General features: G+C 41.3%; 3 protein-coding genes across 3 annotated transcripts; all 3 read left to right on the top strand.

The window, feature by feature from the left end:
- Positions 1-30,383: 30,383 nt before the first annotated feature.
- gar1 (GAR1 homolog, ribonucleoprotein) lies at positions 30,384-33,593 on the top strand. Its single transcript, XM_061079715.1, has 7 exons — positions 30,384-30,443; positions 30,710-30,895; positions 31,980-32,134; positions 32,244-32,303; positions 32,409-32,520; positions 32,828-32,995; positions 33,118-33,593. Exons 2-7 carry the CDS (start codon positions 30,715-30,717, stop codon positions 33,126-33,128), a joined length of 687 nt encoding a protein of 228 aa, XP_060935698.1. The 5' UTR covers positions 30,384-30,443; positions 30,710-30,714; the 3' UTR covers positions 33,129-33,593.
- An 870-nt stretch (positions 33,594-34,463) lies between these two features.
- Positions 34,464-38,907, top strand: LOC133011821 (alcohol dehydrogenase class-3). Its single transcript, XM_061079731.1, has 9 exons — positions 34,464-34,533; positions 35,012-35,113; positions 35,895-36,036; positions 36,136-36,223; positions 36,381-36,600; positions 37,206-37,466; positions 37,866-38,001; positions 38,403-38,541; positions 38,698-38,907. Exons 1-9 carry the CDS (start codon positions 34,516-34,518, stop codon positions 38,720-38,722), a joined length of 1,131 nt encoding a protein of 376 aa, XP_060935714.1. The 5' UTR covers positions 34,464-34,515; the 3' UTR covers positions 38,723-38,907.
- Positions 38,908-42,714: 3,807 nt separating this feature from the next.
- On the top strand, positions 42,715-45,745 carry eif4ea (eukaryotic translation initiation factor 4ea). Its single transcript, XM_061079889.1, has 6 exons — positions 42,715-42,802; positions 43,194-43,289; positions 43,509-43,572; positions 43,826-43,939; positions 44,308-44,447; positions 45,212-45,745. Exons 1-6 carry the CDS (start codon positions 42,780-42,782, stop codon positions 45,324-45,326), a joined length of 552 nt encoding a protein of 183 aa, XP_060935872.1. The 5' UTR covers positions 42,715-42,779; the 3' UTR covers positions 45,327-45,745.
- The last annotated feature ends 26,344 nt before the right edge of the window (positions 45,746-72,089 follow it).

Raw genomic sequence — 72,089 nt, 5'->3', positions numbered from 1 at the left:
AGTGAAGTAGGTTAAAGTGAGTTTCGGACACGGCCTTGTCCACTTCTTTGGGATATTTTTTACAGTGCATGTCTTCCTATAATTTTCCTCCCACCTTATTCCCACATGGGGATCTATTTCAAAAGTGACAGGGTGTCCACGGATCAAACAACACGCTGTTTGTTTGGAGGTTTTTTTTGCAGCAGAGACGCCAACGTCCTGAGTCTCAGGATGTTTCCCTGGGAAGAGACAAACTGGAACGACCACAAAGAGAAAAGTACAGAGGAGCTCATCAGACTGAGGGAAACTAACTCAGCTCAATATGTGCACATCTCCCACGTTTTCCCGTTTTCGAGCTGAAAGTAATGAATTTTTGCGGGGGAAGGAAATGCTTTGGGAAAAGGTAAAAATGTCATCAAACACCGGATGTGTGCTCTTGATTAGTAATTCAGACCAAAGCTAACGCTGGTGAGACAATATTACACGAGGGCTCAAGGAAATGGCTAATGAGCGGCTAAGCTAACGTTCTCTGGCTCCAGAGCATACAGTCATCCGGTTTCCTAGACACCGAATCCTAATTGGATTGTGGGAGAAGTGAAGAGGACAAAGAACATTTATCTTTCACAATTATCAGAAAGTCCCATCTTGGGCAAATTTGCCGTCTTACATTACCCTCGGGTTGAATTAACTATTGATGAGCTGCAGAAACCAATATCGCTCCAGTCGTCCGCCTCTTAACAGTCATTAGATTGTTCTGATCTCGGTATATTAGAGAAAAAAGCTTTAAAAGTGATTTCTTAACCGTCTTTTCCGTCCCAGCTTTGATTCTTTTCTCTTCTCCTCCCGACACCTTTCTTTCATTAGGCTCCGGTGACCAGCCAGTGACTCGGAGCGCACAGGAAGCGGCGACATGCGCAACAGTCACGAGATCAGTTCACGGGGGCCGACGCCGAGGGTGCGGTCTGATGAAGACGTAAAGTAATATCCCAGCAGCACATGAGGTCAGCCGGCCCCCTTTCTCTCTTCACAGGCAACATGAAAAGAGGTTCGAGTGGCGGTCACGAGACAGGGCCGGGCCCCTCTGTCTCACAAGGCTTCAGATAGTGTGACAGGGTGACGCCGCTAACACGACATGCGATGTAAATTAGGTAATATCGCATGCGTCCACTTTCACAGGCGAGAGATGTATCAGCCGGGCCGTGGGAAATCTCATGTTTCCCCAAAAGTCGTCTCTTCAGGAATTGAAACCGGGTTTTAAATGGACATTTATTGCGTTTTGGGAAACTGTTAATAGGGTCAGGGAAGTGTTTCAAGAGGTTATAAGATCAAATAACTTTCTCAGCCTGCGTTAAAACTGTGTAATCTGATATCGGTGATGTTTTTCCGCCCTTTATGATGCGGAGCAGACGTGTGACAGTGTGAGAACGAGCCGGTTCTCTCTCACAGGTGAAGCACAGAGATGTTTCGTCTCGGTGGAAGCGGTGAAATTAAGTTAATTCCTGTCTGTTTTCGTGTTGTCTGCAGGTTGGCGTCCCCAGACGGGTGGAAAGCGTTCACACGAGAGGTGACGTGAGGTGATTCGCCATCGCTCCGGTGTTAGTCCCATAATGCGAGCTGACAGTGGGGGATTCCAGAAGCAGGGGAGGTGAAGTGGGGGGTCCGGCGGGTTCGTGTTCGGGCCTCTTCTGTGAATCATGCAGCCTAGCGTGCGATCGGCACACTGCCCTCCTCTTGACTCCCTCATAAGCTCTGTTACAATAACACACTTGCCTTTCACTCTGGCCCTCACCCCCCGAAACCTCCCCCGTCCCAAACTCCCTCCACCCACCACCGCCGCCGCTAATACTCCACTTCTCCGAAAAACACGGGAGGGAAGAATAAAGAGAAAAGACACAACCACACCACGGATAGTTTTCTGTCAGATAAAAGCTGGAGGGTAGTAGTTGTTTCGGCCACGGGCTGCCCTCGAAAGCCCGTTTCTGTTGTTAGCATAACTGTGATGACAAAGATAATCTTTGTTATGATTATCATTATTATTATTCCCCCACTTTAATTAATTTCTCCCCGAGGCTCAGGGCAGTAATGAGGAGCAGACGCCGACGGTTTCTGCTCCGCTCCACTTCCTCAGCGCTGAGATCCAAACCAAGAGCAAGTTAACAGTGCCATCTACAGTAGAGAGGAAACCAGTCCATCATGTGGCTCCATGATGAGAGAGGTGACACATCCTAAATATCATGTTGGACTGGTGAGTTTTCATCTGGTGTTGCTGTTGAGGGATTAAGGAAAGGTTGGTGTCTTTGGAACATGCATAAGGGTTCAAATACAGTCAAATACTCACTCACACTAATGATGCTTTCATGAAACAGTAAAGCCATATTTGACATATGCATGTAAAGTTTAGAATGTCGCTGATTATTCTCAAAAGGTCCTAGACTATGTGATCGTAGTAAAAATCCCTCATTTGTAATTATTGGCTTATAGAGTCACAGCCTGATTTTTTTCATTAATTATACTACATAAACTATTTATCAATAATTGTTTGGACATTTTTATATACTTTATGTTAAAATAAATGAAAATTGCTCAATCTTTATTTTTAAATAAGTTCAATTAAAGTTGGATTTTTAGCAAATTGTGATTTGTGAATAGAAATGTAATCAAATTTGATAATTTTTTGTTTTTTTATTTCTTTGCAACAACTGGTCAATTAATATCTTATTAAAGGTCCTGTTTATCTGCTGCTCAACTTTCCAGGAAAACGTCCTCCTCCTTCTCTCTAAACTTCAACCACATACCAACACCTTTGATAATATTACAAAAATAAAAGTGATGGGTCGCTGATATGTTGTGTTGTGGCAGGAGATAAAATCTCTATCACACTTTTGCTGAACCCCCTTTAAAATCAAGGAGGTGGTTTTTCGACCCAGGGGCTGGATAATATTTGATAATTAGAAAAGGCATAAAATAGTTGATTAGAGTATTTTAGTCCATGGGTCCTGCACCTATTCAGAGATATGGCAGAATTACAGACTTTGCCTTTTCCTTTTGGTTCCGATCCCACATTCTCATCCCTGTGACATTCGTTCCACACTGGGACGAACTGAGGCAACGTGATTCCCTAAATGTTCTGGGAGCCAAACTCAAGTTGTGCTCCAAGTGTCTCGTGGGACAAACTCTTGATTGACACAGAAATCCAGCGTCTCCTCATCTAATTTCATTGCCCTAATTTGTCAGAATACTCCTAAGTGATTGTTGACCATTTTAATCATTTAAGCAGCAGCAAGGCCAGGTGAGTGACACGGACTAATTCACAGCCGACTCATTTTGCACATCAATGTCAGAGACGCTACTCGGGGATTCAGTGATTTAACCACTTGCCTTGATGAGGGGGGGAAAAAAAAGGCTAAACACCGACTGTTTATCCTCGGCCTTATCACTACTGGCGATGGGCTTGTAAATATTATCCTGTTCTCCTTAATCCACTGCACAACGCCGCGCTCACCCACTTACCGGAAGCTTCGGCATTTACCTCTGGATTTGCCGCGGCTCTGGCTGCAGTGGCTGTGAGTGGGAAAGTGCTAATCTACAAGGCAGATTCGGGATTAGTCTGGTGAGCCAGGTGACCTGAGGGCCCGGGATCTTATTGGCCGGAGGAGATGCAGGCCGGTGGTCCACGGCAGCAGCAGCAGGGGGGGGGGGGGGGGGGGGGGGTTCTCCCCCAGCTCGGCTTATTCCCTCCATTCTCCTCATTTCTCCTCTCTGTCTCGCTCTCTTCCTCACACTTTCTCTCTCGCAGGCTCTCAAGGAGCCCTGATGAGAATTCCACTAATCAGCTGAGGATTAACAGGGACTCAGACAACACTACATCTAATTCCCCCTTCACCGCCACTAGGGCAACAAGAGGCCCCACGCAGCAGCACTGAGCACGGAGCTGATCCTGTGGATGGAACGACTCTTATTCAGCTCAGATCGGAAAGACACACATTCACTTGTGGATTTGAACTGAACTCATCAGTCCAGTTAACAATACATATCAGGTCTAGAATTGATAAATGCTCTTTCATACTGTTACATGCTACTACATAGATACTACTACTATAGGTGTAAATACTACTTGTTACTTGAAAACCATTTCAAGATGAATCCAATTATGATAAGATGCTCGGTACTATATACACTATAAACAGTAAAAGTAGAAACATATATTTATATAAATAGGCTTTGTACAAACATGATGTACAATTTGCTTCGGTGAAAGATTGTGCTTCGGTAAAACGTTTAAATAATAATAATAAATTCAAACTTCAGTTCACCAATAGTCAGCAATACAGGAATATACTTACTTTAACATTATGAACAATTAACTATTAAATAATTTATCCAGCATTTCAGCTTCTTCACATTGATGACTTCATTCCTTTTACCCTTTAAAGTAAAGGTTCAAGAGATTCTTTGAATTATTATCGAACGTGCAGTTAAAACAAGCGTTGCCCTGTACCATGAAATTCATATTTTGCTCTTCCTCCACTCACAAAATTATGGATTTAACATAAACAAATTATATAAATATAGGTTAACTGAATATTTGTGTACATCTAACACCTTTAACATGTAACCTGGGGCTCTTGGACATAATACAGTCGTATTATTATGAATGAGGAGTATGACAAGAAGTAAAAGTTCTTAGCTGAATCCCCAGGGCACTGCAGAATATAGAATAGCTTAAATTTAAACAATTACAATAATGAAAATAACTATTAAATGCATTTCTAGAAGAGTTTTGTTGAGATGGATGCTGCTGAAAACCTTGTAAAACTACAAATTACTAAATGTGACTGAATAAATGACTTATTCAGGATAAAATCCTGCTATAGGATCAGGAAGTGGCTCCATGTGGTTCTGGGTCGTGGAACTCGAGGGTCAGCTTGTGACCGAAGTGACTTCAGAGGCTCAATCACTCTGAGTTCACACCGGGCCACCCAGGAAACAAAGCTGCCAGGAACAAACCAGCCTGTGTAGTTTGACACCGTGCGAGCCGGGGATACGTGACACATGATAACTTCCTCATTTCTGCATCTGCTTGAAAGTTACGTCTCAAACTGTGCCTTACGTCCGATGTGCAGTTCCTGATAATACATCGGAGGCCTGGAGGGTAAGTGGGCTGCATTTTCAACCCTGGTTAAGTACATTCTGGCAGCGGTCCCGTGCTATCTCCGAGACAGGTTGGTTTCCCAGCCTCCCACAGTTTTGCGGTAATGAAGGAGATGTCTTACCCAAACAAACAGGCTCTCTGGAGATGTACCTCAACTACCTCCCTAATCCAGGAAGTCTCTCTTATCTCCCCAGCAAATGGCCCCAGCGCACAGCACACCCCAGTGTCATTCATCAGCTAAACCCCCCCAGCGATGAGCAGGTACGATTGTTGTTGGGAAAGTGGTAAAGTGGAAAAGTGTCACCGTGCCCTGCGGCGGCTGTAGATCAGGGATTCTCTGAGATTCTTTTTGTCGATCAGACGTCAAACGGTGTGTCACGCTGCAGAATCCGCACAGAATGATGTGCTTTTGTTTTTTCATCGGCAGATATCAATACCAACGTTGCTCAAGTCCCTGCGGCGTGATGCTGCCGTTATGTTGGTCAATGAGGATTTGAAGCTTATTGCACCGTGGCAGTCGCCGTAAATCTTCAAGGACGAGAGCCTGCTCAATACCAGTGAGATACTTTGAATCAGGGTTTTTTTCTCACTAGGATTTTACACACTGAGCCGAAATCACACACACAAAAAAAATCACATTTAAGATACTTGTGGAAGTTTTCTATCATCTGGACCTGAAATTATATTTTTTTCCCTAGACGTTAAACCTTCTTATTTGTTTAATATTCTTATACTTATATGAGTTTGCAGCTAGTTGGCTAAGAAATCCATTGAAATGTTTGTTATTTGTTTCTTAATTGTCTTTTAAAGACTCAAATATAACAAACTGAGAGTAAAATGAACTAGAAAACAACCAGAGTAAGAGAACATCATTTTTGTTTTTACAAAATAGACACATATTTTGGGTTTTAAAGGTAAAAGGAAACATAATAAGATGAGATAATCGTTTATTAGTCCCACAACCAGGACATATAGAGAGTTATGTGAACTGGTTTCTACCACAAGCCTAACCCCTGCAGTAAGGATCATCCAACATGTAGTCCCTCTACTACAGTGCAGAAAGTATAAAGTGTTGGACATCTTACATGTGAACTGAGATGTTATATAAGTTGTCCGGAGACATGTCAGAGCCGGAGGGTGTTGACATCAGGGAGACCGGGTCAGGAGGAAAGATGGAGGGTGAAGACTGGCAGCAGAGAGAAGTCGTTTGTGGAGGAGTCGTGACACCTGGCGCCGCTCATTAGTTCATCGAGCGCTAAAAGCTTCGCCCTCGGAACAGATCCCCCCCCCACACACACAAGCAACCCCCCCCACACACACACACCCCACACACGGCTGGCTGGAGCATGTCAGACGCTGCTGAGGGACGTCTGCCAAAGTTTTGTCCAAACTTTACACACAATGTTTGTAATGTGCACATGAGGCAGTGATTTTTAAATATGTTTTAATGTATGTTTTTTTTTTTTTTAGGATCACAAATCACAGTGCAGTTACACACAACCACACACACACACACACACACACATTCCAGAATGAATATGTCTTTCAGTGTCACAAATTACTCTGTTTTATTTTGCTATGGCTCCAGTAGTTGGCAACTTCAATATTATCTCACAAGACAAATTATTATTTAAAAATACATATTTATTTAGATATTGTTGATGAAGTATCATGTCTGAATAGAACAACTACTACTATAAATAGTAGTTATAACGATAATAGGAAAATGTCAGGCTGTCATTTCCACGATGCAAAATTGCATATGAAATAAAAAAAACTTTATGTTTATCAGTTACATACATTAATGCGTATTACAATATGACGAATGAGATTACTTTATTATTTGTGAAATTTAAACAGGATGAAATTCATTGTTAATGTGACTGATTTCAGATCTCAAACAATGATTCTCCCAATATGATTATAGGCTCAGAATTAATAAAGAAACTAATGATATGATTATCATACTATAATATATTTAATTAAGCCTAATTATATTTAATAATAATTCAATAATTGTTAGATTTACAATATCTAATTTTGAAAAATATGATTTGTTAATTTCATTCATTCAATTTACATTTGCTACTGCGGCATCATTAATTTCCTTTTATATATGTACTTATACAATAATCTACATTATTGCAAATACAATAATCAAGAATTTTCTTTGTTGATACCTTCAATATTATCAAATTGTTTGTATGTACACTATCATTTGTTTATCTTAATGAAAATAATACTTGATCTCCTCAAACTCAGTTGTGTTGTCTGTCATCGTCAGCTAAGAACTATGTGTGTGTGTGTTTGTGTGTGTGTGTGTGTTAAACAGACAAGCAGTTTTCCTTTACTATCAATTACTGTGAGGCAGGTTTTGAGCCAGTTGCTAAGAGCTTTCATCCGACAGTGTTGATCGTTAATGCTGATCTTTACATTTTTACCCACCGACGCTCTTATAAAGAGATAAGACCATAAGACTGTGTTTGCGAGTTTAGTGACGACGCCAACAAGGCAACAAGGAGCTTCAGAGAAGTGGAAACCGAGCGCTGCTCCGGTTCAGAAAGCTGGAAGCAGCTGTGTTTTTACAACCACTGAAACACAACGCGAGAAAGGACTCTTTTTTTTTTTCATCGGCTACCCATACTGCACCTGCCATTTCCATCACGGCCATGTGGTCACAAAGGGAGCTGTATATCTGTCAACAGGATCAAGTCCTCAATAGACCCGCAAGCCACTCAATCCTTCAAGACCACCCCCCCCCGGCCCTCTCCTTCGGCCTAAACAAAGCCTCAAAACTCCTCAACCTGGTCATCGCAGCACAACTCATTCAGGATCTCCTCCTGGTCTCCACTTCCTCCTCCTGTCAGAACTGTCCAGACTACCTGGAGAGCAGCAGCCGGTTCAGGAGCTGTTCTCCTGAACTGATCAGTACAGGCAACTAAATCAAAATGTAGCCTCACATAACTATGCCACTAGACGAGCAACAGAAGGAAGGTTTTCACTCCCCAGAGCTAAAACCAATTTTCTTAAACGCACCGTGGGATACAGAGCCATGAAGTCATGGAACCTACTACCAACAGAAATTATAAACGTGACACGTAAATGTATGTTCAAAAAGCAAATAATTAAACACTTGGGTACAACATACTTGTGACACTAGATGGTGATGTACTGTACATAAATGTGTAGTATTCTATTACATGGTTTGCAGTTTTCGCTTCTATGGAATTGGATATATCAGTGTTTTATATCATGACAAAGGTAAAACTGCATAACCACTGAGTTAATTTTTGATATCTGTAATATAAAATTGTATGATCTCTATTTTTAATGTATTTTAACTTTTGATATTTGAAATTTAACGTATGTTTTAAATGTTAGATATGTGTATGTTTGTCTTAAACGTGGACCCCACTAAAAGTAGCTCTGTCTTAGGGTAGAGCTGATGGGGATCCTTCTAAATATCAAACCCTGGAAATCAGGTTTGATTTTGAACCTGACACCTCACTGATCTTCTCTGTGCAGGTTGATGCACTTACACATCCGTCCCGTTTGTTTTACAGTTTCTGAGTAAATGTAAAAGTCAACATCACCTGTCCTCACAATAGTTTTTTTAACAAATGTCCTTTCTCAGCGGAGGGACGCGTAATATAAAAACTTGGTGGTCCCCTCGTGAAGGAACTTGACATCGTGGCTCTGAGCTCTGAACCTTGAGTTGGACTCCGGCGTCAGAACGGAGAACACTGAGCCGCCTCTGAGGTGAGAACCCCCCCGAAAGAGGGAAGGAAACATCGAGACTGGGTGGACGCGCTGGGGGATTAAGGAGGGGTCACAGTGGATCAGCTGGGTCTTCCTCTCCCACAGAGGAGGGAAAACAAATATTAATCACCTCTAGCACTTCACACACAAAAGGTTCCCGAGATGTGAGGGCAGGAGGGCCGGCGGAGGAGAAGAAGAAGAAGACCCCCGGCCCCCGAGAACTAATGAGAAGCCTCCACAAGGGCCGAGTCCTGGTGGGACCAGCGCTCCCAGGACGGCTCGGGGTGTGAAAGTGGGTTTGGAGGGAGATCCAGCTGCACTCGGACCTGCAGGTGATGTGGAGTGGATTCATTTGAATGTAGTGTTGGTTCTTCCACCCTGAGTGCATGTGTACGTTTTAAAAGGAAGAGAAAGAACGTGGTTGTGTGCACGGAACAGCGACGCTAACTGAAATGTGTGTTTACTCTCCTCCCCACTTGGCAACAGGCTCGGTCCACACTCCTCCATTCCCCCTCCCACCGCCCCCGATCCTTCGTCCATGAGGCGTCGCACAAGACGAACCCCACCTGGCAAACCGGCGCCATCTGGTCGCGGCCGCGGCTCGCCATCGGGCCCGGCAGTCGGTGCCCACAGTGCCAGTGTGCCGTTGTTTAATGAGCGCATATGAGCAAACATTTGACTGCCAGGTGGCGCCGCTGCCGCCACGCCACGCCGACCAGGCGGAGTTCTGCCGTCGCCGTTCAAACCCGGGGGCATCAAAGGGGGGCCTTGGATTTCCAAAGTAACTAAGCCATAATCCACCCCCCTTATTGGTCCCATTCATATTGAAATACATGATCAGAGGAGCTGCAGAGGCCCTAATCTTGCCAATGAGCGGTCCGGCACAGCTGCAGGGATAAAGTCAGAGTGTGAGACCACCAGTATATTAGAAAAACCTCAGGCCTCGCTGATTGGATTAGGGGAGACGAAAGGGTGGGGGGGGTGGGGGGTGGACAAGGGGTGGACAGGGGTGAGGAAATGTCATCTTCCAACGTTGTGTGTGGTGTGGCGGTCCCGGAGCTGGCAACCGGGGGGACCAGGAGATGGGGGGGACACACACTTTGTCCCAGGGTTCGGTGACCCGCAAGAGAGAAAGTGGAGGGGGCGAGACAGAGAATAGGGAGGACAAAATGGAAAAGCAAAAGGGCGAGGGGCTGAGTGCGTGGAGCCGCGGCCTCGGCAGCGCCGCCCAGCGTGAGCTCGTCTGGTGTTAAGTTGTAGCGCGGCAGTTTTTCGAGGAGGGAAAGAAAGCGCAGAGAGAGAGAGAGAGAGAGAGAGAGAGAGAGAGAGAGAGGACTAAACCGGGCATTAGCTGTCGACTTAAAGGTTTGTGCTGGTTCCTCTGGTAGGAAGAGCCGCCCCGTTTAAGTGTGATTGAGCGTGGCTTAGATGGGGATCAATGGTTATCCTCTCGACTGTTTTGTTTTGAGGTTTCTTTTCTGTATTTACTGCGAGGGAGGAAGACGGAGAAGCCATTTTGTTTCACACAGCAGGAGCCAAATATTTCCATAGTTGTACGTCTGGCAGCGGCGACGTGATTCACTCACTCAAACTGACGTCGTAAACACAGACTTCATTCGTCTTTGCTCTTCCTGCGTGAATAACATGTAACAATCAAACTGTGGAATCTTAAGGGATCTTCCCTGGTGTGTAACAGAAAGGATTGTCAAAGAAATAAATCATATCAAATACATATTTCCTGTCGTTTTAAATCAACACAAGGTTTTGATGTGGATCCTTTCCTTTCACTTCTCTCAATTTTGACTTTTTTTTTCTTCAAGCACTTTTCTTGCCAAAGGTCACGTTTTTGGGGGGGCGGAGTTAACTTTTGACCCAAGGACTTACAGTTGTTAACTTTTCTCATATCAGATATTTCATGTCTTGACAGAATCTAGACAAAATCTAGCCCAAGGTCACGGAAGCTGAAAGGATCAGTTATAAATTATCATATTTATGTATTAGTTAATATATTTAATAGGCCTACGTTTGAAATGATAATAAATATCTTTAGAAATGTGGCCATAACTTTTGGAGGGATTTCTTTTTACTGGACATTTATTGCACTTGGAGATTAGAATGATTCCTCTTCCTTCTCCTCAGACATGAGCTGAGCAGCAGCCGAGTTATAAAGTCTGCTTCACGTTCCTTCATCTCAACAACCTGCTCACATCTTTTGCCGAAGACAATCTGAACGATGATTTGACCCGGGAGTAAAAAGAACAAATCATTATCAGTGCTGGTGTATACATTTTGAAATACTGTAAAGCAAAGTGCTCCAGGAATATGAATAACAGTCATTTCTTTTGAACAGACCAAGTTGTTTAGAGTGCACCTGTGTGGAAATGTGCGTGTCTGCACAGGATGATATGCACCAATGTGTCAACACACAAACACACACACACACACACACACAGGTGGGATCTCTCTTTGACTTTGTCGACAACAGACTCTAATGGAATCCTTCTGCAAATTCATCCAGACGCACGAGGAGAACTTCACTTTGAGGAAGGCAGAACAAGCACATCACTCTGAAACATGTTGAAGACAAATTCACTTTGAGGAAGGCAGAACAAGTACATCACTCTGTAACATGTTGAAGACAAATTCATGGAGATAGATAATATATAAATCTGATGGACCTTTCACATATATGCATTTTCATTCCACTAGAATCGGGTCACATTGTATTTTTAGGATTTCATTTTGAAACCATCTCTGACCTGAAGGTTCAATGGAACTGATGTATCGCTGACCTCTGACCTTTGAACCCTCTTTGGAAGTTACCAGGTGACAATATTGAAATGTGCCATAACTACTTTTTAAATGTATATTTAGCTACACTTAAATAAGTGAGATAAAATCAAGCCTGCATATTAATGATCTTTGAGTGTGTTATCCCATCAAGCAAATCAACCTAATGATGCTTCCCCCGAATTCAAAATTGTGCAGAAATGTGCATCACTTCAAGTCTGCAGCCTCCATAATGTGATTTAATCTGTGCGAGTGCGATGTGAGGGTCACTTCACTCAAAGACAAATGTGGACTCCGGTCCCTCTGGACTGAGAGAGCCAGCTCAACGATGCCATTGTTCCTCAGAGGGATCTACAGTTGATGAAGTGGCCTGTTGAGAGAGCAGAGCTGTCGCCAAACAAATACTGAAATGTGCAGAGCGACGACGGCTGATCAGGAGCCAGAGCTCATTATCTACTGTGCGGCTATCTATCTTTACCGGTGTTATTTTTTATTTGCTCTGTGATACAGACTAAAGCTTTGATATAATAAAGTTAGTCACAGTATGTTGTTCAATTTAAAAATCAGTTTTCCGAGGTTAAATAGATTCTTACTACTCATTTTCTTGATTCTAATTGTTTGTTATTGAGCTATAAAATGTATTCTGGTAAAAGTTTACTCTTTATAAAAGTTCACACATAATTAATTCATGTTTTTAAACATTTTCTGGAACTCTTCCAGAGTAGTTAGGCTGTTTCTGGCATCACTTCGGCTGATGACAGTGAGAAACCCACGAGCACATGGATTTGCATTGCTTACAGTGTAAAGAACACGTCGATAGCCATTAACATTTTTCCTGAGTTGACTTAATTCCTGTCATATTCCCTTCTCAGCACTGCAGGGTTTTTTCCCGTGGCGTGCCGTCCTTCTGCTGTCGCACGACGTGCCAACATGGCAGACTGCGAATCTGTAGCCCCAGTGCGCTCTGGGAGCTGGGTGACAAGTCGTGTCAGCTGTGCCTTCTACCTGTCGTCGGGGAGCGGCCGCTCTCCTTCCTCCTCCCTCTGGTTCTCCTTCACCCGCTTCTTCCCGGCGAGGGGGGGTGACATGCCTCTGCAATGCCGAGGAGCCCCACAGCTATTTATCTCCATCTCTGCACCTTTTGGAATTGGCAACATCCCCATTTCGCTGGTGATCCCTCAATCAACAGCTGAGTCCCCGGCTATCTGGCTGTCGCCGTGACAGTTGTATATTCTTACATGCTGAAATAGCAGCGAGTGAGTGAGTAGGTGAGTGAGTGTCGGATTTGTCAGTCTACCTCCATGTTTAGTCAGCGGCGAGGCCTTCGGGGGAAACGGTATTATCGCAAATGCCACAAATCACCAAACAGCCACGACTGCTATCATGGAGGTATAGTGTGCGTGTGTGTCTGTGTGTGTGTGTGTGTGTGTGTGTGTGTGTGTGTGTGTGTGTGTGTGTGTGTGTGTGTGTGTGTGTCGGCAGAGTAAGTAGCTGACAGTTTAACATGAGGTAAATTTGATGTCACAATAACAAGAATCAGATTCAAAACATTACGAATTGCTACTTATAAACATTTAGATTTGGGTATTTTTGCTGCTGTGAAAGGATTTCTTTTCATGAAATACAGTAGCCAGTGCATATTCACAGGAAAACAGTGGTAGCATGCGTTTCTTGGAACTGAAATCTAACTCAGTACTTCAGTTAGAAACCAGAAGCAGCAAATATAACCTTTGAGTGAAAGCTGCAAAGTCAGATTGTGAAATACTGTGATGTTTACAGATATTGTTGCTCATGAAAAATGGCCGAAGAGGGGTTTTTTGCCACCGTGCGTTTGTTTGTCTGTTGAATAGTTTGTTTATTTGTTTCTCAGCAGGAACACACAAATACCACATCACGTATTTCCACTGAACTCGGTGCAAGGATGGAACAGGGGTCAATAAAGTTTGGACAAATAAACATATCAAGAACCCTTTTCTTCCACTTTCGTTAATATTGCATTCTTTGACATTTTCATCGATTTCCCAGGGAATAATTCATGAATCTATTGTATTTATATTTATTGAGTGCTGATATTTATGAGTGTGTGCAACTTGTCGTGCCCTTTCTACTGTGAATCGACAGTGTTTATTAGATGATGTGTTTGAAATGCTGAGATTTCCCTCAGCCTCTGATCCGTTATAAGCAGCACTTAGCGCAATTAAAACTTAACTCTTGATTTAAACCGTAATTCAATAAATTACTTGAAACAAACTGACTGCGAAGCCTGTGTCTGAAATCCCAAATCTCTAAATTGCTTTGTTTTACGACTGCAGCTTCGGAATTACCTGGAAACGTAATTGATGGAGTTGTTGTGGGTTGACTCAGACGCCGCCTCCGTATGACAGCGAGAACAATGAAGAGATTCATTTTTAACTGTAACTCCCTCAGATTATCCTAATTATACACAATACTCAAACTCAGACCTTTGAAAGTTAATCCCACCTCTCCGTGTAACCGCATGGACCGGGAAGAGATCGCTGGAAAACCCCCCCGGTGTAGTATGAACATGCAGAAAATCTTCTGTTTGTACAAACCCTGTGTACATGTACACCAAGCAAAGCCTTGTAAGGAGTGCAGGACTTTCCATTGAATAGATTGTGGATTTCTCCAGGTATTACCCAGGTCCGCTGGAATGCTCGTTTACACCTGGATCATGCAGAAAGGTTTCAAACCCATTTTTAGAAAAGTAAAGTTTTCGTGATATTTTTTACATTTTTACTGAAATTGCGCAAAAGCAGAAGTGCAATGAATTAGAATATTCAAATGTAAAATATTGTGCAGAAATGTAAACATGTGAGCTGAAGAATAAAACTATAATTGTAGCCAAGCCTATGAAAACACGTATAAAAAAGTGCAAAATTATCATAAAGAGGCAACGTAATAGTGATATTGTTAACATATGAATTTAATTAATATATATGAAAGTAAAACTGTATAAAAGTTTAGTAGGACAGCAATGTAATAGTTATTTATATACAAAATGTTTTTTTGTAAATTAAGTGCTTTATAAGAAGGAGGTATCCTGCAGTTGAGGTCATGACCTTCCATTGAATAGATTGTGGATTTCTCCAGGTATTACCCAGGTCCGCTGGAATGCTCGTTTACACCTGGATCATGCAGAAAGGTTTCAAACCCATTTTTAGAAAAGTACAGTTTTCGTGATACCATCTGTAAAGCAAATTAAATAAAAATTCATTTGTGAAGTTTTTTTGTTGTTGAGACTCTGTCAGCAGTTTTCAAGCTCGGTGCAGCTCCTGTAACTGAGAAATACAAAAGGGAAAAGTAAATCCCCCGGAGTTCAACTGAAGGAAAAGTGGAAACACACTCTCTTAAAACCATCTGCTGCTTCACTGCTGCTGCAAAATACCTTTTTTTTTATAGCAATTCTCTTTGTCTTGAAGAACATTATTCACACATATATAGAACTCATTGAAACGATGGGATATCAGCAAGGGAATTCCAATTAAACCAGCCACAGATAGAACCCCACACACCTGCCGTGAGCTCATATGACTTTATTGAGACCTCCTCCTCTTGACAGGAGAATCTTCTGCTGGGCAAATGGATCCTGTAAATGAGATGGAGAATTTACTGCGCTTACCTTGCACCCATACCTTGATGTCGTAAACTTTTACGACTTGTTTTCCGCCGAGGACTTTTTAAGCACATCTTTACCAGACAGCACAGACGTAAATCACCTGCGTCCATAACTTAGGCCCCGACAGCTCTGCTGAGACTGAGAGGAAGCTGCTTCGAGTTAGAACTGAAGCACAAGTGCTGGTGTCCAGTGTTCTGAAGTATGTTGTGTTTCTCCAGCGGTTTTAGTCACAGTCGAGTTAAATGTTCAAAATGTCCTCCTCTATAAATTTATAGGGGTTTATTGATAAATAACAAATATATAGCTCATAGTGTTCTCCTTTTTGATTATGTTTAAGTATGTGAGATATTTAGCTTTATTTTCGTCTTAAATTTCATTCATTCACTTACCGTTAAATGGAAAATTCAGTTTTTGGACATGCTTGATCACGTCAAAACTATGTCCAGACCTCTGAATTTATATTCATGCATTGTATTTTCCAGAAACTAGCGTCTGGTTTGACTTTTTGACATTTTTACTGAAACTGTGCAGAAGCAGAAGTGCAGAGTATTCGAATGTGAAATATTGTGCAGAGATGTAAACATGTGAGCTGAAGAATAAAACAATAATTGTGACCAAAGCCTATGAAAACACGTATAATATGGAGGTAAAAAAGTGCAAAACTATCATAAAGAGACACTGTTATAGTAATATTGTTAATTTATGAATATAATTAATATATATGAAAGTAAAACTGTATAAAAGGTTAGTAAGACAGCAATGTAATAGTTATTTATATACAAAATATTTTTTTGTAAATTAAGTGCTTTATAAGAAGAAAGTATCCTGCAGTTGAGGTCATGACCTTTCCTTAAACAGATGGAAATCCTAAATCAATATTTCTTTCAGGGAGCTTTTTTATAGTGGTAACAAAAAATGTATTCCTGAAATTTAAAGATGATAAAAAACAAAATGCCAGTATTGATCAATTCCAATAATATGAACATGAGGTAAAAGCATATTGGTCAAAACAAAGAACTCAAATGGCCAATGGAGACGCACACACACAGGCACTATTGAAAAATGTTGCAGTAAACATGTTTTAATTAAGCTTATATGTTCTGGATCTCAGGGTAAACTCATTTTCATTTGGAAAACTGCACGGCTTCAAACTCTGAGTGAAACTCTGTTAATTAAAGAAATATTGTGGATGAGAGAAAATATCTTGGCAGACAAAAACAAAAAAACACGGAGGGAGATGCTCATGGGAAATTATTGTTTTTAAGTTAATACGTTGTTTTTACTCTTCGCAGAATGAAAAGAGGATTTCGGAGCTTCCAGCGAAAAACAAACAAAATGTCCAAATGAAGCGAGGAGCGAGGACGAGCTCTTTGAAAGGAAACCAACACCACACATGGCAAGAACAAAACAAAGTTCAGACGTAGTGTCAGTGGTGTTTGTGCACATGCAGCGACTTTAAACACAGAAAGGCTTGTCAGAGATAAAACGTTATGAAGGAGTCCCCGATCCCCTCGTGCTAATCAAGATAAATAGCTTCTACTGTATCAAGTTCAACAGGCTCCGTTTAATGCGCTTCTAATATTCCTCTCTTATCTGAGCGAAGCCGCGCTATTAAAACAAATTGTGAACATGAAGGTTTGGATAAAATGTAAAAGCCCGAAGCAGCCTCGTGATTAATGTGGGGACAGTTGGTAGATAAGAGAAAAGACTAATGGCTGCGAGAGGCTGCCAGTTCTACAGCAGCCCGGCAGTCGATGGTAACACAGGGGGTTTATAACCTGAGCAGCTTTTATTTCTTTATTGTTTTTTTAAGAGTTTCATTCAGAAAACATGAGAAATGTGATGGAAGTTATTGACGTGAAGAAAATGCAGTTTTATACACATTTAATTTAACAGGAAATGGAATATAATGTTTTATTTTATTTTCATTTTTTGTGCAAGTCTTATTTGATAACTTAAATTAACAAATAACAAATAAAAAAACAATGATATCTGCAGCCAATTATAAGAAACTGTGTCAAGATAATACCAAGAAATAAACCAATAATCCTAATTTCCCACAACCGGGTGAATTTAGTTTTTCATGTTGTAGCATATTCCCTCTCGACACGATGACCCTTTTGCATCATGCTTGTATTAAAGCGGCAATTGTGGTCTAATGTTTCAATAACTTATAGAATTTTACTTTTCGAAATGTATTTTTGAAATTGTGTGATCTGTATTAAATGGTAGAAACACATTGATTTAGTACTGAAATGTCTAAATGTGATTAGATGCTGAAACTATGTAGTTCAAAATACACAATATTATTAATTACTAATTTACAATTACTAATCTGTGATAATTGTATTTACAAGAAAAGCAAATAAAGTCAATTTATTGTTGTGTTAATACAACTGGTAAATACTCTGAAACTAATAAAAAGAAGAAGCAGTATTTATATTATAATGTATGATCCATTTAAGAATAATAAAATGCAGGATGATCCCTGCTCGAGAATGAAAATGTCTCATTGTCTGATCTTTCCCACTCTGGCAATTCTTCAGCTTCGTTTGATTCTGTGCAACACTGCGCCCCCAAGTGGAGACACAGCACCACTGCAAGAAACCGCCAAGTCTTCCCAAGATTAATTAGTAGTTTGCACAACCAGAACTTTGTTGTTTCTGCACATTACTGTTGCTGGGTTTGTAGAACACGTGTCTGCCGAACTGTAGATTTGAGCTTTCTGACAATAAGAACCAGATCAGGTAGATCTCTCTCAGTCTTTTCCTCCTGACGTCACCAGTGTTTCGATGCAACAACTTTCAGTTCCGTTTCTCCTGAAAAACCGTCCAATTAGCAGTGAGATGCTGATCCTGCTGCCACTGGGCTGGAGCCTGAGGATACAGAGACGATAAAATCAATAAACCGACCACCTCACCCTCAAATTAGAGCTAAATGTGTCTTATTTACTTCTACATGACGTACTGGCTGCATGCAGAAATCCATGATACTGAATATTTGCTCTATCCCCTTGACACATAAGACAGTTATTCTTTATCAAACACCTTCATGTGCAAGTGTCCTTCCAACTTGCAAACTTTGCTGAGTGTTGCTTGCTGGCATTTAGGCTTATTCTCCTTTTAGGGAACTCGAGTTAAGCTTAATTCCCTGAAACACTGAGATGGAGCGGTGGCTGTGGGTGTTCCTGATGCCCCGGCACTACAACAACTTGTCAGGGCAGGACAGAGTTCTGTGGGGTGGGTAAATCTGCCTCCAGTGCCCCAGGGAGGAGGGATTACCCTGCAGGGCCATTTGGCTGTTTCCAAACAGGTGAGGGAGCCAGGTTAGACATGACAGACTTTGTTGAGGTGTCCAGGGCTTAGAGGGATATTACTTTGAGAGCAACTTGGTGGGTGTTCCCCCCCGGTGCTCTCTGCCTGTCTTCCCCACGGTTGTTTGTTTGTCAGTCATTAGAGATGGAGCATCTTGCCCTGGTAGTGGTTCTTAATCCGAGTAGGTAGTGATTACAGGGGCGGTCAATAGAAGCTAATTGTGTGCGCTGCCGAGTTAATAACACAAACGCAATCAGTCGGCATGAGGTGGTCGTTGTGTGTCGTGCTGCTTATTTCTCATTAAATCAAACGCAACACACGACTGAAACAATTCTTCGGACGTATATTGGCGTTTGTTACTGGGCCCACGTCTCAAATATAAACCCGATCTAGCTTGTGTGTGCACTGTGCGCCTTAATAAAGTCCTAATCACTGGGAGGCATTGTTTATTTTCTGTTACACTGGCCCCGGGGCCACACAAACCTAAACCCTCTGGCACTGTGGCTTTACCTCAAAGCCTCCTATATCCGCTAAATACCATCAGAGATCTGAGACTTTTCCTCGATTGTCCCTTCCTCTTCATGGCGACCCGACTCGGCCTCTCTGGCACCACTTTCATTCATTAATGCTGAATCAGCGACGCTTTCCCTATAAAACTTAATGGAGTTGATTCCTCAGGGATTATTCATGGTTGTTCCGGCTCTGACGATTTCAATCCTCACCGTGTTTTTTTATTTCCCTGCAAATAAAGGTTTGTTATTTAGGATTTGCAGCCGACTCTGTTGTTGCTTCAACTCGTCTGATTAAGAGCGAGAATTTGATGCTTAAAGATACAGAATGGATGTCGTGAAGCTGTCGGTGCAAAGCCACGGTTCTGTCGGAATAGAGGACATAAGCATTTGAATAAAAGATTTGATTAAACCAGCTAAACGCAAGCAAACACGGCAATCTGGTCTTTTATTGTTGCACTAACTCTTTAAAAAGTTCTGTGTATTTGCAGAAGCAAACAAATGTTTTTAAAAAGATTTGATAGTATTAGTTTGCAGTGTTTATAATGTGGTGGTGGGGATCTTGGTTATTGTGGATATCACATCACCACCTAGTGGAGGTTGTTGTTTTTACAGCCACAGCAGCAGATGCTCCTCTGCTCTGAATGAAGTCCACAGGGTTTGTGCAGGAATTATTTAAAAATATAATATCTGGCCCCATATGTCACTTTGTGTGGTTCCTGCAGCCTGGACGTCTCAATAAGGAGCAAATCATCCCGTCCCAATTATTATTGACTGTCACTGATATTCATATCAAGGCCAGATTTCTCCCGTTTGCTCAGGGAACATCCTATTCAGGCAAATGTGTTTGCTCATACTCTCCAGACATGTGGGCTGAGGAATGAAATATCAAACAGGACAACTGTTTAATGGGATGCACACACACTCACACACACACACACACACACACACACACACACACACACACACACACACACACACACACACACACACACACACGCACACAATGAGGCCTGCCTTCAAATACACACACCTGCTGCAGTTCACAGGCGGACGAATAAATTCACATCTCAATTTCCTAAATGCTTATTAATACCTCGATCATGTCTGCTGAATGATCAATGACAGCACACTGGGTTTTTACATTAATAATTTGCAAAGGATTGAGAGAGTAGAGAGAGAGAGAGAGCGGGAGGAGCAGAAGATGTGTCCTGTTGTGTTCTGGGACGGGGGGGGGGGGAGGCTAGATTACCCGAGTGCCGGGGGAATCTAATGCAATTATGAGTGTTTGCTTACACCATGTGTCCCCTTCCGTCTGCGCAGGGGCATCGGGACTGCACCCGCCACCATCCTCCCATTCACTCCTCTTGTTTGTTTTCAGTATTTACACCACCACCACAACCCACCCCCCCACCCCACCCCATCCCCAACCCCACTTTCCTTACACCCACCACCACCATCTCCACCCCTCCTCGTTTGCCCCAGCCTTCAATAGCACTAATTAAAGTAAACCAATAAGGTTTGGGGGGAGGGTGCGGAAAATAAGAAGTGTTTGAAGACCAGATTGAACTCTACCGGCAACTCAGAAGTCAAAAGACACTGGGGGTGGTGTTGGTGTGTGTGTGTGTGTGTGTGTGTGTATGTGTGTGTGTGTGTGTGTATGTGTGTGTGTGTGCGTGTGCAAAATATACATTATTTATAATGCAAGAAAGACGGTCACATAGGGAGAGAGCAGGTTTGTTTAAGAGATTAGCGATGGCCTGCTTATTAGCTTTAGCTCACATTCTCACTCATTTGCCTTTTCTCCAACACTCCCAGGCCAGAAGTAACCAGATCATTGATTTAAACCTATTTTGACTAGTTAGATGATAGAGTGATAGATAGATAGATAGATAGATAGATAGATAGACAGACAGACAGACAGACAGACAGACAGACAGACAGACAGACAGACAGACAGACAGACAGACAGACAGACAGACAGACAGACAGACAGACAGACAGACAGACAGACAGACAGACAGACAGACAGACAGACAGACAGACAGACAGACAGACAGACAGACAGACAGACAGACAGACAGACAGACAGACAGATAGATAGATAGATGGATTAGATAGATGGATAAGATAGAATAGTATATATATTAATAGAATAGAATAGAGATATATAGAACAGTATAGATGGATAGAATAGATGGATAAGATAAGATAAGATGTCATTATTTTGGATTGTAATCTGCTGTTGCCCTGTGAACCTCCAAACAGGGCAGTCAGTCGTTGTGTGACTTTCTTATTTTGACGACGCCCTGGGACACGGATGACATTTAATTTTTTTGTGTGTTTAGTGCCGGGGACGATATTAAGCTAATCTGCCGTTGCTCCTGTTTGCTCTCGGGGATTTGGGAAGTAAAGGCAAACACGGAGCACACACCGCGACTCCAGCTAAGACGGGGGGGCAACACGGAGATTTTTGGTCAAACGACGGTGGAACTGTTGGTCCTCTCTGTGTGAGGCTGTGAGGACAGAGTCCACCCCGTCAGGATTACATATCTGATGTTAAATCCATCGCTGGAGCTCAAATTTTTCTTGGCTGAAGAGTTGACCTTAAAAATCCTAATAACTAACTTCCCAAGACATTTTCCTGCTAACACAATATAACAAGAGATGGGGGAAGCATACAACTAATAGCCATATGGATTACAAAATGACAAATTAAATGAATAATTGTCACATAACCTCCAAGACAATTCCTGTATATGTTGTTAAAACTATGGACTCAGTGACAGTTGAACCCTGAACAGAAGTTTATATTTAAACTTGTACTAAACAAACAACACAAATGTACCTTGTAGTGAATCATACAACATAACTCTACATAGCTGCAAGGGATTTTTCTATTATGTAGTGTATATCCCCTTGTACATGGATGCACACACATAAATAATAAATAGTATACAGTATAGTATTTGTTCTGTTGGCTGTATCTCATACACATTCATGTACATGGATACCCCAAAGGGACCAATACAGTTGTCTCTCTTATCTATTTATTGATTATTAATTTCCTACTTATTAGTCAAGTGCTTTTTGCTGATTATATAAACCTGTTGAGGTGAAGCCAGACCTGTGTAGAATAATTGAATCACTCTTTATCATTCTCTATATTTCACTCTACAGCCAGGATATACTTAAAATACACTTAAAATATACTTAGATGTATATTCACCATTACTCACGTTATCCCAGGGATGAGTAATGAGCCCCGGCTGCTACAATAGATCATTTCAGGTTCCTTTTTTTGCTTTTCACCACAATTACCAGCCAAACAAAAGTGTTTTAACTGTGTTCAGATGGAAGTGTATTTTTGGGGATTGGCCCAATCCTTCTGTGGCCTGGCAGTGGGCCGGTGGGGGGGCAGTGATTGAGGAGACTCATCTCTGGACAACAGTGAGTCGTCGGGAGGAGACAGAGGAAAACAGAATGATGAGTTTCACCGTGGCCGTTTCACCAGGTAACGATGACTCACTCAGTCACTCAGGTCGTTTTTTTTTTGACCTACCAAACCTGGAACACACATTTGAACCAACAATGGAAGAAACTGTACATCAAGCACGACCGTAATGTATGTAAATAATCTGACAGAGTCCACAATCTTCTTCAGGGTCACACAACAACATTTTCTCTATTTCTCTATAATTTTTGTTATATGAAACTTTCTGGTTCTTTGTTTGTCTGTCAGCAGGATTCAAACTCAAAAACTGCAAAACCAATTCCATGACATTCAGTGGAGGGGTGGAGCTTCGCTCAAGGGAGATCCCATGAAATTTTGGGTCAGATCTGGATAAACGGGTGGATGCAGGAATTCATTATCACAATCTTAAACATGGCCAGATAGGGCGTCAGCCTTGGTGAAGGTATGTGCTCCCCGAGCGCCCTTCTATTTGTATTAGTAATAGAAGTAATATCATTTCTGTCTGATACTGAGAAAGGGAAATACTTCTATGTCTTCATTAAAATCTGTATTATTTTCCGCAACTGGTCCAAAATGCAACTACAAGGATTTTTACTGAAACTATCATGAGAATACATTTCTCATATTAAGAATTACTTTTACGAATTTCAACTGTTTCACGAATACCATTTAAAATTAAATTAATTTGACTTTGTGAATCATAATTATCTTTATAAGGTGAGTTTTAGCAGTTTAAAAATATACAAAATATTATATTCCATGGAGTATGTCATACAATTTTCTTAAATTCTTGTTGTTTTATGTTTATATGATTGTTCTATAAAAGGAAGGCAACCAGCAATTTCACACCAATTATATTCCCACAATCACACAAAACAATAGCTTCATAAACATTCCCAGGAAGTAGCCGAGCCCCGTGTGTCTGTGTGAAACGGAGGCGATGCAAACCGAGCAGGTTTGGGAGCTCGCTAAATCTCCCACTACTTTCCTCATGCTTGTGAACTTCTTCCCAGGGATTAGGGGGTAAACACACAGGGTCTGAGAGGAATATCTCCCCCTATCTCCAGCCCACAACCACATGAAGTGATGCTGTTGACTCAATGTTGGCACGTTGGGGGGGGGGGGGGGGGGGGGGGGGGTTGTTGTGCCAGACGGGGGCTAAGTCTGTGTTGGAGGAGTTCAAAAACCCAAATGATCAAAGATACAGTTATTGTCCTTTTTTACAGCTTCTATTATCAACATTTGAGTTTTATGAGTTATTTATTCACACAGACGATCTAACAGTGATTCTGGCAATTGAAATCACAGTGTGATGTTTATTTGCAATCAAAATTGTGCTTTATCTTCTGCCATTTCTGTGGATTCACGACAGATCGAAAGAGTAAATCACGACTCCTTCCCACACATTCTGGCAGCGTTCTGTGTGACCAATGAGGGAGACACCAAACAAAGGAGTGCCATGATAGCACCTTAGCGCTAATCTCTCAATTACTACTTTACTGCTGCTGTCAGACAAAACACAACAAAAGCTTAGAGCTGTCACGCATATCGCTCTTTATGTGTGTGCTTGTGTGTCTCTTTGGTAATAGCCACGTACAGTCGCTGTAATCCCGTTCTTTGTTGTCTATTTCTGTTGCAACCAAACTGTACAACACTGACACAATGTGACTGACACCATGTGACACAATGCACAACACAATGAGAGGAACATTATAAAGTCATTATGAGTTTGGTATTTCATTGAAGTCTCTGACGTGTGGCACAATGGACTGATAAAAGTAATAAAATTCTAAGTGTAACGCATTAATTGTAACCAAACAAGAACATAAAAAAAGTTTTATGGACTTTATTTTGAAAGTTCACATTGACTACATACTACGACTACCAGAGGATTTTTAAAGTGCAATTTTATTGCTACTTTAGTCCATTAAACCCACTTTAAGGCCATTTGTAATGGATTATTGATTCAAATCAAGCCAAGAAAGTGGCAGATTTATTCAGAATTCCATAAAAAGTCCACATGTTAGAAATAAATCTCCGTTGATAGCGACACACAACAGATGTATCACTGCACAACGCTCTAACACAGCGGAAAAAACACTATCCCTCCAAGACACCAGGCACCGTCCCCCACTCCAAGCCCAGTACACTCCACCGACACAGAAGCTAAAGCTAACCGTGTCAAAGAAAGACCAGGGATGTCACAGGCATTGCCCGACATTAGCCGTATAATGGCCGGGATTTGCGGATAAAACAGGGGCCTCACATTGACAGTCTTTAGTGACTTAAGTGGGTCATTCTTCCATAGCCACCGGGGCTGTACACTATATCCATCCCTCCATCTCTCTCTCTCTGCCTATCTGACTACGTCTCTCTCAGATGTGCTTTTCCTCTGGTTCGTCTCTCACAAGTTTCCTCGGGACTGATTCATGTTTTATATTTATGATGTTCTACACAGGACTTTAACCAGCTAATGTGACAGCGCGGTCACGTTATCTTACACACAAACAGAATATAAATCCTGCCATGGGCTCAGGATTATAATAACCATAGACCTGGTTTTGGGACAGGCCTTTATTTTGATTCACATTGAAGTTTCCATTAAATCATGAGGAAGAGACAGTTTGCACAATACGAGCACCCAGAAACAGAAATGGAATCCAGCCATCATGATTCTTTTCACTACTTTATTTATGACCAGTCACACCTGCACCTAAAAAGCTGATAATGTACAATATCATTTTCTGGCTGTATTTATATGTTGTTGTTTTCAGTCTTATCAACTTCACAGTTCAAATCACATTTACCCTTCACACACACACATTCATACAGCAGCTCAATACACAGCACTTTTCAGTCACCATTCATACACTGTTGGCACAGCAGCCAGAGGTCATTTGGGTCAGCATCATGCCCAAGGACACTTCAGAAAGCAGACAGAAGGATACAGGGGATTGAACTACCGACCATCTGGTTAGTGGACAACCCTCTTTTACGTCCTGAGCCACATCTGCCTGGAGTATCTTACAGAAAACTAATGACGTGAAAAGGTGCATAAGGTTTGAAGAAACACTGTGAACATTAGGAAACCAGTTTACAGATTACACTTCAGTAAATAAATGAGTTTCCCTTGATGCTTTGCTAGACTTCTCAACAGATCCCAGTTATTACACTGAGGAAAACGGCATTAAAAAAGCCATTAAATAAAGCTATAATAGATTAAATAGACACCCAGCACTGGAGAACATACATATATATACTAATTATTTGTTGATAACTAATATAAAACCATTCAAATGTTCCTATATACAAAGTGAAAAAAGTAGGTGTTTTATAACTTTTGGATTCTGACTATAAAACGCTCTTTGTTTGAACAGGGTGTTTCCCACCCACTGCTTCTATGCTCTCATCATCTCCAGCATGCAGTCATCTGTCTGTCACACGGGAATATAGCTTAATAAATAAGGCAAAATCTCTTGATCCCAATTTAAATATTGTGAAAGGCAAGGCGGCAGTTTTTCATGCCCTTACTTTTGTGATGGCATTTACCTCATCTGGCATTTCTGTTGTTTGTCAATTATCTTCCTGAGGTCTGAAAGAGGTGTCGCACTGAAGTGATGACAGCAAAAAAAGATGGTGGAGTAAAAAAAAGAAGACACCAAATGCAAATGAAGATTCGTCTCTATCTTTATCTTCCTATGCCGAAGATATCTGCAGAAAAAGCTGCACAGATAAATGTGAAGCATGACAACACGGACAGTTTCTGAAATTTGTGCAATGCTGCGGTTGTAATTCATGTAGCATGTCCTCCCTGTATCGGTTGCACAATGCTGTGACAATTCCAGGGGTTGTAGAGTTCAACCAAGAGCCGGTGGGAGACTTATGGTCGTCACTCTGGATGGCTTTCTTACAGATGAGGCAGACATTCAAACACATGTCCCCAAGAAAGCCTTATAAATCTGTGAGCATGTCCAGCACTTAGAGATGCGGTGGCCAGTCACGTAACCACCTGTCAGAACCCGTCTCCCCATTTCTCTTGATCTCCTCTTTGTTATCTCTCTCCGCTGCTTCACTCTCTGCTTTTATTTCTCAAAAACTTTCTTTCGTTCGGGGTCCTTGGGAAGAAGAGGAAGACGAAGAAGAGGGGGTGGAAGTGGAGGTCCGGGGGTCTAAGATGTATAATCTGTGATTGATAGCACACAGCCAGAGGAGACCAACATTAGAGGAAGAGCACCAATTTATTTTCCATTTTAAATAAAGATGGAAACGCAGGGGGAGCTGCCAAGGGCATTTGAATGGAACTTCAATAAAACAAATTCCTCTGGCAGCTATTTCAGGTCTTCACCGAGAGGAGCTGAAAACAACCTTCACAAAACAACCTTTTGTCTTCTGCACTGACAGCACACCACTGTTATTTCAGCCCTTCTCCACGACTCCCCATTAAATCAATATATAACGTTACCAAGGACGAAATCTGGTACGGCCGACCACATGAAGCAGATTCTTCACAATGGCCGATGACAGATTCGGCCGTTTGGTTCCTCGGTCTCTCGCTCCATCTTCTACACAAGGGTATTTAATTCCAACTATCACACGTGTGACCAATGTACAGATTTGTCTTGTTGTTACTTTATATTTATACATATACTCCTGATATATACTATACATGTATATATATATTACTGTCAATCATATATATACTGCTATGTTTGTTATTAAATTCTCATTTGCTCTATCATTTTGCTGAAATGCACTCAATCTTCTCTGTGTTCATCAAATTTGTGATAAATAAGTTTTAGAAAACTATAGAATTTGATGTGAACATAATTTTTTGTATTTTGCAGGTAAAACAATGAGATTTTTATTAAGTTGAACTTACTATAAAGGCTTTTACATGACATTAGACTGCCATCTAGTGGCCAAAGTGCTAATTTGCCACAAAGTCAAGCATGGAATCATATTATCAGTACCTTTAAAGAAAAAGATAATTTACTATGGCAGAGTTGCTTGTAAAATATTACGATAGTTACCATAGAAACAACAGTGAGCATCAACCTCGCTTCTTGTAAAATGTTCTGTAGGTTTTGTCTCCTCCTGAGAGTCTCACAGACTGATGACAGTGCGGATGCTGAGGACAGAGAAGACAAATGTTAGGATAACATCAGTCTCAGGTCCGATCTACACAATAACAACAGGGGAACAGCAACAATTAGACACTTAATCAATTACACAGAAAATTCATGATGAACTATGAAATAAATACTAGACTCAGTAAACTATATTTGGGAATCTTACTATATTTAAGTCAAACACTATCCTGATTCCTTAACCATGAAAATGTTCTTTGACTGAGTTATTTTCCTCAAATAGGATATAAGTCCAAATAATATGACGATGTGAACACAAGGAGACACACACACACACAAAAGACGTCATCCACAAACGCGTCCTGCGTACCATTTTCCCACTTTTCAGAAGATAAAAGGCCACATTGATTTGATCCAGAGGGAGGTTGTGGGTTACGAACTCTTCCAGCTTCAGCTTGTGGGCACGTCCTCAATGCTCTTCCAAAATTTACAAGAGGAAAACAAGACCCTCATGAGTCCTCAAGAACTTTGGTTGACACGAGCTGCAAATATATCAATTCATTCTCACTGACAATCTATATGTCAAGGCATGTCCAAATATCTCAGGTGTTGGACAAGGCCTCAGACTACAGCGGGTGGATTTCTCCATCATGCCAATTACATTGAATTTCTGCTGAAGCTTTAAGATAACTCACCTCCAAAGTAACTCGCCTTCAAGGTGCTTCCCATCAGCAGCTTTTCAACCAGGACGCTCATTGCTTCTCTCTCCGTCCACCCTGCGATCACACAGGTGCCCAAGTTATCTCTTTTAGACTCAAGTGCAGCAGTCTAGGAAAAATAATACTATCTGTAAAAATACATATTCACAGATACTGGTGAAACTGGAGGGTGTTGTTGTTCCGCAATCACCATGACGTCTGTAAACCAGTTTTTATGTTGTGACAGATTGGGGCACATGCTACAATATGACTTTGATTTCATTGTTCTCCATTGTTCACATTTTATTCTAATGTCAGCCTGCTTTTAATCAACCTGGGCTCTAAACCTTGTTGGCTTTTATTCATAGTTTGTCAAAGAATTGGCTTTTTAAAATTAGTATTTAAATGAAACACACTTTTATCATTATCATATCAAACATTCAAATTGAATTTCACTCTCCTCCCGCCACACTTACATTTTCCATTAGCTGGAGTGTTTTGAAAGAAAAAAGGTTCTTATCAGGCTCCTGTGAACGCTCTCTTGCTGCTTTAGTTTTATTCACCGAACCACTGTGTTTTCAGTCAAATGTTCATACTCAGTCTCTTTAATATTCAACACATATTTGATCACTCCATGTTTCTCCATATTGGTTTTAAAAGTGAAATCTGTATCTCCACAAAACTTTGGCATTACTTATTTCAACATACAATAACTATAATAAAAACAAAAGGTGTGAAATGTTGAACTTCTAACTTATATTTCACCCACTTGTTGGATGTTACATGCACCAAGTCTGTACTGCACATCAACTCGGGTTTAACTCTCTTTATATTATATATAGATTTATATATTTACCTTCCTTTAGTGATGTCAACTGTCATCTTTGCAGCTGTAACACAGCAAATTTCTTCATCATATCTTATGTTCATGTATTGATATCTAGTGGGGGAAAAATATATAACTACTATCCTTTTGGGAAGATAATATATATAAGATATTCAAAAATCTATCTATTGCTATAAACCCAAGAGTTTAAATGATAATTTTCTACAAATAAAAGTAAACTATTTGTTTTTGCATGACTTGTTCTAAGAATGCACACAGAACAATCACTGGTCCACATCAGAGCTGGAGATATCCTGCTCATGCCATCAGCCAAGACACCCACTTGTGTGTTTGCCTTAAAGCTACAAAAAGGAATGAAAATGAGCTGAAAAACACAATAAAACAAAGTGGTGTGTGTGTTGTGAGCAAACATGGCAATGGAATTACCAGTTCTTCCTGCAATGTTTAGTTTTAGGGCTCCGACAACGTTCACATTTCCCCACACTGAGGCAGGAAAAGAGGAATAACTTTATCCCCTGAAAACAGCTAAAACCAAACAGCTTCAGTCAGATTTCTGTGTATGAAAAGGAGAAATTAATCTAACTGCATTTCTGTACGATCATTGTTAAACTGTACAATTTGCACTGGTGCATTAAAATGTGCGTGGACTGGAACCTGGTCCATGTTTGTATGAGGATCTCCTGAATCCCTGTGAACATGTGGGATCAACAAAATGAAGCTAAATAAAACTTCACACTCAGTCAGATGTAATTGTACAAATCATTTATACTGTATAAACTATATGTTTATATACAGTCTGGTGAGACTCAAAGCAACAACATGACATAGCCTAATGAACTTTGAAACATTTATTAGACTGAATATTGTGTACTTTTTTTTTCTTACCTGACCTGTCGTGGACATTGTTTATTCAATTTCCTGCAAATCAACTGAATCAATTATTTATAAAAAAAAGTATTTTCATTTGCACCCAAATAACATTGCGTCACGTTATAGCTTCAAAAGTCGTTTTAAGTTCAAAATAAACAAAGCGTAAACTAAACTTCCGGTTCATGAAGCACCATGTGAAGCACGACGAGGCATGGGCAGGGGTTTACGACACTTCACGACACTTCCCATGCACTTTACGACAGGCAGTTTGGACACACGTGTTGTCATCGCGTGGAGTAAATAGCTCCGGCTCAACGAGGAAAGTTGTGAGTGTGTTTTTCTACTTATATTGTGTTTTCTAATATTTTTTTTGAGTATTATTTGTTTGTTAATACTATTGTAGTATTATACGTAGAACACAGCGCACACCGCATTGGTTTGTGGGAGAAAACGTGGATGTGATTCTGTAGTTTGAATGACCGAGTTAGCATTAGCATGCTAGCAAGTTGTTTGCTGCCTACTACCCCTGCAGCCTGTTAGCTTCTCTAGCTAGCAGCTAACTCGTGTGTGTGTCTCTGTGTCTCCGTCGCAGAGGACATGTCTTTCAGAGGAGGCGGAGGACGAGGCGGCCGAGGAGGAGGTGGAGGCTTCGGTGGAGGCAGAGGAGGCCGAGGAGGGTTCGGAGGAGGCCGAGGTGGAGGAGGCAGAGGAGGCTTCGGTGGAGGAAGAGGAGGAGGAGGAGGCTGGCAGGACTACGGACCTCCGGAATACGTCGTGGGTAAGAGACTGAAAATGAAATAGACTGAAATATATGTACTGTATAATAATAAACAAACACAAACTATAAATGATCTTCAGAAGGTGTAGAAGTGGATTTCAAGTGACGACATGTGAGTGTTGTTTGTGCATGTGCTCACCTGGGGACTGAGCTATGAAACAGGATGTGTGGTGATCACTTAATGGCATTTCTTGGTTTATTTGACATGGACTTTGTTTATTAATCAACAGCAAAATTACTGTGAATGAGCCAGAGTGAACCCAGTTTTTAAAATGGCAACCTAGAGTTAAAATAAAATGACTTGTTCTAGTCTATACACAGACTGGTAGTCAGACGGGTACAACGTAGAACAATAAGTTACAACAAATGAAAAAACGAAGCACCGCAGGTAAAAAAAACAAGACCAGATGTAGGCAGACAGCAGAAGTCACTCTTATGTGTGCACATCTGATAAACAATAATCGAGATACCTTCTGGATTCATCCAGAGATCTCAGTCCTCACCATGGATACTGATGCTGTACTGAGAAAGACAGATCAAAACTGATCCACAGATGAACCACTGACTAATCAGATCAGTGGGAAACCATCAATCTACAGAATCCGGACAGCTTTCTAGTTCAGGACAGCATGTAGAACTGATGTTAGGTTAGGTGGAGCTTGCTAAAAAAGAGATCCTGGGTATTTTTAACTTGCTTCACACTATAATGTTATATGGCTAATTGCTCGTATCTCAAGAACTGTTACGAACTTTAAACATGATTTACATGCAAGCTGTAGCAATGGCAGGGAACTTGTAACATATCAGACACTCAGTCACAATATGGAATAAGTTAGGGTTAGTTAGGAAGTTCACACGATGCTGGTTGGTGACGTGTATAAGCCTCCACTCCAGCCTTTGTTTTTGCAAACAACTGAAATCTTTTGTTGAGTTTTAAAAGTTATGTGGGTTGTCCCTTTAAATCTGCAGAGCTGCATGATAAGACTCATTCACCCCCTATCTACAATAGACAAGGACATAAAATAAAACTGGGTGCTAATAATTTCACACAACTTAATGTGTTTCAATGTGTTTCTCTCTGCAGCCGTGGGAGAGTTCATGCATCCATGTGAAGATGATATCGTGTGCAAGTGCACAACAGAGGAGAGCAAGGTTCCCTACTTCAATGCCCCCGTGTACCTGGAGAACAAGGAGCAGATCGGGAAGGTGGACGAGATCTTCGGCCAGCTCCGGGAATTTGTATCCTTTCTGTCGCCATTTAAAAAAAATATATTTGCACTGAAAAGATGAGGTGTATTTGTGTGGATAAATATCATTCTCGCCTTTTATTCCTTAACTCACCCTCCAGTATTTTTCAGTCAAACTCTCAGACAATATGAAGGCGTCTTCGTTTAAGAAACTTCAGAAGGTAAAAAAAGTCAATGACATATTTTAAAGTCATTCATTTGAATATTTGAAGACAGCATTTCAGTCTCCGTCATAAACGATATCTAATCTGCAACTTCTCTCTCAGTTTTATATAGATCCAATGAAGCTTCTCCCACTGCAGAGATTTCTTCCCAGGCCGCCAGGAGAGAAGGGGCCACCAAGAGGAGGCCGAGGAGGAAGAGGAGGAAGAGGTGGAGGTAAAGCATCCAAACTTAATGTCTCATTAATCCTGTCTCCTATTGTTGATGCATATGCAGACCACTGGGCAGCGGTGGCCTAAAGGTTAAAGAAGCGAGATTGTGATCTGGCAAGATTTATGTGCCTTTATTAGGATGTTCTTTTGAAAACTACACTGAATGAATAAAAGTTTCCAATAAGGCTAATTTTCCCGACTTTGGCTCTGAGTCTAAGTTTCAGTGGGTTTAGGTCGAACATGAAAAACTATTTAGAACGTGGATCAGATGAATGTTTTGAACAACTGCTCTGCTTTTGTGTTTCTTTCAGGTGGATTCCGAGGGGGCCGAGGTGGAGGAGGATTTAGAGGCGGAGACCGGGGGGGCCGCGGTGGAGGATTTAGAGGCGGTGACCGTGGGGGCCGAGGTGGAGGATTTAGAGGCGGTGGAGGAGGTTTCAGAGGAAGCAGAGGAGGTAGTGGTGGACGTGGATTCAGAGGTTTGCCCCTTTTCATCATGCTTCATTTTTTAAGTTGTTTTACCTGCTGGGATTTTGTGAATGTTGCTATGTTTTTGTCTAATATTTTTGCATTTTATCTTTTTCGTTTTGTCAACCTGTAGGTGCGAGGTGATCTGGTGGATCGTTTCATCCCTGTCTACACCTGCTTCAGCAAAAAGACTGCATTCAGTACCAGTGTCTGGCCAGTTGGAGGCAGTGTCCATATACTGATTCAATTTGTAGAACCTGTGGCTTTTCACATTTTTTTATTTTTGTACCAGTTTTGAAGATGTGATGAATCATCGCGTTATTTAAAAGGTGAAACATGACTGGGACCTTTTCAGCCTGTTGTGAGGGTTCTAGGCTCCCTCTGCTAACAGGCACATCATTATCCTGTTTCTGATTGTGTTAAAGTGTTGTTCATTATTTCAGGAGACGCATTCACAAATTTCCCTGAATTACTTTTGTCAAATGTGGGAAACTGTGTGATGGGAAATTAACTTTGAGTGGAAGTTGAAAACATTTTAATGCTTATAATTTGTAAAATCTTAAACCAACTGTTTTTGTTAAAGACCTTGATTAAAAGGTGCTTTGTAAATGTGTCTGTTTTTTCTTCTCTGGTCTAAGAGGAATCACTGACATAATAAAGAAGATAGTTCATGTTATACACGTTAAGAGCCCTGATCTAGTTTAAATAAGTAAAGTTATTTTTCTCATGGATCCTTAGTTTAGACTTTAAGAAGGTGGCTATTTTGATATGTATTTGCTGGAGTGCAGAAATATTAGTTTCTTAAGTCTGGGGTTTAGATGATGACCATGATTTTGTCCAGTCAATCAATGCAAAGGTTTAACCTGGAAGCTTAAAACCTCCAGTTCACATACATAACAAGTATTGCATCGTTGTCGAAATATGAATGTTTTATAAATGGCTTGATTAATCAAGAAAATATCAGCATATAAATCCATTATCAAAATAAGTGTAGAATTAGATACAACTTTGTTTAAATAATTCAGGTCACAACACAAATGCTGCTTATACATAAAATATCTAGTATTTCAATCACAGTACATTTAAAGTAGTATTTAAACCTATTTTCTCAACTAAGTACCTTCTCACAAGTGTGTAAGACTATTGCTCTGGTTATTTCCATGACACGAATGGAATTATATTTCATAACTTGTATGGAACAGCCAGGTGAAGTATATCCTGTGTGTACTACCACACAAATAAAAGTAAATAATGTAACAAGTAAAATATAAATAGATAGTTTTTACATTTTAAATGTTTTTGTTGAGCCTATAGTTTTGACTGCTTTTTAAAAAATAAATTAAGATTTTAGATTAATGAATAAAATAAAATATATATCGATATATCAACTTCCTGTTTCCGACGTGCTTACGTCACACGAGAAGAGGGTAGCACACAGGGGTAGCAGCGTGTTCTTGTCTCTGATTGGTCTTCACCGTAGGTCCTTTACGGCCGCTCGCCTGCTCCGCCTCCTCTTGCTGAAGGAAGGAACATGGAGACTACGGGAAAAGTGAGTTTCCTCCAATACACACTCAATAGAATCCTGGAAATGCATCAGTTCTAAACGTGCGTAGCGTAATATATCATTTAATTCACACGTAGCGTTCACAACAGCCAGGATTCCTCTCACTAGCCTGCAGCTGGTAGCGTGTGGCTGAATAAGAACCAGGAGTCAGTGTTGAATTACCAAACAGGGATCAGGGTTCAGCTGCTCACAACTGGGGTCTGCAAGTTGTTGCTCAGATAACATTAGAACACATGAAGTTACAGAAGCGCTTAAAGCAATAGAAATAAGTTTGAGTGAAGCAGATTCTGCAGCCACGTCTCGTCCACTTGCAGGAAAGCATTGAACTGCAGCTGTGAATCATTCCAGCTCTTACATAAACCTGGACAGAGGTAAAACTAGGTCACTGTGCAACACAAAGCTGCTGTCTGTAATCCTTGTGTGAGAGAGAAATACCAAAGTCCTGTGCTTTTTCCTTCTTCAGGTGATCAAGTGCAAGGCAGCTGTTGCCTGGGGACCTGGCAAACCTCTTTCCATTGAGGAGGTGGAGGTGGCACCACCCAAGGCCCATGAAGTCCGCATCAAGGTAAACCAAGTCGCTGCCTGTAAGTTTTCTCAAAGGTTAAAAATAAGTGTATGAATAGTCTGTATTTGTACATGACTTTTCTAGCGCCACTCAAAGCGCTTTAAGGTACAGTTATTAAAGTAGAAATTAAGTTGTAAAGATAACACTCTAGGGCTGGATGATACCAAGATAAAAACAAATTAATATCATTCGACTCTGATAAATATCACGATAAATGTCACGTTATTATTAGGGTTGCAAAGGGACGGAAACTTTCCGGAAACTTTCCACAGGAATATTAAGCTCTATTTATATCTTTTGGCATTGCATTAGTGTTTTTTTACAAACTTTTTTCTCATCTTATTCTACAGAACAATGCCACGTGCACTCTCTCATGTGTGGAGACATTTCACCCCATCCAATGTAGAAGGAAAGGCTGTGTACATTTGCAAATACTGTGCAAAGACCTATGTTAAGAATGACACAACGATGCAGAAGCATATAGTCAAGTGCCCAAAGTTTCCTCAAGGCTCAAATCAGCCTATGACAAAACAAAATGTTTATATTTATGTCTGTATATGACAAGGTAAATACAGTTAGTATAAATTTCCCACAACATTTCCAGTTTATTCCCGTTAATTCCCATGGAAAGTTTCCAACTTTGAATATTCCCGGAACTTTGCAACCCTAGTTATTATTCATAAACTTTACGTTTAAAGACAAATTTTTGGCTCTTGTGGTTTTAAATTTGTTGTTTTGAGCCGAGAATATTCATTTATGTATTATAAACTTTTCCTCTCAGCTCTTTGCCACAGGGGTGTGTCACACAGACGCCTACACCCTGAGCGGCAGTGACCCCGAAGGACTCTTTCCTGTGATCCTGGGCCATGAGGGCGCCGGGACGGTCGAGAGTGTCGGAGAGGGCGTCACCAAATTCAAGACAGGTACGGAACCACGGAGCCAAATACTGAAAATGTAACTTGTTTGTGCAGCAATACAAACTAATATGTGATTTTGATTATTTGCATATCTCTTTGATAAAGGTGATACTGTCATTCCGCTGTATGTGCCTCAGTGCGGGGAATGCAAATTCTGCAAAAATCCCAAGACCAACCTTTGCCAGAAAATTAGGTAACGTTTTCAGTTCTCGATTTATTCACTGCCTCAGTGATTGATCTCACAGCCTCTGGAACCAAATCAAAGCTTCAGTTTGAGCTTCTGTCTGACAAACATTCATCATACGCACATTACATTAAACCATCTTTTCTCCTATGCCTCCATCTTGCAGAGTTACCCAGGGCCAGGGTTTGCTCCCGGACGGCACCTCGCGCTTCACATGCAAGGGAAAGCAAGTGTTTCACTTCATGGGCACCAGCACCTTCACCGAGTACACAGTGGTGGCCGACATCTCCCTGGCCAAGGTGAACGAGAGCGCTCCGCTGGATAAGGTGTGCCTGCTTGGATGTGGCATCTCCACAGGATACGGCGCCGCTCTCAACACCGCCAAGGTGGGTGACACCAAACCAAAAAATAAAAACAGTGCGTTGATGAGTTGTTTTCTCTAAAGGGAGATAAACACCACTGGGAAGGTTCGACACAATTTATTGTTTAAAGCTCTTTATGCAAAACATGTTTGTTGCAAAGTGCAGCCTCGAGGGATCGATGAGGGGATTCAGATCCCTGTCACTGTTTCAAGGTTTCACTCTGAAATGGGTCACCCGCATTAATCATGCAGATCTGATGTGAACTTGGGTTGTTGCCAGAGGCTTTGTTTCCAAGTTGGAAACAGACACTGATATAGTTCATTTACTAACAACATATAGGACAATTTATTAATAGTCCTACAATAGGGAAAAGTACTGCGTAACAAAAGCAGAGGGGACAGTAAAGATGAGGAGTATCTAGTATATAAATACACATGCAGTATAGATATAAGCAAATATTAAAATAGCAGTATGCAAAAATGTACAACATGTGTTTAAAATTTGCTTTATAACTCAATATAACATAAGAAATTCCAGTTCTGATTTTAGTAAATGTGATGAGGTTACAACGACAGATTTGACTGTTTGTAATGTTTGGATTCTCACCTTGCTCCTTCATCCTCCCTCAGGTTGAGGCTGGTTCCACGTGCGCCGTGTTTGGCCTCGGAGCCGTCGGCTTAGCCGTCATCATGGGTTGCAAGGTTGCCGGGGCAACCAGGATCATCGGTGTGGACATCAACCCTGGGAAGTTCGACAAAGCCAAGGAGTTCGGAGCCACCGAGTTCGTGAACCCCAAAGACCACAGCCGGCCCATCCAGGAGGTCCTGGTGGAGATGACTGACGGGGGTGTGGACTACTCCTTCGAGTGCATCGGAAATGTGCAAATCATGGTGAGGCTTATTCAGTGTTCACTTTTTATTAAAGTGTGTAAAACATGCAGCAAATCGCAGAGAGTCTGCCTTCACTCTCTCAAGATGAATCTCTAGAGATAATCCTGCTTTAATCTCACATGGACTCACTCTGACAGTCTCCAGAGTTTTTACTTGAGGACTGAGAGGAAAATCAACCAGAGAATATCCCCTGGGTACATGTCTGACAGCAGCTGTAGATACAACAGACATGTAAATCACACTTCATAGTGTTCATGTGTCATCACACGTCCATAGAAGAGCTGATGGAGATGTGCATTGGCTTCATTGAAGTTGACAAGTGGCACAAGCAGCATATAAATCACCATTCAAAAGTTGGCAGTGCTTAGAGACCAGAAAATGCCTTGTTCATTGTTTCAGAGAGCCGCTCTGGAGGCGTGCCACAAAGGATGGGGTGAGAGTGTCATCATTGGCGTAGCCGGAGCCGGACAGGAGATCTCGACCAGACCGTTCCAGCTGGTGACAGGCCGAGTGTGGAGGGGAACCGCCTTCGGAGGTGAGTGGCGTAATGTGGTCTGGCAGCTGTTCCCAGATGTCGCCGAGTTCAAACACTTTTGCATAATATAACATGAGACAGCAGTCGGTTCCAGAATGAAGTAAAAATCAATGTGCTCTCACTCCACTTTCATCAGGATGAGTTTAAACTGGTGCTTGAACTTTCTTTTAATAATTTGACACAAAGATGGTAAATTGTTCTATTCATTTAATGAAAATATATGCAAATGGTACCGGTCATTTAAGTTGTTTATCAAGTAACGCTTGACCGGCTCTTTATTATGTTTTCTGGGGAATAAGCGCTTCGCCCCAGGGCCTTTTCAATGGTTACATTAGTTTTATTTATACTGTTTAGTGATGTTAAATTGTAGCTGGTAAACAGATTTTCATATTCCCCCTCAGGCTGGAAGAGTGTGGAGAGCGTTCCTAAGCTGGTGGAAGAATACATGAACAAAAAACTCAAGGTGGATGAGTTTGTTACCCACACTCTGCCCTTTGAGCAGATCAATAAGGGATTCGACCTCATGCACGCTGGAGAGAGGTGAGAAGAACGGTTCATTCGTCACATTCTGAAACCATTGTTCTAAAATATGCTTGTTACGATTAGAACATACACTTACGCATGTTTTCTTTTGCTGTTCTGCTCACTCGTTCTTCATTTACCAGCCTAGCACCTCTTCTTTTATTCTCATTGCAGTATCCGCACAGTGCTGACCTTCTGAAGTGCCTACAGCATCGACCTCCTTCACATCCGCCCTTTAGACAAACTTCTTCTATAGTCGCAGCACTTAATGTTTTTCTCTGCACTTGTTTGAAAAATAACATTGACTATGAGAAAACTCATTTGTATTAACAGTAGAATACCTGTTGGATCCAAAGTGGTGCTATTAAAATCCTTTTGAAGGTGCATTTATTCTGCATGTTTTCTGTTGCTGTTCATTTACTGACTAAATTATATGAAAACATTACATTTCTATTCATTGGGGTCAGAAACTTTATTGAAAATCACTATTTTCACCTGAAGCTGAATATAACCAGGACGTTAGGGGTTTCAAATCATTGTAAAAACACAGGAAGGTATGTCTAACATTTTTAGATTAGATTAAATTTTTAGATTCTTTGCAAATAATCAAATGCAGGACATTAACAAAACCTCAATCTAGAGTCTCCAACATATGAATAATGTGTAAATCAGGTATTAAAATATTTCAATTTTATTCATATTGACTTTTTCACTGTTTAACCCCTGATTTATGTGCCTGTTATTTTAATGCCAATCAGGCATTAATTATGGACAGTAACACACTTAACACAGTAATGATACAAAACAATGTATATCTGTGTTTGACTTTGATCTCAAGTTCTGGATGGTCTTTGATGGTCTTCGAAGGACTCGTCAAAGGAGGGGTTATAGTCTGGACCGCTTATTGCATTATCATCATTAGATATGTCTTCTTCAGGTTGTGCAAGTGACTGCTCAGGCTCTCCAACATCAACGGAAGAGATTAAGGTATTGTCTTCTCCATCTGAAACAGAGTCTTGGCCTGGTACATGCTGCTTCATGTCTTCAACGACTGAGGCATCGTCATTTTCAGTGGATGAGGCCTGATCAGTGTCAGAGTTGTCAAGTGCATCTCCTACCAAAAAGGAAAAAACCTTCAACCCTTTGAAGTTACCAGTCACAAATGAGTGGTCACTTGTATTAAGCTACATCAGGGATTCCCAAAGTAGTGTGCATGCTCCCCTAGGGGTGTACACGCTGTTGTAAAGATGATCATTTGTAATGTTTTAGTTATACACAATTTCTAGCTGTTGGATTACAATACGGTATTCAAATCTTTCCGACAAAACCTGTAGATTAAATATTGTTTGAAAAGACAGAAAAGAGTTGACAGAAAGCCTATCTGTTGTAACAGCCACAGATTCTGCAGCCTTTCCACTCTTTGCTAAATGCTAGCTTCATGGACCGGTCTAATTTGCTGACTAAAAAGACTAAATAACTAGGCAATATTTATAGCCTAGCCTATATTATAGAAAACCTCATCACTGATCAATTGGGGACGAGCCCTGAATCGTGGAAATAACTTCATCGGCTAGATCGATTTTGATTCTTCTTGATGCTGCCACCATCTTGAAAAAGACACATTGTCTTTTGACTTAGGTGAAATAAAACGGCCTAATATACGCTCTTGACATAGGCCATTGTTCTACAGGGGTAAAATCCCATGATCTGTTCAAGTGAGGACGTAGGTGACTTTACCAGAGGTGGCCTACATCATGACAAAAATGCACAAATTACTGAAATTATAAAAATACTTATATATATATCTACAAACTAAAATATAAAACTCACACGTTAAAATGATATAAGAAATGTTTTTACTGCAGTTCCCATGATCTGTTAACGTTGATTTAGGCAAAAAAAATGCATAGAAATGCATATAACTAAAATTATAAAAAATACACATAAATCTAAACCCTAGAATATAAAACTCACTCTACAATCACACGTTAAAATGATATAAGTATTGTTTTTTACTGCGCTTTTATTTTGAAGTTATTTCTGACACTTCATCACTGAGCAGTGCCTTTCATCCCGGACGCTTGTGCGCATGCGCCGCCAGCAGAACCAGATGGTCCAATCAGCTATTTTAACACACGACACGAACCTGAGCGTGATTTCTAGAAGATGGCGACCGCTCTGGTGGTGAGTCCCAGCCGGGGGTTTGATCTCTAATCCCCCGGCCACACAGACACTCCATCCAGGGTTCAATCCACCGCAGGGACGGAGGACGTTGAACCGGGAAAACCGAGACTTTCCTCCGGGTTTAAACTTCCTCCAAACCGGCGCGAACCAAACATCAGTAGAAAGTAGCATTTCCGGTTAGCGGCGGTTCGGTCCGGTGTGTCCCCCCTCAACACCTGGGGGTCTGCGGCTCACACCCATCCCCGGGAAAGTGGTGTCAAACCCGGGGAACAGGGATGGGTCTCCCCGTAGGGTTCACCCAGGAGAGAGGGGGGACGCTTGGAAGTCTGTACCCCCGGAATGAGCTCTGCTGCTCGGATGAATGAGAGGAGTCACGCCGCTGTAACGGTTCCGGGTCATGTGTCCTGAGTCCAGAGAAGTGATAGAACAGTGTTTTCTGTTTTTATATCCATTTATCAAACTCAGAACCTGTGCTCACACTTCACTTCATCTTCCTGGTGATAGTACATCTGTGAATTTATCCTCAAATTAATAATAACAACATGTGGGTCAAAAGAAGTGTTTGCAGTAGTTTAGAGAGTAATCAGGCTGATTTCTCCTCAATAAACTTTATTGATTAAGAAATTAGAAAGACAACGTAAAGCACACAAACTAACTTAAACATATACAATGCAACCATTATGTATTTTTAATTTATTCCTTTAATTCCCTTTTCTTTCTCATTCTGAGAATGTGCTGATGGAACAAGTTAATGACCCCAGCATGGGATCAATAAAGTTTTAGCTTGTTTTTTTTAAGAAAAAATGAACAGCAAAGTTGTACATCAACAAAAACGAACTGATAAGGGATAAAACAAACAGATATAAAATATATAGATATAACATTAAGATTATATTGATATGTAAAAGTTGGTGCAAAGACTGCTTTTCTATTAAAGGAGGTACCGAGGTAGAAAGTGAACGCATGTAGAACTGAGGCGTGATATTTACTTACTGTAATAAACATGATTTACAGATGATTCACTGGATTGTAACCTATCCAGTCCTTCTTACCAGTTTAACGTATATTTAAAGCAACTATACAAATCATAAAATTCAACAGCTTTCAGTTTTTAGCAAGACATTGGGTTTTATGAAATAAGTTGTATTTGATTAGGAATTAAGTTAACGGTTGGACAGAATACCAATGTTATGAATGCAGGTCTGAGCTGGTTTGTTGGGTTGTTAAATTTCCCTGTGACATTTAGTCATCTTTGCTTAAATGTATATGTCAAAAAAGCTATTTGATTTATTGTAGGACTAAAGCTGCCAAAGCCCTCGAGACGGGGGAAAAAGTTTATCTGAATGTTTAGCTCTAGTTCTAGTTCAGGTTCATACGAGTATAAAACATTTGAAGTGAAGTCTCAGTTATGGCCATTAAAATCAAAATGTTGCAGTCAGTTAATAGACACACACATTTATGCATAACATTTCCACAGTTAATGTATTTACACAAAGCTCAAGACAGATCTATCTTGTGCCTCGATCTGTGTGTCTCCTCTTTTGAAAATGTTTAAAAGAAAGTTTGACTTGGTGCTAAAATGTGTATGATTTGTATACGTGTAGAAGAAGCTGCAAACACATTCACTCTACAATCTAAATGTAAATCCCGTTTCACTACGAGTGAGAACTTTAGTGTTGATCCTCAAGAGGTGCGAGAACAACTCTGCTGCTCTCCAGCTGTTTCTGTGAAAGTGTGTCAGCTTTAAAGAACTGTTAACTCCTCTGCAACTACTGTTTCTCTCAAAAAGAAATATCTCTCGTCAGTCTACAATCCATCTTTTGCACATTTCACAAAGTTCCTGAGCTTTGATCATAAAAATGTTATATAAGTTTTAAATGTACGACCATCAAACTAAAGAACAGATAGGAGGTAGCTGTCGTCACAGACGCTACGTGAGAAACAAGAGAACCTGAGAAGTCTTTCTTTTAAAACTTCTTTCTCTCCTCTAGTTGACAACTTCAATTCCTCCAAATCCTGAAAAGGACAAATGTGAAGCAGCCATTCAGAAGGTTCTGAAAGTTGAATCCTACATGAAGCACCCTCTGCAGAACAAGTAAGGCTGCAGCTCGATTCCCAAGTCTGTTGCATTTGCAGAAAATGTGTGTTATAGTTAAGATCAGCTTTATAGTTGATTGTAAATTAATTCTCTTACCAGACACCATCACACTTTGTGAGCCTGTTAACACATAATTTAAAAGGAAAAAGAGCTGGTTTTCATTAAAATAGCACAATGCTTCCCGTTTGTGCGTGTTGGCCATGTGGTGTGAAGTTATAATCAGTCAAGACACTTGAAAGTGGCTTGGATTTGAGCAAGTATCTCTCATCTCTCCATGAAGTGGAGTAGATTAGTGGGAAACGTGTTCTCGTCTCCCAGTGCAACAAGTGTTGTTAATGAGCAGCAGTCGTGCAGCTGCAGTGTGAAGTAACTGGTCTTTGATTGGCAGGTGGGCTCTCTGGTTCTTCAAGAACGACAAGAGCAAAACATGGCAAGCCAACCTTCGTCTGATCTCTAAGTTTGACACGGTGGAAGACTTCTGGGCGTAAGTATATCATTTCTCACATGAATGCATGAAGAGCTTTGTGACTGCAACCGGTCTATTTGTTATCGGATTTGTTTAATCATTTGTTTAATCATTTACAAAGCCAGTTTCTACAAGGTGTTTGTAATATCTTAGCCTAAAACCCACATTGCTCTATGTCGGGCTGCTAACAGCTTTTCTGTGTTGTTAAAAATGAAGTCTCTTTTTTTTCCTTCTCAGACTCTACAATCACATTCAGCTCTCAAGTAACTTGATGTCTGGCTGTGACTACTCTCTGTTCAAGGTAAGATCATTTGATCCCAGTCGTCATTATACAAGTTAACCACAAATGTGTCTTGTCTTAACTTTCACTGATGAAACAGATAATCGTGTAAACACTGGTGAACTGGATAATCAGCATGTTGTACATTTGTAACTATTGATGCTACATGTTTTATTTGCTCCTATTCTGGTCTACAGGACAACAATATTTATATTTGTCATCCCACATTATCGTACTTGTTGTGTTGTTAACTTAAAGTTGTATTTGGACAAAGGATGGAATTGAGCCCATGTGGGAGGACGACCGGAACCGACGAGGCGGCCGCTGGCTGATCACTCTGTCCAAACAGCAGCGCAGAGCCGACCTGGACCGGTTCTGGATGGAGACGGTGTGTTCAGTCTTATTCGTGTTGGAGACATTAACCATAACTAGTATTGGTGTAATCTGTGGGCGGTGAACAGGTGAAAATAATCAAATGAATGATGGCTCTCTTCCATTTGGCCGCTCTGCTTCCAGGGTCCTGGTATTGTGCTTGTTGGCTCAGTGTCACACTGTGATGGCTTTCCGGGATATTTCAAATGAATGCAGCCATTGTTAAATGCTTGTGGATCTGTGCAACACCTGTGCATCTCTTGCTGTGCCAAGTCAGAATGTCTGTTCTGAAAAGATCCAAGTTTTTTAGCTGCCGCTGAACAGTGACAAACTTCTCTACAATAATGAGAGATTTTGAAATGACGTCTGTTTCTCCTCCTGCAGCTTCTGTGTCTGGTGGGCGAATCTTTTAATGACTTCAGCGACGACGTGTGCGGAGCCGTCATCAACGTCCGAGCCAAAGCAGACAAAATAGCAGTGTGGACCACGGACTTCGAAAACAAAGAGGCCATTACACACATAGGGTGAGCAGAGGAGGACACAGATACTGACTGTAAATCTAACAGGTCTCTAACAAAATCAACAACTAGAAGATCAAAACCTCTGCAACAGCCCAACAGCCATAAAGTCTGCACCACATTTGTTGTGGTCATTGGACAAAGTTCTAAAGCTGGTGAAGATGCTTCCTGAATCCACATTATCTCAGCTACATATCGGTGATAGTTGTAGGTGTCTAATTATAACTTTATTTGTATAGCACTTCTCTAAACAAGGTTACAAGTGATTGACATAAACAAATCCATGGCAAAAAGATTAATGATCTAAAATAATATAAAGCAGCTTTATAAACCCACCCTCTTTATAAAGCCACATTTAAATCAGCTAGATATGGGTTTTTATTTGGATCTGCACTAAATTGTACAAACGCCTAGAAACCAGTCCTGCTGCCTGGTTTATTTTATAATCAAGATCCAAGAATTGTTCTCTGGAAAATTGGTGAAAATAAAAAAAAATCTATCTCAGTATTAACGAAAGTGATAGTAACAGCTGAAGAACCAGTGAGTCTGAGCTTTCACACCTGTGTAAAACACCTCTGGGGCAAAATGCATTGAAATCAGATGAAATCCTGTGTAAACCAGTTTGCTGCCGCTCGATGCTGTTACAGAGATAATATTAACAAAGGTTATGTTGAGTACAGATCAGTGTGTAACATGCATGTGTTGCATATTCCTGTGTAAATATTTCTGGAACCTAATATGTGTTTCATCTTCTGTTTTCTATTTTCAAGGCGAGTGTATAAAGAGAGATTAGGCGTTCCGTCTAAAGTCATCATTGGATACCAGTCGCACGCCGACACGGCCACAAAGAGCAGCTCCTCCACCAAGAACAAGTTTGTTGCCTGAAGACCATTAACAACAACCATCGTTTCTTATTTTCCTGTTGCCAGCCAAGAGTTTTCTGTAGTTAGTCCATTAACAAGTTTATCCACCAACAGTTATTTAAAATGGAGATGTCACTTCTTCTCGTCTGTTTGCCACTTTACCAAATCCTTTGTTTACGGTGCAGTGAAGATGTAGCACTATAGTTTGAGGCCTTTCTGATTTTTGTGGTGGTGTTGGGCTGATGATGAGATTGTTGAAGAGGCCCAGTTTTCCTTTTGAAATGGAAGTGCACATGTTTGGTGAATTTTGATTTTGTGAATATAAATTATTTTTGTAAAAGTACAGTAAAGGCAAAAAAAAAGATTTAATCTGCAGCTGTTTGTCAGTGCTGTTCATAACACTGAGTTCATTTAGATTTATTGTAAAGTTTGTGGCACACTTTTAACAATACACCCTCTGAATTTGACTGAAGTATTGATGAAAAAACAATTTTTTTATTCCTTTTTTTCTCAGTGCAGGAAGAATGTTTTGTCTTCTTCAGATTGACATTTAAAAGTCACTTCAGTGTTGAAAACAAGAGGTTCTGAGTCTTTAGTTTCGTGTAACGCAGCTTGTAGAAAATGTGGCTTGTTAAATTTGAGATGTTCAGTGTTTTCGAAAAGTGGAAAATGAGCATCTTAAGTATTTAGAATTTTGAGTTCCCTGCCACTCGAGTAAATTAGAAAAATTCAGAATAAAATGGACCAGGAAGACGAGGTAATCCTGTGGTTACATATCTCTATTTATCAGCCTGGAAGCACAGGAAGATGTCGTAACAGTCTGTAATGAGAAGGGTGTTTTCCAAATGTCCATATGTCCACTTGAATGTGTAGAGTGTTTACTTCAGTTTGAAAGTTGACATCTTTAAAAGAGTTTTTCACTATATTCTGCTTTCAAGTGTACACAACATAATTATTTCAGTGCCAGATTTAGTTTTGTATGGGACACGAGCAGAAATAAGTTTTTGGAGGGATTGAACTGTGCCTTGACACCCTGAGCAGTAAATGTACAAAAGTTGTGATGAAAATAAAAAAGTGCAGTGAATTGTGTTCTTTCAAAACGAGCTGTTTTAATTCATTGTGGACTGAACACAAGAGAAGAGGGCTGGATAATGCATGACATTCACACAGACTACAATACAGTATATTCACAGACCACTTTATTAGGAACACCTGTAAACCTGCAAATTCATACTATTACCATTATAGATTGAGGTGAAGAGCTTCAGTTAATCTCATAAAACATCAGAAAGGGGAGTTAACTATTATAAGCAGGTTTCAGTTCATGCAGATCCATACATTTGACCCAGTTCAGTGTTTGGACGTCTCAGAAGAGTGTGAAAAACCAATGTCCTGCGAGCAGCAGCTCTGTGGACAGACGTGACATGTTGATGAGAGAGGTCAGAGGAGAACAGCTGCATCAGTGGGAGTTGACAGAAAGGCCACAACTACTCATTACGACTGGTGAGCAGAAAAGCATTTGAACCCTGAGGTGAACGGACACTGCAACAGAAGAAGATGTTGGGTTCACTCCTGTCGACCAGGATCAGAGGTGTGAGGCCGCAGGATAACTGAGGTTTGGAGATGGTTGGGTCAAAAATAGGTTTCAACACATGGATCCTTGTGTTAACAGTCCATAGAGTGCAGCTCCCCAAAAGTGAAGCCAATCATATTGATCGACCTCTGGTGCCTGGCTGCAGTATAGGCCATAAACAAAGCCTCCTCCATGTTAGTGGACCCAGCCAAAAAGTCAAAGTACAAAATACAGACCTTTTATTCAAATATCTCCGTCACTTAATGTCAAAAGCAAAAGATGGCGAAGCCCGTCTCCAGGATATTTGAGCTTCATCTTTGAACAACAGGAGAAAGTGGAGACACCATGTCTCCATCTTTATATACAATCTATTTATTAGGATAAGATCAGGTTTGTTTTCAGTTTCACTGGCTTTGATTTGAGTTTAGTATATTTTTTTCAGCTTTGTGACCATGTTAGCGCAGATTGAGAGATTTCTTTAACAGCTGCAGCTGGAGTCATTTACAGAGATTTGTTCTTCACCTTAATGAGACTCCCACTGCAGTTGGTCTTAAAAGGACTTTAAGTGATATATGACATCTATTGACAGCCATTAGGCTGCAGGAGCAACAAATCCCCTGTTGTCCCGTTAAGCCCTCCTGTAATTGACTCGGTCAATCAAGACACATCTGAACACTATGGACAACTGAGAGGAAATGAGAAGAGAGATCCTCTGAAATGTATCACATGGAGGAGTATCAGGGAATGTGGAGGATAAAGTCAAACTAGATTTCAGGAGATTATTTTTTAAAACAAAGTGGAAAGCGGAAACACTTCAACTTTATTCTCAACATTTCAAATTAATTATTGAAATGCTGTAAAAAGATCTTTCTCTTCCTTCTGAACATTTACTCTTTATTCCCAACAAGCCAAATTATTTTTACGATTTTATTCTGAACATTTTCAATTCCTTCTCAGAATACATAAACCTGGCCTGAATATTCCAAATTGTTCTCACAGTACAAATTAAAAACAAATCCTTGGCCCTAAAAGCTGTGTTCTTCTTGTTGCGTCACAGTTTAACCTCCAACCGCTCGGAGCCGACGTAGAACAGCTGAAAATAATAAAACATTCACTGTCCGACTCACTGAAGAACTCAGAAATAATTTTCTTTCTAAATGGAAACGTAACAGATGTTTTTTCACAAATAGTTTCTGAAATCAAGACTCCAAACATTCTGTATTCGGCCGCATTTTGCAACTCAATTCCTGTCACAGGGACACATGCACTTGTTGTTTTGTGCACAAAAATATGGTTGAACAATGTGTTGGAAACAACTTTGCAGAGAAATGACTGAAAGTTTCTTGATCAACTCTACTGCTTAGAGTTTGTATTCCTTTTGATTTTCTTTTTACTTTATGACATTTTCTATTTCAAACTTGAAACCAATACATTTTTACATTGACATAAGGCCACCTGGTAAAGTTTGTAATATCTAAAGTCAGTAATATCGAAGGGGCAGATCCACAATTCTTATTTGATTGCTTTATTTACATTGTGAGATTTAGGTGTTTGGATATTTTCAACAATTTCTTGATAAAGTTTATGGCAATATTAGGGCATTTGATAGTTATGAGTCTATGCAATTTAAAGCACACACTTGATTTCCAAGATAAAAACCTGAATCTACTGAATCTACAGAATATTTAATGAGGTTGTGTTGTTAGGAATATCTACTGAGTTTTGTTCTATAGTTTCAGTTTGTTTCATTTCCATGGCTTTCAGACGGATCAGTTGTTGAGCGGTTAAACTTGTCCGATGTTTTTTGTTTTCATATTTACTTTTTTTATTCTGCGTTCAGCTCTGACACAAGTTCAAGCAAATTAACCTGCTGCAGGTTCATTACATCCTCCAGGCCTCAGATGTTGTCAGACGTCCCCCTGGTCAGTAAGATTATTTTCCCATTAATCGTATGGTGTGTGTGTGTGTGTGTGTGCGTTATGCAATATAATTACGTGTCAGATTTAAATATCCCTCTGGATGTATAGAGAATGTGATAAAATATGTTAATGTAATTAACTGTCTGATATCCTAATCTGCTGATAGACAATTAAATCATTTTGCTTCGTGATCATGTTGCACATACAAGCGTTTACTTTACCAATTGAAACAAGACAACAACAGACAGTTGATCATACTAAGACTAATTATCACATCACATTGTAGTTCTTGTGTTAACATCTACAAGTCTTTGCCATTTCGAAATCTCTCTAACACTTATTGGCAGTGACAATCATTATGGATTTATGCAAAACCTACTTTCCTTCCTACGCTCTTTTTCTATGATTAGCACCTTTTAGTGGAAACAGCTGACACCTGAGGTGTGTGGATTTGATAACCCTGATATGTTGACGGATGGAAGCACTAATCCGAGCTAACGCCTGTGACTGACAGCTACGAGGTGAATGTGCTCCGTCTCTTAAGGTTGCAGGAGAAAGGCGGATTCCAGGGAAACATACGGTTCTGGTGCAGATGATTTAAAACGCGTGCACTCTGGAGCACACATTAACATTTTGGCTTTCAGTCAGAGGAAAAGGTTTTATTCAGATCTTTTCAAAAGGAGCATGTCGATGTCAAAACATTTCACCAAAGCTAAAATTTTGAATTAACATTCTTTTAAAGTAAAAATCAAATATTTTGGGCATAAAAAAATAAAACTCCCTGCACTCAAATTGTTAAAGAGTGAATTCATCAATGAACAAGCAGCTTGTTAATGCTGAATCTGGTTCTGGTGCATAGAAGTTAAGAATCACTCAGAACTGTGATCAGGTCCGAGTATGTCAAAATTGGGCATAAGCACAGTACTGAGAAAATTAATTAGTCACTTTGCACTTGTGTTTCCAGCTGCTGCTGCTGTCGAGAGGGACTCACACTGAGAACAGGCCTGTGTTCACTGCTCATCTGTTCAAAGGACACTGCTAAGATGTCTGCTTATTGCAGATATCAGTGTCCAACAGTCACAAGCTTCTTGGGAGAAAGTACATATGATTATTTTTCCTCACACGTGCATGCTAATTGGATTATGTAAACTACAATGGCCCGCATGCAAACCCTTAATAAAGCTCCATTGTGCTGTGCTTTAATCTTATTATAAAAGCCACAAGCTTTAGTAAAGTGCGACATTTGGAGCCTGGTTGCAGGGATTTGCTCTAATTCAGCTACAGGAACATTAACGTGAAGTCGGATACAAGAGCTGGATGACATCCTGAATCCATCCTGCAGATGTTGAATCATTTAGATCAGTGGTGTCTACAGGCCATTCAGTTTTCTCTCTGGAAATCTATCTATCTGTCTGTCTATCTATCTGTCTATCTATCTATCTATCTATCTATCTATCTATCTATCTATCTATCTATCTATCTATCTATCTATCTATCTATCTATCTATCTATCTATCTATCTATCTATCTATCTATCTATCTATCTATCTATCTATCTATCTATCTATCTATCTATCTATCTATCTATCTATCTATCTATCTATCTATCTATCTATCTATCTATCTATCTATGTATGTATGTATGTATGTATGTATGTATGTATCTATCTATCTATCTATCTATCTATCTATCTATCTATCTATCTATCTATCTATCTATCTATCTATCTATCTATCTATCTATCTATCTATCTATCTATCTATCTATCTATCTATCTATCTATCTATCTATCTATCTATCTATCTATCTATCTATCTATCTATTTATCTATCTATCTATCTGTCTGTCTATCTATCTATCTATCTATCTGTCTGTCTGTCTGTCTGTCTGTCTGTCTGTCTGTCTGTCTGTCTGTCTGTCTGTCTGTCTGTCTGTCTGTCTGTCTGTCTGTCTGTCTGTCTGTCTGTCTGTCTGTCTGTCTGTCTGTCTGTCTGTCTGTCTGTCTGTCTGTCTGTCTGTCAAATACTGTACATTCGAGAGTGGTGTAACAGTGGTGATTTCCTTCCCTTCTCACAAAGTGTCCACCAGGTGGCAGTCTAACTACACACTAAGAGTCACATCCTCCAATCTTTCAATCCCCCACAAACTATTTGGTAGAGGAAATTGGGATTCCACTTGGTGCGTCTCTGTTGCACCAGTAGGGAAAGAAGATATCTGTAAATAGCAGCTGGGTGCCTTCTTTATTTATAACCCCCCCCACCACCACCACCACCACCACCACCACAGTAAGACAGAGACAGAAAATCCACATTACAATTCCCCCCTATCGCCCTAGGCAACTGTCAACCTCCTGCTCACCAGCCCCTGTACAGCACACAGAGGGGACAGGCAGAGTCAAGCCGTGCACCCTCCACTTGACTGATGTTTTTGTACCGACTCATATGCACGAGAGCAGGAGTCAGAAACCCGGTGACATGACTCTGCACCGGACCAGGCTGCAGCATGAGGTAAAAGGTTGCAGATAGTTCCTCACATCCTCGGGAGGTGGCGAGTTCCTCTGTGTTTCATCACAGACGTGTCACTGAACTGCTCCTCACCGGCGGCTGCCTCTCAGGACTCTAAGCCAATGTCAGTAGGTCGGTTATTATCCATGGAGCCGCCGACAGGGTCCAAGAGTCAATAATAACCCTGTCATCTTTCTGTCTGAACCAGATGAAGAAATCCACTCATTTGGTGGTAGGGGTATACAGTCAATGGAGGAGGTTTTATACCACTCACACACACAGACGCACATTAACAAGCTGTGCAGCTCCCACTGTGTGTGACATGGCTTTCAAAACACTGAAACATGCACAGATTGATTTTAAATCAATATTCTGATTATATTTATTGAGTCATTCGAACACTCAAGTCTGCAGCTTGTCGGTCCTCGGCACTGTTTGAGTGACACAACATCTGGGTTCTGACATCTGGTGACCTTTGACTTCCGAAAATCCCAAACAAACATTCTTTAAATTTAGGGTCCATTATAATTCTATATTTAGGACTTTTGTCATATTTTTACATTTATAACCAGGTTTAGCATTGAGTTGAAAGATCTCTTAACAATGGAGACAAGGGCCACAAGCAACACATTTAAAGATTAAGTGTTAAGCAGCACCGTGTCGTGGGCGGGACGTTTTACAGATAAGCCTCAAACATTGTTATCTACAGAACTGCCTCGTACGGCTAGATACTGAGGCAACATATCATTAGAAAGCTAAGATGCTTCCGCATTGACTGATGTAAACCATTTCAAGATCTGATCACCACAGCAGGTACAATTAACGTCTCAGTCAAGACACTAACACAAAAAAACAATCACAAAGTCAACGTCACTCACCTAAGAAGCATCATATTAATCCACAGATCGATAACATTCCAACGAAAACAGTCTTGGTACAAAGGTCCAAACGATCCAATCCAGTAACATAATCAGTCCAAAACACACTATTACATCAAAGAATAGCCACAGTCAGATGTTTCGTAATCTCAGCGCAGCCAGCATCGAGATGTAAACAACATGAAAGATGTTTATTTGTATACATTTTAAACCATATGACCAGTAGCCTTTTTAGACTAGTTGGTTACCATAGTTACAAATGGCCGTTGTGGAAAACGCCTAGACATGCCCTTAGGAAAAAATCTGTGAAATATTCATTTTCTGTGGTATTGTTATCAAATTTGAACCTGGGCTAGTCAAGGCTTCATGCTCGGGTCCCAGTGTGTTTTCCAGCTCATAAGTCCCAGCTAGAGTCATCTGCAGGCATCTGTTTAACAAAAAATATTCAGGCGGAAATAAAAACCTTCTACTTCAATGTGTTCCAACTGCTATTACTCAATGCCAGTAGCACTTAGACTGATTCTGACTGTTGGGGGGGAAAGTTCAGAATGTTACCTTTCAAAAGAGACCAAGATGCATGTACTCCAAATGGTTCAAGAACAGCTTTCAATTTAATTTCGGTACTCCTGAGGCAGGCTTTTTAGGCGAATCTCACCCGCTGCTTAACAGGCTACCAGACAAACACATGAATATCATTAAAACATGTTCATATATAAAACAGCTGCACACGGGCGACATGGACTCAAGAGATTTTACCAGAGCTTTGTGACAAAGAAGAATTCATATACAGAAAGAAAAGCAGGACTTGTTTTTGTGGTAAAATCCTAATGTGGCAGACGAGCTGAGAAGCAAAACCAAAGATTGTTATACATAATACCAGGAAAAAGGCGTGCAAACATTGACAGAAATGTGATTTGTACATCTAACATCTATCTTTTTGGTATCACAGTAGCGTTAATTTGTAATAAAAGCAGCCCACTTCAAACTGTGTATAAATACCTGTGAACTTCCAGTTGAATGTTTGCTCCTCTCCGCTCGCTCCCTCCTCTGTTTGTCTCCTGTTTAAATCTGCACTGACGTCCCGTCTTGTTCTATAAACCACTTTATGACAAACTTGTTTGATAGGAAAGGCTTTGCAAATAAATTTAACATTTTCCCGACTCATTGGAAATGGAAAGGCTTAAGGCCTGAAACCAGCCGACGCCGGGACGTGCGGCTCGTATTTACTCTGGTAATTGCTTCAAACAGAACTTGGCCTGTGTGTGCAGGAGACGTTTTACTGTCTGGAAGGAAAAAAAAGGGCTCAACTGTGAGAAGAGCTGTCAGCGATGTCCGAGTCGAATGCATCAGGATCCCGGTTCAGTCGAGTTCATTCAAATACGCTGGTGTTACCTTTGTCAAAGAGGACATATCTGCTATTATAGTTTTAATAGTCTTTTGTGCGTCTGCAGTTTATCAGCGGTTGATCACAGACACTGATTTTCTTTTCTAATCATGAGCAAACCTATGTGTTATTGAAGGTTAATCTCGGCCGCGTTCTCTCCCAGATTTCCTCTTGTGAGCAGCCGGCAGAATGGAAAACACTAATATGTCTGTAATCCAGGGCGGTGGCAGTAAGCTGCTTGTACCCTGCACCAGAGAGATGGGCCGTGTGTATCTGTGCCTGCAAAATGACATTGTTCAATGAAGTGAGAAACCACTGTAAGTTATTTTATTTAGCAGTTCACTGAGTTACAGTAGGCTCCTCCTCAGCGGCCACGCGCGGCTGCGGTGACGAAATCTGCTCGTGGACAGCTGCTCCAGGCGCCGGCGTCACGGATCGAAGAAACCGCCGCTGCTCTTCTGTTTCCTAAATGGAAATTTTGGCGAAAGCAATAAATTGATTACTAAATGCACAGAGGCTGCAAACAGGCTGTGGTGTTATTGAGCTAAATCGTCCATTCATTCAAGTGGTTGATCTCAGGAATGGAACCCAAAACACTCCTCTGTCTGTGTGGATCAGCCGGTTCTGAGAGGGCGAAACTGGAGGCTCCAGTTTCAGGACCTCATTTCTTGGACCATTGGTTTCTGTGCCGCTGCCGCACAATACTACCAAATTGGATAACCAAGGAATTTCCAAGACAAGCGTGTGTGTGCTGAATGTGAATTCAGATTTATTTGATTGTCATCGATTATATTGTCTTGAAAAGCAAAGTTAATTTTACCGATAAGATAAACTAAAGAATGAGTTGTTTTTTCCTTCCTTTTAACCAGAAACAACCTTAAACCCACAAAAAGACATTTGGGTTTCAACAACAGTTTTTATTTTTACTATTAATTAAAATATCAAAAAGTGAAAAACAGCCCTCAGAACACCAGCGGTCCAGAAGCCGCTCAGGAACAAACCTTTATGGATCTTGGCTGAACACAGCAGCGCCAGCTCCTTTCTGTCTGCTCCTATAAATCCTGTCTTCATTATCTTTTGACATTTTAAAAGAACCACAAGTCATTTTAAATGTTAGAAATGTTCTTTCTCTGCAGGTCAGACACTTGACTCCTCCATTTCACCAAACTTTAGTCTTTTCTGTCTCGACGACACGATGGCAGCGATTTCTGTTTGCCTGCTGACAAAGAGCCGCTGGTAATGAGACGCTTCCCTCAGCACAACAGCCAGAATGAAACACTAACAAAGTCTGATTAGATCCTCTCTCAGGGAAGCGATGAAACCATTAAAAATGCTTAATAATTGGAAAACAAACAACCTCAGGTTTTTCATCATACAGAGAAATAACCAGTGATTCTTCCATATTCTGAGCAATGTTTCCATCCATGCTGATTTGTCCTTGAGCGAGACAGTGAGCTCCTACCTGCTCGTGGCAGCTCTGTGCTCTGACCCGTCTGCTGAGACCGCAGCGTAGATGTGTGTAACGTAGCGAGTAAGTTGCTTTTTTTTTTTTTTTTTTTTTTAAATGAAGCACTCCTTCCCCCTCGTCGGTTTCAGTACACATGTTCACTTTGGGCAGGAAACAGATCCAGGGGCAGTTACTTAGTTAAATGAGCTTGTCAGTTCTGCAGTAATCACCGGTGCCACAGCTCCAGAATCAGGTCCATGTTTGAATCTATTCCCCAAAGCTTTGGGTATCATCCATCTCTGAGTCCACTTCCCTGGACGAGCTGTGTTTCTGACCCAGTTTTCAGTTAATACTGGGTCAATCTAAGCTGCTGGAAATATGCAGAGGGCAGCAAGCTGTGTATTTAAAAATGAAATCAAACATCCACTATTCACCTATGAAGCAGGCAGAGATAAATCTTTCTGACAGGATCTGACATTTTGACAAATCAGGGGATCAAACTCGTGACCTTTGTTGTACAGAGAGATCTCTCTGACACCACCACCCTGTTGCTATTAGAGCCGCGATAGAAATGTACTCAAGTGCATTTTTCACATATCAGTACTTTTTTTACGTACTTAAACGTACGTAAAAAATTGACCTTTGGCCGCTAAGGGTCTCTCAATCAAAACACTAACAAAATACATGGTTTGATGACATCATGGAGTAGCAAAGGATCATGGGAGTCGTCTTAACCACAGAAGCATTAGAGTTTTATTCGTCCAACGCAGCAAACGGCGAATAATAATCATGATCTATTACAAGTGACCAGACAAAAACAGTGGAAGGAATAAGCGGCTGATTGAGTCTTTTCCCTTCATCATCATCCATCTGGTAAAGAGGATATGATGCAATTAAATCCAAGTCAAGAACATATATAACATAGTTTCAAGTCATTTTTAGACAGTTAAAGGGACTCTTACCTTTGTTGCATTTGAGAATTACAGCACATTCGAATCATGCCGCCTTCCTCCAATGCCCCACCCCCTCGTTCCCATCCGCGGTGTTTTTTCTTTTGTTTTTCCCCCTGGGAGCGGCTGTTTCAGTATTCCGTGGACCACTTTGGTCTGCCATCGTCAGTCGCTACGGTCGCTACGGTCGCTACTCGCTACTGTCTGCCGTGGAATCAAAACAAACCCTCTAGTTGAGGACGCGCCTTGATGACGCGGGCCCGAATGCGCCACAAGAAGCAGACGGGCTTCCTGTCTGTTTCCATGCAGCAAACAGACAGGTCTGTCGGCCAATAAGGTCCTTCGGTCCGAGGAATTTTATTGGTTGAAGTTTTCACTAAATATTACGAGTGTGAAATAATTGTTTGCTTTAACTCCTGGTGGGTCTGTCTTGCATTTTAGAGTGTCATTACCTTATTAATACCAATTTAACCTTATCCACAAAAAGTGTAAAAATGCAACAAAGGTAAGAGTCCCTTTAACTGAAGAATTGTCATACATAAGACTTTATCTTTGAGATAATCTATTCGTAACATTTGCCAAAGTTTGACCACGTCCCACTGGCTCTTTGCATTCTGCTCTAAATATTCCGGCCACATCAGATACTGACACGCCATTACATTTGGAGCATTTGCAATTTCTGTGATGGATAACGGGCGCCCGGCGTTTGTTTGTCAGACAAACAGCCGCTCGCTCCGACGTCCTGTTCTTCTCCACGGAGGTTAATGCAACAAAATCCTGCATGTTCGACATTTGTAACTATACAAAACTGCCTCTAATCCGAGTCTCCAGTGTGTTGGGGGAGCGTGTGTGTGCGTCCTGTTTGTGTGCGTGTGTGTGTGTGTGTGTGCATCGATTTGCTAGCTGTGTAATCCCTGATTGTGACAATGGTCAGTGAGATTAGGGGCCGGAGCCACAGCCTCGGCCCTTTTAGGCGGGTAATGGGCAAAACAGCGTGTTAATTGCCCTTGACTGTTGAAAGTAAATTAATTATTGATCGCTCTCTAGACTCCTCTTCTGTACTTACACACCCTTACAAATCCTTTTATCTCCTGCTCGGAGTAAGAACATTTCCTCTTTTCCCATCATTATGCAGCCGGGTGAGCAGACGGACCACTGCCCGGCCCCCTGAACCAAACCCTTCCTGTTTCCTCAGCCACCGCTTGTAGTCGTGCAGGGCGCCGAGGAGAGATCTGTCACAAAACATCCCCTGTAAAGACGGCGTGCCTTCTTCTGTGATCTCTCCCTCCCTCTCCCTCTCTCTCTCCCTTCCTCTCTCTCTCTCTCTCTCTCTCTCCCACACACGCACCTCCTCTCCCTTTCTTCACCCTCCTCTGTAATTTCCTAATAGCTCCTTCTCCGTGCTCTGGCCTCCGCACGCACACACGTACACTCACACGTTTGCACACACACCGCACAGTCGCTCCCTCTCCCCCGCACCTGCAGCTGTTACAAATAAATAGGACAACAGATGAATAAAAAACCGGGGTGGAGGTCTACAGGTTGTGTCGTAAATTGATGACAGTGAATGTAAAGGCACGAAAGCAGCGGAGGAAAACAGCATCGTTATTCTGCTTATTGATTTTCTCCCCCGGCCGCTGAAAAAGGAAAAGGCCACACGTCGTATTTGAAATGAGATCTAAACAAAGTCCAACATGATCTAAATGCATATATATATATTTCTGTCTGCAGCCGCGAATGTCAAAACCTTTTGGATTAAAGCTTCAGCTCGAGACGAGGCGCGCGTGTGTGAATCTACCTGTGTGCACATGATGTGAGTGCAGAGAGAGAGAGTTGCCCTATATTCCTGTTTGATAATGCATCTGCTTTTATCATACGTTGTAGTACTATATTATATCACCCATCCAAACACTGTCTGTGGCACGACACTAAATAGATTAGTGTTTCTGTCAATGCAAACAGTCGCAGGATGACGACATGTCAGGTTTAGCATAGTGTAAAGGACCATGTCATCAAAGGAAAAGGATTCTTCTAAGACTGCAGCTGCTTTCAGACGTGATCTCAACAGTTCCTCTGTATTTTGTCTGAAAGGAAGTTGTGAGAACGCTGATGTCCCAGTGAGACTCTCCTCAGTGTCTGGCCTCTCTGTAGAACGTCTGGAGAAGGTCAGGAGAATTCCATGTGAGACCACAGCAGGGGATCCACCGCTGGGTTCAGCGCGAGCGAGTGGGGGGGGGGGCGGATGATGACACTTCAAACACGCGATAAAAACATGTAAATGTGCGTAGTTGGCATAATTGGCGCAAAGATGCCAGAGTGGTGCTGAGGAAAGGGTAAAATCAAAGAAGAAGAAAAAACTGATCCGTACTAAACGTCTTTTTCCATATTGAGGCATTTTAGACGACACTGCTGTCGTTGTTAAATATTAATATGGTTTACGGTTGAATTTCATAGACCAAATCCTCTTGATTGCCCCCTGGTGGCTGGCTGCAGTACAGGTTGTAAACCATGCCTACTCCTTGTAAGAAGATGAGAAGGTGGTCAATCAAAAAGTTTAACATTTTCTCAAAGATGATTTTTGTCATTTTATGATTGGTCTTATCCCCCTGGTGTATTTTTCAAGTCTTTTTACAGTAAGTTTGGCTTAGTTTAATTTAATTATTTTAAAGCCGTAGAAATGAGGTGAAACTTTATGATTGACACTTGAAACTGACTCAAGACCAGAGCTCGACAGAATTTTGCGTTACGCGTTACCTTGATAACTTGGTTTCAGTTTTGTTTAACGGGAGGAGGTGCCGACGTATCATCAATCAAATCAATCAAATTTTATTTGTATAGCCCATATTCACAAATCACAATTCGTCTCATAGGGCTTTAACATGGTGTGACTTCCTCTGTCCTTAACTCTCAGCAAGAGTAAGGAAAAACTACTAAAAACCCTTTTAACAGTTACAAATACGTAGAAACCTCAGAGAGACACATGTGAGGGATCTCTCACATCATCCATCTTTATTTACTGATCTGGGGTGAATTTAAAATGTGTGTAAAACACAACGGTTTGGCTGATTGCGCCGTGCTTGACATTACACCTGCTCTAACACAACTTCGATAGTCGAGTACTGTATGTTCCAGCACCGGCGACATGAATGGAAATTCAACACACACTCTCTGCTCTTGGTGACTTGAGCTTTTCTTACTCTGACATGATTATCAACGAAGGACCTTGAGTCCTCCTGCAGCCTTTCTACTCGGATAATTGAGAGAGAGCTTTCGGCAGATCTCTGGCTCTCTGTGTCCTCTGTGTCTGCGACGAGGTGTTCATCTTTTTCACACCAGGATCTTTATGGTGATCTGATCTCGTGCATTTAGTCTTTTGGTCAGTTGAATTATATCCTTTCACTTTCTGAACAAGAAAGCAATTTCTTTTTGGCTCTTGCACAGAACCATTTCAGTGACTCGCCTGGAAGAGAGAGCGAGAGAGTCGTCCGGGTAAAGACAACATTACTTCCGCTAAGCTTTTATTTTAATCACTTTCAGATGACAGATGTAAACAAAATGTGGAAAAATGTATTACAAAAAACTAAAGGATTGTTTAAAATGTGGAATTCACAAAAACCTGAAGCAGACATTGGGGAGAGAAGCTAAAGTTTTTTGGCCCATGTGGAGAATTCTCAGTTGATAATAGGAGACAAAGATTAGCGCGGTGTTGTAATCGGAGCAGTCACCTTGCGGATTGTGAAAGAGGCTAATTATTATGAATCCTCCAAAACTGATAAGACCCGACAGCAGCTCCGATGCGGCAGAGCAAACCACACAGAGGTGTTGCTTGGAGGTTTGTGCTCAAAGTTTAATCTACAGGGTTGAAAACACAAAGCAGGATCCTGAGGAGTGACAGCACCAACCTTAATTAACTACACTTAGAAAAACATGATGCTCTTACACTGAAGACACTAACAATACATTTATTTTTAATACTTGAAATGGTTTATTGTTTAATCTTTATTAAATTCTTTAAAAGACAGATATTAATTATATGCACTTTACCTTGTGTTTATAAAGTATTATAAAGTGTATATCTTATAGTGGGTGATGACCACTGGCTGTATGAGAACAATGGATTACTACTTCCTCCTGTTGTGAAATAAATGAAGCAACAAAATTTGAATATTGGTGCCACCATCTTGATGTATTTTGGAGGATGTGCGGTTCTGTTCATGGTATGGAGCCGTGGTATCGAGGTCGACCAATCACGAGCCAGTCTCAGCCGTTAATCATGACATTTCTCCCTTTTCTTTTATCATTAAACAACATTTTATTAGAAACGTAAACACTTGAACAAACATCAGTGTGATAAGGACTACCTCAAATGACCGAAACCAATCTTTGAGGAAAATGCATTTAACGTGTACTTTGACTTTTATAGATTGGTCCATGTCCCGGAAACTAACATAGAAAAAAATGAATCAATCTTTATAAACAGTGTACGACGATGACATGTACAACGGAAGTCTCTGGATGTTTTGCTCTGGGTCTTGTCCTGTTTTCCCATTTCATTGAACCCTCCAACATCCCTCAACACGTAAAAGTACTTTAAAGAAAGACTTGTGTTTTAGCTGGTGGTCTTGCAGGGATCCGACGACATCGGCCCCCTGAACCCTGTTGTGCCCTGGAAGTTTGTCTGTGTAAAGGCTTTTTCCCTCTGTCATTCATTCCAACATACTTTTCCATTACATGACCCATGAATGATTCAGGAGCTCCTGTGTTTGTTGCAAATATAGTCATTCATTTTTCATGGCAGCCGTATCTTGAAAAGCCTCTCCTCTCCTGAACCAGGCTGCCGGATCACGGTCACATTTCCATCACCGGTGGATGAAGTGCCACGCCGGCATTTCTCCTCTCTGACCTGTCCAGATGCATGAATTCATAAATTGTGGATGTGGCACTGATGGACTCCCTTGTTTCCTCTGATGATGTTTCCTATACGTGGTTGAAAAATGTCATTGTGGGCCACCAGCCTCACGCCATCGCCTCCTATGGTAAATACGATTCACTCTGTGTTTCCACACGCATTTTTTTATAAAAGCCGACTTGTTTTGCATATCTCCCGCACCAAGCCCATATGGTTAATTTGGCCCCGACCGCCCAGCGAACGCTTTTCAGTGGGAAGACAAATGCATGTGCATCACTAATTGACTTCCTGTATAGCTGCTGTGGATGAGTAGCTGTTTACCGAATGACCAAAAATATCAAATTGCACAAACGACTTATATAAGAGACGCTCTGCTGGAAAAGAGAGCGCAGCCGAAAAGGCAGCAAAGTGGATCCTAAGACCCAGAGCTATTAGTCAAGGTATAAAACAACCACACATCAACTGGCTGCGGCTTATCACCAAATAAACACTCCCGAATTGAGGCATTATTACCGTGATGTAATTGAATTTTGACCTCAACAAAAGGAAAGGAGCTGCACTGGCGCTGACCCACAGTAAGAGGTGGGATTGGCTGCAGGACTGGATTCCTTCTTCAGCCATAAGAAAGATTTTGGATAGCCCTGCTGCTGTATGTGAATGTGTCTGAGGGAGAGAGAGAGAGAGAGAGAGAGAGAGAGAGAGAGAGAGAGAGAGAGAGGGCGCCGGTGTGGATATGTATGTCCCCGGCTGCAGTGATTTCCCACCCGTCTCCCCGAGGAACCGTTATCTCCTCCACTTTTCTTTACTTCAAGCCGCTGGCAGACTCTCCTCCCACCTAAATCTGCTATAGGTGAGAGCGGCAGCCTCATTTAGCTAAATGTTTTTTCTTTCCTCTCCTTTTTTCTCCAGGAGGAAGGAGGTCAAAGGGAAGTTATCTCGTCCTCTCCTCACACCACGCCTCCCTCGCTCTCCTCTCCTCTCCTCTTCCCTTCCTTTCTTCTCCCTCTCCCTGTTCTTTCCCCCTTCCACATCTCAAGATTAATAATGCAGCATAACTGATCCCTCCTTATTTTATCTCCACCAGATAGTGCTCAGCCAGCACAAGCTAATTTTAGAGGATGACACTGCTGAGTGCCTGCGATAAGCAGCTCACAATGAGCCGGGGCCGTTCTCTTCCCTTTCTCTCTCAGGTTCCAGTCCCTCTCAGGTGGAAATCGCTGTAAACACACTGTGTCCCAGATCTCGTAGATTGCGGAAATTGCAGAACATATTTTGCATCATTACCTCCAAGTACTGAAGCATGCATCGGGCGTACATCTTTTACTCCTCTCTTGTTCGGAGGTGCAGATGCAAACCCTGCGAGCATTACAAAATTAGCACCGAAAGACATCTGCGCTTATTCAGAACAAATGCAGCTGTTTGTATTTTGGAGGAGAACAGAAAACGTCATCGTGGGTTTTGCGGGCGGGTGAAAGCCGTTGTTCCAGCGTGGAGATAAAAAGGAAAAAATATTGTCTCAGAGGCAATTATTGATCTTGCATATTCAAAGCACTTTATGCCCCTTTTCTTTTTCTCGGGAGAACAAGTGACTTGTTTTCAGCAATTAGCAGAGAGGTTGCTCCGACAGCGGCAGGGAACCCAGATCCACGCTCGGCTCTGCAGCCTGTTTTTCTTTCCCGGCTCGGCGCCCGTGGTGCAAGTTTTTTATTATTCCAAATGTATTATTAATTTCCAAGCCCTCAAAAAATATTGACCTCAGTATTTGTCTAACCTAATCATGTTTATTTTATCTTGCCTATGGCGTGTAAATCATGCTAAATCAGCTTTAATTACGCTGGAGTGCGGTCTGAGGTAGCAGAGATTAGATTCAAGGACAGGGTTATTTAATAGCTATCACTGAATTTTTTGTTGCCTCCCTCCCGTGCGTGAGTGTTGCTGTGCTGACATGTGGGCGTACGAGCATGTGTGATCTTATCTGACGAGGGGGATAATTGGAATTTATAGGAGGTAACAGATAACTGACAGCAGCGGCAGCAGCAATATATATCCTATCGTGGCTGTTCATTTTCATCGAGTGCTTTAAAATGGGCAAGCCAGTGGCCATATGATCCAGTCAGACTCGAGGTAAAGACGCCTCCACATGTTTTTAACCGTGCACAAGCAGCAAATATACACGGGGTGCTTGTTTGTGACATGGGGAGCAAACGCTGCAGCACATTATTATTTTGTGAAGTCTCTGGAAGGTCTCCGAGGACATTTTAGCAGCTGTTATCTGTCCTCTCATGCCGCCGGTCTGAAACCTTCCTCCACACTCGCAGCTGATTACAGAATAGAAAGGGTTCAATTATCCTAAGCAGCTCTTTGAGAATGCAGAGACAAAATACAAGAGAAGAGTGTGTGTGTGTGTGTGTGTGTGTGTGGTGGTAGGGGTATTTATAAAGGCCTGGACAGAGCAGCGTTTCATACACTGCAGGGAAATCAATTTATTTCAATGGAACTGCTGTGATCACCAGTGGGGGGGGGGCAGGTAAATCCTGAAACATCGACATATAAGAGCTGTAGTTTTTTAGACAGTTAAGAGACAGAGTTCAATGTCACAAAATCTTTTAATAAGTTGTGTGAACTACAGGCTCGTCCCTGTAGAAGCCACCGCTAACAAGCTTCCCATATCTGATAGTGTCACCTCCCCCCCCCCTATTCAATAACCAGTGCTCTTTTAAATCTTTATTTAAAGCCATTAAAACTATATTCCTTACACTCAGCCTTTGTTTTAGGTCTAGAGAGACTTCCGCTATTTTTTGGTCCCATATCATTGTAAAGGATGAGGAAAGAGTTCATTGAGAAAATGATCTGCACAGATAATTACTTTTTGGTAATTTAAAATGTTGGCACAATGTAGGCTACTTTTTTAGGGCATTAGCTTGTTTGATGACCTTCATGTATAGTTTATAGTGTATAACATAATGTACAATTATACGTATTTACATGTAAATGGTCCCAAATTTGGCAACTTTTCAAAACCTCACTTCAAAACACAAAAACTAAGTGAGGTCTGACGTTTGGCTCCCCCTTCAGGTGGGATGCATAATTAAGTCTCATAAATACGAGTTGCAGTCCGAGCACGACTCATATGTGACAAGTGCCATCAAAACATTTATTGAAATGAGTTTACCTCCCTATTATCAGTTTGAGCACCATCAAAAGTATTTGAAGTGAAACCTAATGCTTTTTTAAATGCAATCACATCATTGTCGTTTAAAATAACGACAGGCTCATTATGCACAGGGAACATAGTGACATGATCAAACATCTTAGCAGACCTCTGCCACTGCGATGTCTTATTTAATCATGTGAAAGAAAGTGGGAAATATTCCTGGATTCGTTCCACATCATATCATAAATAAAACATAACCTATTGAGTGGAGGTAACACACTGTAAAAGCTACAATCGTTAATAAACTGGAAGTCCCTATAACTCGCCTGTGCAATAATTTATGATAAATATATAATAAACCTAGAATTGCTCTTTTAAATCACGTCAAACTCAGTCAAATGTTTGTACAGAGCTTTCTCTCTCCTGATCGTTCATGTGTCCAAACCTCCATCAATATAAAGTACATTTAATTAAAAGAGTGCGGAGTCAAGGTACCCTTAAGGAAACGGGTGAATAAAAGTGCTGTATCATCAGCGGTGATAATCTCTGACAGGTTGAAATGTAGAGATTCTTGTCATATTTAAATGAATGTTTGACAAATGAGTTTCCCTGAAAGACATATGATACGTTATTAGCATTTTATTATAACTAATGATGTTGGTGATCAGGATTATGGAGAGAAGATTAATCATTTCCCTTTCTTCCGTCCAGCGGCTGACGGAGCTCTGTGCCTGTCTTCAGACCCGGGTCAGTGAGGACTCCTTTAGTTCAGGGACATTTTCAACTTGGGCCTAATTAACGTAGCCTTTTAAAATCACAGCAGTTGAAAATCTCATCCCCCAGTATTAAGAGGAGCTTCAGTGTTTTGTAACTCGGAATTGAAGGAGCTAACAAATTCCCAACAGCGATAGGATCACAGCACAAACCCAATCCTGCATACGGGCTAATTACTACCACAGTGGCAGGCAGCCATGATAAAAGTCCTCTATACTACATCTATATTTCATTAACGCTGCAGTGATACGTTCCCAACAGCTCTACTGCATTAGCAGCTTAATAAGAGCGAAAGGCAAAGGTCCCGCACAATACGACTATCTTACATTTGTCTTGCAGGACCCTCTGCAACCGATTCCTTTTAAAATGTGATAAAGTGGAGTTGAAGACTTGCAGTATATTGCGACAGTGACCTCATATCTCAACCAACCGGGTGCTCGGGCCGTTGCTCTCGCCAGCCGACAGCTGCAAACAGAGCACATTTGAATGTTTTTCCCTTCACCATTCATTCTAAGGGCAGAGCAACACTATAAAAGCGCTGCTGTGGTGTTGAGTGAAAAATGCTTCGTGCGGCAGCGAGGGCCTTGACCGGTTTTATAAGGCTGGCTTTGAGACAGACTAATAAACATACAACCCAAGTGAGAGAGACACTGTGAATACACAGGCCACTCAATCATTCCTAGCGCTCGGCACTGTGCACATTCTGGGCTGTCCTCAGGCTTCTGTCCTGTTGGACTCGTCTATGCAGGACTAATGTCCTCCAAACTGTACTGACAGACGATTCTGTGTGAGCGGATCGGCCTCAGAGACACAGGGCAGCTGTTGTACGTTTGTTTGTGAGATTTCAATCTGTATTCAAGCCTCTGCCTGCGTGCAGCTATTTCCCTCTTTCCTGTGGTGATCAAAAGACATAAGCTGTTTTCAGACCTTGGACGATGTCCAGAAAATGGAATCGGCACAATTTCCGCAGTTTCTTTTCCACATATGAAGGAAGAACCCAGCTGGAGAGAACTGTTGAATCTTGTTATCTTTCCGAGTGGACGTCTCCGTCTGCATCTTATCTGTTTGGCTCCTCTTTTTCATCCTGAGGTATTTGTATTCTGTTTGATTTTCCAGATTTGCCTGCGTCACATCTTGTATGTCATCAACACACCCACTCGCTCAAGGTGAATTTTGCAGACAGTTCTTTTTCGTATTCTCAGCTCTTGGGCTCACTAGGGCATTTTACTTGAGGGGCTGGAAGGAAAAGTTCCTGGAAATGTCCAGAGCAACTGATACGGACATTTACGTCCTGGGGAAATGTCTGGGGTCGCACCTTGGCAGCACCTACAGGAGTCAAGACATGTTGCATAAACTCTGTTGGGTAAATCCCACGTTAATGCCTTCATCACTAAAAGTTCACATCTTTGTCTGCTTGGCATCTTGTATTGTGTGGCATCTCCTTCTCATCCCGAGAAATATGTGTTTTTCCAATTTCGTGTGTAAGAAACATCATTATCAGACCCACTCAGTTGTTTTCTGTATTCTCTGGAAGTCTTCCTGCTTTATTCTCACATGTCAGGACATTTTACTAAGCGGGTGGCAGAAATAGTTCCAGAAAATGTCTGACTCTCACGTCCTTGTTCACACAAAGAGCCCCTCCAAAGCATCTTAGGAGAATTTGGGGACTTCAGTGCACGTATAAAAGCAGCACATGGTTCGACTGGAAAGAAAGAAAGACAAGAAGATCACTTAGCATTCACTGACAAACGCCAGAGCTCCCGCATCCTTTAATAGTTTCTGTTCTGTGAGCTCACAGTGATCACCTCTGGCAAGAAGTTCTTCATATTACTTCTCAGTATAAAAAATTCAGCCGCTCCACTTATGGCGGTGAGCATGCATAATGTGTCCCCACTCGTGTGTCGGCATTCATCTGCGACTGAGAGCAGTTGGCACATGGGTCACACGGCGGATGGAAATTAATGTTTTGCAGCTGTGTTTTCAGCTACTTAACTTCCAAGTACCATATTCTTGAACCCCTCGGAATCACCCACTGTTTAATTCCAGGGATCCACGGTCAGTAAAAAATGAAATCCCTCTTGTCTCATTTCATTATATTGAAGCAGGTGACTCACGCTTTTGCTTTTCATGCAGGTGTTGCATTTACATTAATGTGGCCGACTGAGCACGTGGGCAATTTGTTTCGGGGCTTATTTCACGACTCCCGCCGTCGATTTCATCCTGCTCTATATGTTTTGAATTCACGGTACGTTGCTCAAATGCAGCAGAGGCTCCTCGCTGCCCCCCTGCCGGCTGCAAACACGCAACATGACTTTTTTTAAATGTGAGACCTGAAAACTGAATTTATATTTAGTGTGTTAAACTTCTTTCCTGCTGGTTTGCATGGTTCACGAAGGCCAGTTACGCAAGCGGGTGCACGCATCATGTGCCCAGTTAATAATCAATTAATTTGTGTGAGAAAATTTGATTACAGCTGGTGTCAGACTTCACTAAATATTCTCCTAACGCTCTGCAGAGGAGCTGTGAAGGTGTGAGTCTCACCTGGCAGCTCCCTTTAGAAACAACTCTGGATAAAGCTCATGTGAGAATAAAGCAGGAGATTAGGATTCAGATTCTCCGTGAGCGAAGTTTGAACTTTGGTGACTTTTCCAACACATTGCGGATACAGAACTGAACAAACAAATAATATCTCCTGATGAATTAGAGGTAGAAAGTTCATGTGGAAGACAGAGACGAAGATGACAGCTTGGAGAGACAACCGGATTTTGGGAGTTCTCTGCGATACGGGGCCGATGCCAGTGAGGATGTGCTGTAAACCAAAACATGCAATCTCACGCAGCAGAATTCAAACATCCTACCGCTCCCTCGGCTGAACTCTCCGCCAATTTCCGTGTTATTGTGAACGCGTCTGACCGGAGAATATCCCGCTGCGCTGTTCAGATGTGAAAAGAAAACTCTCAAAGAAAGTCTGGGTCCAATGTGCAGATTCTTTCCGGAGTTCATGTCTGAAAAAGGCTTATGCAATTTTATTTCCACTTGATGTAATTACTTTTCCCCCAACTCGCCTCGCCCGCTTCGAGGAAAGATTCTCAATATTTCACAGATTGTGTTTCGACAATCTCCCGAGAACATGTAACAACTTTCTGTTGAAGAGAAGCCGGAGAGAACAGTGGGAGAAGAGATGCATTTTTAAAAGCGAAGGTCGGGACCTTGACTCGACACATCTCATCCAGCGAAGCATTGTGAACACTAATCTAAGAGGAGTTGAGTCGGGCGCAAATGGACTTAGTTGTTGATACTTGAGGACATTTCACCTCTTATCCAACAGAGGTCCTGTTTGTAACCATGACCTGGATGGCTGAGAAGCTTCTTCATCTGAGCACCATTCAAAATGCTTTTTTAAGTGAATAATTCAGAACTCTTACACAAATGTGATCTGATTCCCTCACATTCATTTCATGCAGTCAAAGATTTGTTTTTCTTCTTCTGTATATATTCCTGGACGGAAGAAAATGGCATCATCCGAGACGGGTTTTGGGTGATGAGGTCAAACTGGTTCTGTTCTCATGGCTGATGGACAGGCGGCTGTCCGGAGACTCTGGAGCTGGTTGGACTGGGGCTAAGCCTCAGAGCAGATCACGCCAGCTGCTCAGATCCAGAGACACACAGCCGTGGAAACAAAGATGCCCTGTAGCTGAACCCAGGCACACTTTTATTTATTTATTTCCCAAAATATTTGTTACCCCACTTTAACAAGACAGAATCTACTGTATATGAATCATAGAGAAAGTAAGAGAGAGGGGGAAAGTTTCTACCAATTGTGGGATGTTGCATGCACGCACAATCCTAATGATGTTGAATAGAAGGCGGCTGTGGCTGAGGGTGGAGACGGGACCGAGCGAGCTTTGGATTGAAAGATAAATGGAGATCGCTGACTTGAGATCATTTGTTCCAGTGATGACGGTCTAATAATAACCCTCAAGCCCTTCACAACACACGCTGTTATTCTGAAAAAATATTGCTCGCACAGAGGTCAGGAGAACAAAAGATAAAATCTCGGCGCAGCGAGTGAAGTGGCTCCATAGTGTGGGTTCAATATCATCACCACCTTTCAATAATATCGTCCTTTTGACTGGACCAACGCCGGTCGGTGCTTGTAATCAGGCTCTTGATCCCGAGTCAGCGTTAAATAACTTCACGGCTCAGGTTCATCAGCGATCCCATCACGGCTCCATGAGGCTTAATGTCCGGCTGAGCTGCGATCAAAGAACCTGCACACACCAGAGGTTTCCTGGGATTGATGTGGAAAACAATTGCTTGTGAGGTTAAAGAGTCCTGTCATTCCACTGCAGCGACGCCTGAGCACACAAAACACATGGGACCGTTTAAAAGGAGCATCGTCCAGTAAAGACCCGGAACCTCGTCAGGTCCTCTGAAACGCTGAGGTGTGGTTTTTAATTCAGCTTGTCCAGATCTTGTAGAACAATCATTCAACATTAAATCACGTGTCAGGTTTCCATCAGCTGGAGGGGATGTTTATCTGACGCCTGTTATATCAAAAAATCTATGATCATAAAGATGTATGAACATTAATGCTACACATCCTTATAGCTGGTTTACACATATACAGCAAAATGGTCAGGTTCATATTTTAATGCAAATATTTCCGATTCGACTTATTTGCCATTAACATGAATAACATGCTGGAATGTTTGAAATTATGGAAAAGCAATACCTTATAAATACTAATGTACCATTGCAGAGTGCCCGTGGTGCCTGGAGGAGATGCTAGTGCAGAATACAGTATTTTTCTCAGAGCCTGAAGTTTTCCTCCAAAGCAAAACATGTAACAGAAGGATGAGCGTACTTGGTTGTAAGTCACACAAGAAATAATAACGATTGTATTAATTTACAGCTGAACAGCTTCTCCCTCCTCATCTATCTTTAATTGCACGTCTCAGCCTTGACTGTTGGTGGAGTTTGCCATGCTTAGGCTGTTGTATAGTATAGGCCTTCTCAATGTTAGTTAATGGGCACACTGTAAAACCTGACAAGTTAGGTCAACTCAAACTGTTTTGCTGAAACTGATTGCCTTGAACCATTTTAGTTTATTAACTCAAACAATTTAAGGTTAACAAATTATTTGATTTAAGCAAAAGTAACTTAAATATTTATTGATGAGGCAACTTGGGTAAATAATTTACTTTTGAGTTATGTTAAATTATTGATAATTAGTGGCCTCAACTTTTTTTGAGAGTTAAGTTATTGTAACTTACCTCATTTAGTAAGATGTACTGTTAGGTTTTACAGTGCATGAACTAAACAAAAAGAAAGTAATATGACACGTTGTATTATTGTACAATATGCTTTCTGTCATTTTATGTTATCACATTGATGTTCGGTCAAGTTTTCATTTCTCCGGTAAGTTTGGTTTTAATTAGTTACCTGTGCTTTCACATGCCAGCTTTTTAGGCTTAATTACTGGATAGTTGGAGGAAGTGCAGATGCATCCTCCTTCTTTATTCAAGTCAATGGTTTCTGAATATTTCATGTGCTTCCCTCAATGTCCAGAAAATGTTCTCAGCATATTCTCTTTTCTTTTTAGTGCAGCCCTGTGTATCTTCTTTGTATGTCATTATTCTACAACTTGCTTGTCCTTTCATGGGACTGTAAACAACAGCCAGTTTCATTACCCTCTAATTATTTGACAAATCCAAACAAGGGGTTCTGGTTTTTTTTAAATAAAAATGACTCATAGTTTTTGACACAGTCACAAATGCATGAGGTGTTGCTGAGGGCTTTTACTGTGAAGCCGCCTCAGGAAGCGTCAAACAACATTAGCCGCCATGGGCTACTCATTGCTCAATAAAGGTTGATTTAAACCTAGCTTATTTCTTTTAGAGGCTTTCTGTCAGATTTTATTGCTGTAAAGAGTTTAAACACTGTGTGACGGGAGTAGACTTCATTCAAGCTCTGATAGGGCATATAATGAAGCTCCTTGCTGTTATATAAAGGTTAAAGCATGAATGTGGAGGATAACAACAGTTTGAATCATGGAAACTTTTTGAATATTGATAATGACGAGATCTGCAGAGTCCATGTGAAACCAGGAGGAGGAGAACTCCACTAAAGGTTACGAGTGAATCTTCTATGAGATGAAACGTAGGTATTACATTAATCACAATGCATTAATCACAATGGAAGCTGGGTCACCTCGTAAAGTACAGATTTTTGTGTGTGTGCATCCAGTCCTGACACATTTAATTGCCGAGCTGTGCCGGCGGTGTGTGGCCTCAGTCGACTCCGCCACCGAACACCCTGTCTGGAACCTTTCTGTCCCCGCCTGAGGTAAGCCTGTCTGTAGTTTCCTGTTTCCTGCTCATGACTTTCTGTATTCCCCAGAGCTTATCGTCAGTAAATAATCCGCCCAGCACTCGCCGTCCTGCTGCCTGTCCTGTCGAACAGAGCAGGACTGAGACGACTTCATGAGAGGAAGAGAACAAGCCAGTAGAGTAAAGCACAGGCAGCTTCATAAGTCGCATATCGTCTTATTGACGTTTATAGTTTTAAAGACAACCGAGTGATAAGAGGGAATTAGACAGTCACACGGGTTTGCTCGCCCGTCAGTAACGATTCCTACTCGTATCGAAACAATCGCCGTAATTTCATAATTTCAGTAATTGCCCTGCTGCGAAAAACCATGATACCAAGCAGTAAGTTTTATGTACCATTAACTCAAGCAGTTAAGTTATTCTACAGTTTAGTGCAGCTTTTTAATCGTAATTGGGGCGTTTATTTGCTTCAACCCCCGTATCGGTGGAGCGTTTATTCGACACTTTATTATAAGTCCATTTAGTTTTATTCGCCACATATTAATGTGGGCCACGGACAATAAACTCTTTTTTGGGCTTTTGAAGCTGCTCACAACCCTCCTGCCTCAGCGCATCTCACAGCAGCTTTGTCAACAGAGTGAAATCATTTTACGACTATAGGATCGCACGTCTCGATGGATGCGTGAAAAATGTACGAGGTAAACAACAGATGGTTATTAGATTCACGGGGCGCAGCTCGATACCTTTGTCCTTGTGGGGGAAACGCTCTTACCGGATTTGGTTCTCAGAGAAGGAGCTGACTGAGGGTGTGAGAGCGGGGGGGGGGGGCTCTCTCTACGGCTCTGGATCGACTGTCCGACGAAAGTTACTCAATTGAATCTACGCAGATGTTCATTTGTGCAGCTGTTTTAGGCAGCGATAGATTTCTGGTGCCAGACTACAACAAATCTATTTATCTGT

Source organism: Limanda limanda, chromosome 10 (assembly GCF_963576545.1).
Source record: "Limanda limanda chromosome 10, fLimLim1.1, whole genome shotgun sequence".
NCBI lineage: Eukaryota > Metazoa > Chordata > Actinopteri > Pleuronectiformes > Pleuronectidae > Limanda > Limanda limanda.
This window is presented reverse-complemented; position numbering and strand designations above follow the sequence as displayed.

Coding starts and splice junctions, on each gene's coding strand:
- LOC133011821 (XM_061079731.1), top strand. Junction 35,114..35,894: donor CCCATGAAGTCCGCATCAAG/GTAAACCAAGTC, acceptor TTTTCCTCTCAG/CTCTTTGCCACAGGGGTGTG. Junction 36,037..36,135: donor CGTCACCAAATTCAAGACAG/GTACGGAACCAC, acceptor TCTTTGATAAAG/GTGATACTGTCATTCCGCTG.
- gar1 (XM_061079715.1), top strand. CDS start 30,715: ATGTCTTTCAGAGGAGGCGGAGGACGAGGCGGCCGAGGAGGAGGTGGA. Junction 30,896..31,979: donor ACCTCCGGAATACGTCGTGG/GTAAGAGACTGA, acceptor TTCTCTCTGCAG/CCGTGGGAGAGTTCATGCAT. Junction 32,521..32,827: donor AAGAGGAGGAAGAGGTGGAG/GTAAAGCATCCA, acceptor TGTTTCTTTCAG/GTGGATTCCGAGGGGGCCGA.
- eif4ea (XM_061079889.1), top strand. CDS start 42,780: ATGAAGCACCCTCTGCAGAACAA. Junction 42,803..43,193: donor AAGCACCCTCTGCAGAACAA/GTAAGGCTGCAG, acceptor TTTGATTGGCAG/GTGGGCTCTCTGGTTCTTCA. Junction 43,290..43,508: donor ACGGTGGAAGACTTCTGGGC/GTAAGTATATCA, acceptor TTTCCTTCTCAG/ACTCTACAATCACATTCAGC.